The sequence below is a fragment of the Pleuronectes platessa genome, chromosome 24 (assembly GCF_947347685.1).
Source record: "Pleuronectes platessa chromosome 24, fPlePla1.1, whole genome shotgun sequence".
Taxonomy (NCBI): domain Eukaryota; kingdom Metazoa; phylum Chordata; class Actinopteri; order Pleuronectiformes; family Pleuronectidae; genus Pleuronectes; species Pleuronectes platessa.
Window position 1 is genome coordinate 4,353,656 of NC_070649.1, and position 69,673 is coordinate 4,423,328.

At 42.4% G+C, this 69,673-nt stretch overlaps 7 protein-coding genes and 1 non-coding gene across 17 annotated transcripts in view; 5 read left to right on the forward strand and 3 right to left on the reverse strand.

Moving 5' to 3' along the window:
• Positions 1-3,666: 3,666 nt before the first annotated feature.
• Positions 3,667-8,773, forward strand: LOC128431246 (sodium/myo-inositol cotransporter). 2 transcript variants are annotated; one of them, XM_053417510.1, is made up of 6 exons: positions 3,667-3,777; positions 4,264-4,431; positions 4,722-5,667; positions 5,758-5,953; positions 6,057-6,184; positions 6,272-8,773. In XM_053417510.1, exons 3-6 carry the CDS (start codon positions 5,034-5,036, stop codon positions 7,498-7,500), a joined length of 2,187 nt encoding a protein of 728 aa, XP_053273485.1. In that variant the 5' UTR covers positions 3,667-3,777; positions 4,264-4,431; positions 4,722-5,033; the 3' UTR covers positions 7,501-8,773. The 2 variants fall into 2 exon arrangements, with proteins under 2 accessions (XP_053273485.1, XP_053273483.1); XM_053417508.1 differs by lacking the exon at positions 4,264-4,431 and having other exon boundaries at positions 3,669-3,777.
• A 3,932-nt stretch (positions 8,774-12,705) lies between these two features.
• On the forward strand, positions 12,706-23,306 carry ddx3xb (DEAD-box helicase 3 X-linked b). Of its 4 annotated transcripts, none has more exons than XM_053417142.1 (19): positions 12,706-13,032; positions 14,782-14,848; positions 15,213-15,272; positions 15,508-15,705; positions 16,017-16,119; positions 16,331-16,453; positions 17,065-17,164; positions 17,257-17,392; positions 17,478-17,575; positions 17,747-17,845; positions 17,944-18,104; positions 18,263-18,407; positions 18,526-18,670; positions 19,255-19,305; positions 20,922-21,103; positions 21,277-21,394; positions 21,492-21,645; positions 21,766-21,890; positions 22,059-23,306. In XM_053417142.1, the coding sequence occupies exons 1-19, from the start codon at positions 12,988-12,990 to the stop codon at positions 22,136-22,138; spliced, it is 2,190 nt and encodes a 729-aa protein (XP_053273117.1). In that variant the 5' UTR covers positions 12,706-12,987; the 3' UTR covers positions 22,139-23,306. The 4 variants fall into 4 exon arrangements, with proteins under 4 accessions (XP_053273117.1, XP_053273118.1, XP_053273119.1 ...); XM_053417143.1 differs by having other exon boundaries at positions 14,782-14,833; XM_053417144.1 differs by having other exon boundaries at positions 14,782-14,833; positions 15,216-15,272.
• Positions 23,307-29,892: 6,586 nt separating this feature from the next.
• On the reverse strand, positions 29,893-33,622 carry LOC128430981 (dTDP-D-glucose 4,6-dehydratase). Its single transcript, XM_053417147.1, has 12 exons — positions 33,465-33,622; positions 32,820-32,886; positions 32,649-32,717; positions 32,444-32,534; positions 32,207-32,355; positions 32,023-32,121; positions 31,655-31,714; positions 31,530-31,573; positions 31,286-31,451; positions 31,146-31,201; positions 30,878-30,975; positions 29,893-30,777 (listed from the first exon to the last, which is right to left on the reverse strand). The coding sequence occupies exons 1-12, from the start codon at positions 33,506-33,508 to the stop codon at positions 30,695-30,697; spliced, it is 1,026 nt and encodes a 341-aa protein (XP_053273122.1). The 5' UTR covers positions 33,509-33,622; the 3' UTR covers positions 29,893-30,694.
• Positions 33,623-34,198: 576 nt separating this feature from the next.
• gpr180 (G protein-coupled receptor 180) lies at positions 34,199-39,295 on the forward strand. Its single transcript, XM_053417420.1, has 10 exons — positions 34,199-34,337; positions 35,121-35,258; positions 35,339-35,433; positions 35,688-35,793; positions 35,901-36,081; positions 36,257-36,306; positions 36,452-36,609; positions 36,691-36,888; positions 36,979-37,056; positions 37,400-39,295. Exons 1-10 carry the CDS (start codon positions 34,199-34,201, stop codon positions 37,553-37,555), a joined length of 1,299 nt encoding a protein of 432 aa, XP_053273395.1. The 3' UTR covers positions 37,556-39,295.
• Positions 39,296-39,815: 520 nt separating this feature from the next.
• Positions 39,816-39,897, reverse strand: trnas-cga (transfer RNA serine (anticodon CGA)). Its single transcript has one exon. It is a non-coding gene; the product is annotated as a tRNA-Ser (tRNA).
• Positions 39,898-40,471: 574 nt separating this feature from the next.
• Positions 40,472-42,785, forward strand: LOC128431188 (small integral membrane protein 11). Its single transcript, XM_053417421.1, has 3 exons — positions 40,472-40,618; positions 41,464-41,679; positions 42,013-42,785. Exons 1-2 carry the CDS (start codon positions 40,604-40,606, stop codon positions 41,650-41,652), a joined length of 204 nt encoding a protein of 67 aa, XP_053273396.1. The 5' UTR covers positions 40,472-40,603; the 3' UTR covers positions 41,653-41,679; positions 42,013-42,785.
• A 6,073-nt stretch (positions 42,786-48,858) lies between these two features.
• On the forward strand, positions 48,859-50,268 carry LOC128430766 (involucrin). Its single transcript, XM_053416812.1, has one exon. The coding sequence runs from the start codon at positions 48,859-48,861 to the stop codon at positions 50,266-50,268; it is 1,410 nt and encodes a 469-aa protein (XP_053272787.1).
• Positions 50,269-58,971: 8,703 nt separating this feature from the next.
• Positions 58,972-69,673, reverse strand: part of LOC128430998 (voltage-dependent L-type calcium channel subunit beta-4) — an 11,948-nt gene continuing 1,246 nt past the window's right edge. Inside the window, exons 2-16 of one of the 6 annotated variants that reach the window (XM_053417178.1) lie at positions 69,239-69,322; positions 64,954-65,019; positions 64,849-64,899; positions 64,614-64,736; positions 64,366-64,493; positions 64,058-64,060; positions 63,605-63,681; positions 63,139-63,158; positions 62,115-62,195; positions 61,605-61,663; positions 61,318-61,427; positions 60,982-61,133; positions 59,858-59,953; positions 59,548-59,733; positions 58,972-59,232 (exon numbers count right to left, since the gene is read on the reverse strand). In XM_053417178.1, the coding sequence (XP_053273153.1) occupies positions 58,972-59,232; positions 59,548-59,733; positions 59,858-59,953; positions 60,982-61,133; positions 61,318-61,427; positions 61,605-61,663; positions 62,115-62,195; positions 63,139-63,158; positions 63,605-63,681; positions 64,058-64,060; positions 64,366-64,493; positions 64,614-64,736; positions 64,849-64,899; positions 64,954-65,019; positions 69,239-69,322 (1,497 nt within the window). Of the gene's footprint in view, positions 59,233-59,547; positions 59,734-59,857; positions 59,954-60,981; positions 61,134-61,317; positions 61,428-61,604; positions 61,664-62,114; positions 62,196-63,138; positions 63,159-63,604; positions 63,688-64,057; positions 64,061-64,365; positions 64,494-64,613; positions 64,737-64,848; positions 65,020-67,749; positions 67,795-69,238; positions 69,323-69,673 lie in introns of those variants that run through there. The other 5 variants (XM_053417177.1, XM_053417179.1, XM_053417181.1 and 2 more) reach the window with 5 other exon arrangements.

Here is a 69,673-nt window from a genome sequence, read left to right on the forward strand (position 1 = left end):
CATTCAGTAGTACAGGATACAGCATGATCAAGGTGAGATTCAATCATCATCAATCAAAGGGGAAATAAACATGATCATGTTGTGGTCACATGTTACCTTTCCCTCACAGTAATCATCAGTTGCAGCGTTGTTATTTTAAAGATCCTTAAGATACAGAGACTTTTAGTATAAAAATTTGATTATCTGATAAATTGATCAACAAAAAATTACTTTTATTGTCAATCGATTAAGTTTTTTATGCGCTAGTGCCTAGGATTCAGTAATTCCAGCTTGGCAAGAATATAAACTCCTTGGTGAACAAAATACCCCTGATGAAAACGATATATCTATATGAAGCCTCTTTCTCACAGCAGCATGGCTGTTTTTAGAAAAAGTCTAAATCACATTTTTCATTAACCCTGGGGGAATCGTCGTCGCCCCCCCCCCCCCCCCCCCTCACACACACACACATACACACACACACACACACACACACACACGTCTTGATGATGATAAACATGTTGGAAGTGATTTTTCCATCTGCCTTTCATTCCTTCCACCATCTGCCATCGGCAGCAACTCTGAGCGCCTCGGCTCCTGTTTGTGGGAGAGGAAGAATAGCGCCCTCCCTCTCTTCCTCCTCCGCTTCCTTCTTCTGCTTCTCCTCTGTGCTGCAGAGCAATCTCTTTTTTCCATCCTGCAGGTTCAAGCCAAATCTGACAAAGTGGCACCAGAACCCTGATCGACCCACACACTCCCTCCCCGTCTTCACTCTGTCCCGTTAACTTTATGATACGTTGATTAAACATGACATTATTTAAGACCATGCATCATAAAGCTGATTCTGGGACAAAGCCACTCCGACAAGGCGTATCCAAAGAAATGGGTCAACATTTCCTGAAATGCACTTAAGTGTAAAGGGGCATTGCAACAGGGTAGGCAAAGCAGACAATTACCTGGGGCCCCAAGCTGAGAGAGGGCCCCCTGAACGAGAACCAGTAACAACAATCGTGTATGGCCCCCACTGGTCCCTTAAAAAAAGGGATTTCCTCTAGTGAATTTATTCATCATGTTTTCTCCTGCAGGCACAACTCCAATCCTGAACATTTTAAGCAAACAATCTCCTGCAGGGTTCTTCATACGTAAAAAGCGAGATCCAGGGAAAATGTCCAAAAAATTGGGTCCATACATTTTCCAGAAAACTACAAGTAAAGAAACCTTAAGAGAGATTTCTTTGACGTTTCCTTTACAGGTGAATATATAACGCAGGATGTATGTGCACGATCTCTGGGAGGCTGGCGTAACTTTTCAATCTGCAGTGTTGTTGTAGCCTGAACATCATCAACTCTTCAAAAACTTCAAAAATGACTCAAGGAACTCATGTTTGGCTGTTTTTCTCAGTCTGTCAATCAGCTGGTGGAGATGCTGGTGGACGAGATTAAGTGCAGCGCGTGAAAACTGTCTTTTATCTGATGCTTTGGTTTCCTTCCGCAGGGATACCCGTTTGTGTGTATTTGATTGACAGTGTGAGGTTCTCTTTCAATTTCAACTTGGTGTTTCACCACAAAAATGGTCCATTATTGTTTGACGGGTAAAGAAAAGAGTGTTGTGTGTCCATCTCCAGCCTTTGTGAAGAGACATTTAAGGTTTGAAGGAACGTGGGGAGGCAGAACAGATTGTAGAGAATCAAACTGGAGGTTGAGATTAGGATTTCACACAGAATTTGATATTTAATCTGATTTAAATGTTTCAATCTCACAATACTTGATCTGAGTGTTGTACTTTAGGGTGGTTTCATTATCAGAGTCATAAATCAGAGGCCAGAGTCACTTCAGGTGAATCAAACAGGAGCAGTTGAGCACAGAGCCAGTGGGTCCGTTTGATCAGAAGAACTGTGGCGCCATCTGCAGTCAAACACTTGAGAGTCAAATTATTCCACATTTCACCACTAACTAACATTATTTAGGTTTTAAGTTCACATTTACATCAACACTATATTAACATCTTAATATTTCTTTATATTCCTGCACTAAAATTGACCTTTATGATGCAACGTGAATATTTCTTTAATGAGGCTCATATAGTTGACATGGAATAAAAATATTCATATAGAAATAAAATAATTATACCTACATTCAAAGACTTATTAATCACTTCAGAATTAACCGTGCCGACAGTATTTTCTATTAAACTTGTTTCAACTTCTCTGAGTGATCATTTATTACATTCTGTTAGTTATTACTGAACTGACGTTTGGGCACTTTCCTTAAATTGTCCAAAGGGGCTACATGTGAGAACGCAAATGTCCAACTCCCCACAGTCTCCAGCCCTCTGGTCAAATGTCCGGAAATTGTCTGAGCGAACAGGCGGGTTGATGATACTTGATGAACGCAAAACGGGGAAGACTACAAGGATTATTACTACTCAGGATTAACAATTGAAGCCGTATGTAGAAGACGCAGACCAAGATATGTCAATTTGGACAAAAAACTGATTCGAGGGCTTTTGGGCATAAGGGCCACCTGTCACCTGAATGTTCTAGACATTTTCCAGTATTCATGTCTGAGAAGGCAAGGGCCCTGTCGGTGTGAGGCCCCTGGGCACCTGTCTAATTGGCACGAGCCATACATGATTATTAAAAGTGAGGTAGAAGGGATCCCCTTGTCCTAGAGAAGCAGATTTCCCCTTCCACAAAACAAAGCTCCTCAAACTCTTAAAACAATGAAGGTGACAGCAGCCTTTTAAGTCACGTGAGAAATCCGTGGACTCTGCTGAGAAGACGTGATATATTCTGACACTTGACACTTGGTCAAGTCACCGTGACAATTTTTGCATCCACCTCAGGGGGGTTTACGAAAAGTGCAAAATCACGGTGTGTGTGCAGAAACAACACTTTCTGTCGTAGTAAGGTCACCCCTGACTCGGTAATGGATAATGGATAATGAGGTGTTCACAGACAACACACACACACACCATGCACACTACATATGCACACACATTGAAACACCTCAAAATATAACATTTTGCATGCAACAAAATAAGCTTTTGAAGGTGAAAATGTGCATGAAGGTGAATATTTGCAAACCGCACACCCATGCACATACTCACTCATGCAGACACCGCTGTTACGCATTGTATTGAACAGGTGGGTTTATGAGTAACACTGTGTGTGTGTGTGTGTTTGTGTGTGTGTGTGTGTGTGTGTGTGTGTGTGTGTGTGTCATGGGACGAGAACATGCCATGGAGGGTGATTAAGTTACAGGAAATATGTTGTAGAAGATTAGAAAATTATGAAGATATCTTTAATAAAAGTGCAGCACAATATCATGAAGTTAACCTATATTTAGTTTTGAAGTGTCGTTTCTCTCTGATCCTAGGTGTAAACATAGAAGTACACAGGTCATACACAGGACAAGTATGCAAAAACAGAACATATAAGTACGCAACATAGTAAGTACTCAAAACAGAGTACACAGTACTACAAAGTATGCAGTGGATACGGTGGATAGGATGAGTGGTGCAAAAATAAAGGATTGAACTGCATCACTGATAGGAGACATCATCTTCATCATCATCATCATCATCTTCATCATCATCATCATCATCTGTGGTTGATCCTCCACCCAGGTGCTGATGATGATGATGATGCAGAAGTGGGCGGGGTCTACAGCTGCCGCTATTAGAGTGCGGATCCTGCGACCATCAGCAGACTGGAGCTCAGACCAGTCCCGAGGTGTCGCTGAACAACTTTGCTCCTCTCACGTTAACTGGGAGACGACTGGAGCAGCAGAACAGCGGGTGAGTGTCAGTGGGAGCTCTGGAATTTAAGTGAAAGTGCAACCAGCGGGGAGATCAGCTGTTTTATAAGAGGAAGACAAACAGTAACTTTTTCATTCATACCAGTGTTCTCCATTTAAACTTCCGCTCTTCTGTTTAATGTAAAAACAAATATGTAGAGTTGCGTCATATCCTAAGAAAAGGACCATGTAAATACATTTTATTCTTATTATAAACATGATGAATGAATGGATGCAGTTTTAACGGTAATAGATCAAAAATAACTGCATAGGAACTTATATTACATATTATATTATGTTAGTATTGTAAGTACCTTTAGAAGAATATAGACATATTAGCCTGCATATGTGACAGATAACTCTAATTAAGTGCAAATGTATCACAACATTTTGGGACATATATAGTATAAAATCCTATAATACAAATGAATAAATGTCATCAATATATATATATATATACACATACGTCTGTTCATTATTGTTGCAGATACTTCATACCTGCAACAAGGCGACTGATGCCGCTGCTGACAGAGGGATTTACTAGAGAGCAGCTCAGATGTGACCCCCCCACCCCCTCTGTGATATCAGTTCACCAACCTGCATTTTGCTTGTTAGAATAAGTTTTCTGTCTCTGGGAAGCTCCAAATTCCTTTGTGTAAGTGAAGCAGTTTGACTTGTCTTGGCTCGTATAAATATGAGTTAAATAAACAAGTTGACTCATATTTACAACTGACAGAGAAATGGGTTCTTTTAAAATAGGAGCCTCATTCATACAAACAGTTTGGTGCTGATGAATTCGGACAACACTTTTTAAATTGAAGATCAAGAATCAATAAATGATTGTGCTGTTGCTCTGTAGAGTTTCCCTATTATCTGATCGTACAGAATAATTTGCATTGCTTTGGAAATACATTTTTTTTTTCGTGCATCTGCTCTCTGTTGCAGGGTCAAGATGACCTCTCTCTCTATTGGCTGCCTCAGTGGAAACTCTGACACAATGCACCCCGGATTTTTAAGCTGCCAAGCCACAACCTGTGTGGACTGAGGTTCACTAAAAAGGATCAGAAACTTGGAGGAAGAACAATCGCAGGCTACAGCTTTTATAATTGCTTTGTAATGTGTATTTATAATAATGTGCAGATAGATGTTTATGATTAATTAGTTTCCGAACCATCGAAGCAACACTTGATATAAAGTGCAACCAGGAAACAACAGCCGTACCCTTCAAAATTAACTTTTCAACTGCCACATTCAAACATGGCTGCCACCATGGAAGTGGCAGATATCGTTGTTGTGGCAATCTACTTCATCCTGGTGCTGGCGATTGGCTTCCTGGCCATGAGGAAATCCAACCACAACACGGTGAACGGCTACTTCCTCGCCGGGCGCTCCATGAACTGGGCAGCTATCGGAGCTTCCCTGTTTGTCAGCAACATAGGAAGTGAGCACTTCATTGGACTTGCTGGATCCGGTGCGACTAGCGGGTTGAGCGTTGCTGCATGGGAGTTAAATGCCCTGTTATTGCTCCAATTGTTAGGCTGGCTGTTCATCCCTGTCTATATTCAGTCGGGGGTTTTCACCATGCCAGAGTATCTGTCCAAACGCTACGGAGGGAGGCGACTGAAGGTGTATTTTGCAGCTTTGTCTCTCATCCTCTACATCTTCACCAAGCTGTCCGTGGACCTCTATGCCGGAGCCTTGTTTATCCAGGAATCACTGGGGTGGAACCTCTACTTGTCAATCATCCTGCTCATCACCATGACCGCCGTGCTGACAGTCACTGGAGGTTTGGTCGCCGTCATCTACACGGATACAGTCCAGGCTTTCCTCATGATCACCGGAGCTCTGTGTCTCACCGGCATCAGCCTCGTCAAAGTGGGAGGACTTGAAGGTCTGAAGTGGATTGAAGTTGGATCATTTAAACCATGTTACTGTGTACTTTTTTCATATTGTTAACCAATTCCTTCAATGTCATTCTAAGGGGTATGGACCAAGTACATGCAGGCGTCGCCAAACATCACAGCCATCCTGCTGTCTTCACCCAATCTGACGTATTCGGAATCCTGCCACCACCACCTCAGCCCAAAACCAAATGCGTTGAGGATCCTTCGAGGACCAAGGGACCCAGATCTGCCTTGGCCTGGGTTTTTGCTGGGCCAGACTCCTGCCTCCCTCTGGTAATTGCCCAAGACTATCCATAAAGTCGTAGGGTTCCATAATGCAGCTTGACTTTGTTGCAGACTAGTTGTGGCCTCTATTGACCCTCACTGTGTGTTCCAGGTACTGGTGTACAGATCAAGTGGTTGTACAGCGGGTTCTGGCAGCCAAGAACATCGCCCACGCCAAAGGTTCGACCATCTTTGCCGGCTTCCTGAAAATCCTGCCGATGTTCGTCATAGTCATCCCAGGTAGAAACGTTGATTGATTTTTTTGGAACACCTGGAATCCTGGCTGTTGATTATATGCGTCTGATCCATGTATCACCGTTCTTCTAGGGATGATTTCCAGGATCTTCTTTGCTGATGAGTTGGCGTGTATCAGTCCAGAGCACTGCTTGGAAGTGTGCGGCTCTGAGGCTGGCTGTAGCAACGTGGCTTACCCGCGGCTCGTCATGTCGGTGATGCCCGTCGGCCTCCGCGGCCTGATGATGGCTGTCATGATCGCGGCTCTGATGAGCGACTTGGACTCCATCTTCAACTCAGCGAGCACCATATTCACGCTGGATATCTACAAGATGCTGCGGAAGAAGGCGTCATCGAGGGAGCTGGTGATGGTTGGAAGACTGTTTGTGGTGGCCATGGTGATCATCAGCATTGCGTGGGTACCCGTCATCATCGAAATGCAGGGAGGCCAGATGTTCTATTACATCCAAGAAGTAACAGATTACCTGACCCCACCTGTAGCTGCTCTCTTCCTGCTCGGAGTCCTGTGGCGTCGCTGCAACGAGACGGGGGCCTTCTGGGGGGGGGTGGTGGGGTTCACCATCGGAGCGCTGCGCCTGGTGCTCGCACTTGTTTACCGCGAGCCCCTCTGTGACCAGCCTGACGAGCGGCCGTCCTTCATCAAAGACGTCCACTTCATGTATGTAGCGGTCCTCTTGTTTTGGGGGTCAGCTCTAGTGGCTGTTGTTGTGAGTCTCTGCACCGCTCCACCCACACAGGAACAAATCAGAACAACCACTCTGTGGGGGTTGAACAAGAGAAAGAAGCTAAAACAGCAAGAAAAAGAAAAGGCTGAAGAAGAAATCCATGCTTTGAAGCCTCTTTACCTCAATGGAGATAGTGTTCTTGGTAAAGAAAAGTGCACAGACAACCTTAACGAGCACAATGGCTTTGAAACCAATCATGTAAATGCTGAATCACCTACTGTCACTGCTACTTACATAGAAACCCACCATCCAATCCAGAATGGTTGCTATACAGTGGTTACTGAACCCAAAATGGCAGAAGGAGATGGAAGAGGAGGGAGGGATGAGGAGGAGGTGGAAGAGGGGGATTGCTTTGAAGCAGGAGGAGCAGAGCCTGGGAGGTGGATGAGGGTTTTAGAGTGTGTGTGTTGCTTCAAGGAGAATGGATCTGGAGATCAAGTCGTTTCAGCTGAGGAACAGGAGAGGCTGGTGGATGAGCTTCTCCATGAACCTCGGCGAACCAGAATCATCCTGAACATAGGGATGGTGGCTATTTGCTCTGTGGCCATTTTCTTGTTTATCTATTTCTCCTTATAGGCTCCATTAACTCCGATCCGTGGGCCTGGGTAATGAAATACTTTCACACATTAGCAAAAGCCCCAGGAAAGCTTGAGCGCCCCACATTCTCCTGTGATTTATCATGTGCTTCATCAACATTAGTAAACACACTATCAAGCCTGTGCTTGGCCAAACGATACGTGTGTCTTCCAAGCAGTGCAAGGCAACTGCTGAGGTAGAGGTAACCTAAGGGGCTTGGGTATATGTCAGGTGCTTTGCTTTCTGGCTGCTGCTCAGCCAGTGATGTTGGTGCTCGGCCTGCTTTCTCAGCCTAACAACTAATGCTAATAACCTCCAATAGTTCTGGCTACGTTTGACAGTTTTGTGCAGGGGATTACTGACCAAATTTTGGATTTCAAACCTCTCTTGATTGGACGTGGAATGAAACCACAGTGCTGTTTCCTCACGTTAGAATGTAAATGCTGTCGTTGCGGGTAGTGTGCACTATCCTAAGCACAGATTGGGATGCATGGATGGTTTTATGTGTAATTTTTCTCGAGACAGGGATAAATATATTTTTGGTAAATGTGACTCACTGCATTTGGAACAGTTAAAATTCCAAATGAATTTATGATTAACTGTGACTTAGTATATTCTTCTGTTGTATACAGATATAATTACATGCTCTCGGATTTGTCCCCATTGGGATGTTTCACGTTAAGGAAATAAGCTCATCATATTGTGTTTTATTTTTATAAGTTTTTCATGTTTTGTATTTGAAAGAGCAGTAATTTTCAACTGGACATCAACTATTGGAGATGTTACCTTTTTATTATAGCCAATGAATGATGTGTTCTACATGTGTTGGTGTTCAAACTGATGAAAGGTGATTCAGTGTTTCCTGAGCTGCACATAATCAGCATATAATGTGATCTTGTCATGTATTTTCTACTCTTTGTATAACTCGAGCACTGCCTTCCACTCAAATAGTTTTTATGAATTCAAAGGTGAATTCTGATGTTATTTTGTAAGAAATGTTTTTAAGCTGTGGAAATGAAACAACCTATTAAATCACCTCAGTGGTGGTTCAGAATCAAGTTTAGGAAAAGACAGGCCGAGGATATACACTACAAAAAGTCAGATAATAATAAATTCTATGCAATTGAAATCGACGGTAATTTCTGAATGTGGCGGTTGGGGATTTGCTCAGGAATAATCTGAGGTGCCAGTTCACATGTGTCTTCATGCATTTGTTGGTAGAGTTTTTACACCTTCCATTTTGCACAATTTAAAAATAAAAGGTTGGAACTACCTCGGCCCGCCTCCTGTCGTTACTTGCCTCAGTCACTGCTGCTCACTGTATTTGTTCCAGATACATTATAGGATTCATTGCTTCATCGCTATCAAAGATGTCATGAGATCAGATATATTTTCCCTATGATGCAATCGCTCTCTCCCTCAACTGCATGGCTCAGCAGTAGCCACAGTTGAACTCGACACCTTTTAGCACCCGCAGGTCGTCTCCAAAAGGAAAGCAAACATCCAACCAAACTGGTCTTTCTGCTCCATTTAAAGCCCTCCACCAGAATGTGAAAAACACTGAGTATTCGGGAAACCACCTGCTCAGCCTCGTCTGCTTTCTCTGAACTGACGTGCTTGACAGAGATGAAAAAAGAAACCACTGCGATGTAGAGCTCAAATTTTGAAAGAGGGACATCCAGCAGCTTAGGTACATGTGCACTGCAAAAACGAGTAATATTTTTTGACCTGTCCACCACATTTGTCCATCTACGGTATACGTCTTTACCTGCAGTTTAAAATACCTCTGTGAATGCATAAGCAAAAAGAAAAAGATTTTTAAGTAAAACTTCAGGACTGAACGTGTGAGGCAGTTACAGTGCCTTGCATAAGTATTCACCCCCCTTGGACTTTTTCCCATTATGTACTGTTACTAACTGGAATTTAAATAGACTTAAATAAACTTTTTCCCGTTTGATCAACAAAACATGCATAGTACTTTGGAGGTGCAAAATAAATTTTTTTGTGACACAAACAATAATGAGAACAAAAAAGTTGACATCTGTTGGGTGCATAAGTATTCACCCCCCTGTGTCAATACTTGGTAGAACCCCCTTTCGCTGCAATTACAGCTGCAAGTCTTTTGGGGTATGTCTCTACCAGCTTTGCACATCTAGAGATGGAAAGGTTTGTCCATTCTTCTTGGCAAAAAAGATGAAGCTCAGTCAGATTGGATGGAGACCGTCTGTGAACCGCAATCTTCAAGTCTTGCCATAGATTCTCTATTGGATTGAGGTCTGGGCTTTGACTGGGCCATTTTAAGACATTAACATTCTTTAATCCAAACCATTCCTTTGTAGCTCTGGCTGTATGTTTAGGGTCATTGTCCTGCTGGAAGATGAACCTCCGCCCCAGTCTCAAGTCTTTTGCAGACTGCATCAGATTTTCTTCAAGGATTTCCCTGTATTTGGCTCCATCCATCTTTCCCTCTATTCTGACCAGTTTCCCTGTACCTGCTGAAGAGAAGCATCCCCACAGCATGATGCTACCACCACCATGTTTCACTGTTGGGATGGTGTGCTCAGGGTGATGGGCAGTGTTGGGTTTTCGCCACACATAGCGTTTTGCATTGAGGCCAAAAAGTTCAATTTTGGTCTCATCTGACCAGAGCACCTTCTTCCACATGTTTGCTGTGTCTCCCACATGGCTTCTGGCAAACTCCAAACGGGATTTTTTATGGATCCCGTTCAACAATGGCTTTCTTCTTGCCACTCTTCCATAAAGGCCAGATTTGTGGAGTAGACGACTAATAGTTGTCCTGTGGACAGATTCTCCCACCTCAGCTGTGGATCTCTGCAACTCCTCCAGAGTAACCATGGGCCCCCTGGTTGCTTCTCTGATAAATTTTCTCCTTGTCCGACTCTTCAGTTTGGGTGGACGGCCTCCTCTTGGTAGGTTTGCGGTTGTGCCATATTCTTTCCATTTTCTTATGATGGATTTTATGGTGCTCAGAGAGATGTTCAAAGCTCTGGATATTTTTTTATAATCTAACCCTGCTTCATATTTCTCCACAACTTTATCCCTGACCTGTTTGGTGAGCTCCTTGGTCTTCATGATGCTGTTTGTTCAGTAATGATCTCCAACAAACTCTGAGTCCGTCACAGAACAGGTGTATTTATACTGAGATTAAATTGCAGACAGGTGGACCCTATTTACTAATTATGTGACTTGCAAATGTGACTTGTGAATGCAATTGGTCGCACCAGATCTTTGTTAGGGGTTTCACAGTAAAGGGGTGAATACATATGCACTCAACACTTTTCAGATTTTTATTTGTAAATAATTGTGAAATCCATGTAATATTTCCCCCCACTTCCAAATGATGCACTATTTTGTGTTGGTCCATTACATAAACTCACGATGAAATACATTTTAATCTGTGGTTATACCATGACAAAATGTAGAAAAGTCCAAAGGGGGTGAATACTTATGCAAGGCACTGTACATGTCATGAACCAGCATGTCATGGTATGCAAAGCAGGTTTACTGTTTAAAAGCCCCACAGCAAGCAAACAAGCTGCCACTCAGTCGTTTAAGAGGTTATTGCCGAACAGCCTCTCCTGCAGTGGAAAGTTACAGACTGGAAGTGGAAACTTACAGGGTAAACCCATCCCACACGAGGCAACGGCAAAAGAAATGACAAGAATGGCTGGAGTTTTGTGCCCAAAACTCGTGTTAGGATTAAATGTCCTGCTGTAGCATCTGCGGCACAATCCAGGTGTCTTCAGGAAACGTCACCTTATCCCTCAAGAAAACTGATCATCGTCAAACAAAAGTGGAATAAGACTCAGACAGAAAACAGGTGCAAAAGCAATCAAAGCAGTCAGTGAACACAAACTATACTAAATGGAGTAATCATATGGGAAAGTTACATGGTCAAATATCTCAGCTATAGGCTAAATATAAAGAACGACATGGCTGCAGTGAAGCAGAAGCATCTCAGTCACCACCTGGTGGCTGACTGCAGTATAGGTCATAAACCCTGCCTCTAAACTAAAAAGTTAAAAAAAATTCAAATTGGGGTGGGATCATAAACTTAAGATAAAGGCGGAAGCTAAGAGAAATGTTTTCCTTTATATGTGTGAACAAAAAGAAGACTACATTTCCCATCATGCAACCCACCTACCAGCCAGCAGCATCATAAAGAATATTTTGTTGAAGACGAATTAAACCCATAATAACTAAGATTAAACAGGTTTACTCCTGAATCTACTGGTTAGTAAAGTATAATCTATGTGTGGACACATCACCGGTCTCTGCATGTATATGAATAAGTATTGCTATTATTTAATTTAATAATTAATATAATTTTATTTTCTCAATTATTATTTCTCAGATTAATCTGATCGTAATTTGCTTGCTTATATTATAATAAAAGCTGAGTTTTCCAAATCCTGATAAGATATAATTGCATGTTTAACCAGGTGTCAATGGGGTCTTGGAGGCACTTGTGATAGATTAAGTTCACATTCTATATGTCATATTGACCTGAAATGAATAAGAACACAACAAAAACATAAGGTGTAAATCCTGACTTGATATATGTCAAATCAATCTAAATAAAAATAATTAAAAGGAGACTAGCCGCTCTGTATCTTCATTATTGTAATATTACAAAAGTTATTTAATTTAATACTACATACAGTATATAAGTATTTACAGTACATGAATGTATATATAATACAATGTATGAATATTACAGTTAAATTATGTTTTCTTCACTGTGCAGAGGTGACGTCACGATAAACTGAGTTTGAAGTCTCGCGTTGTTTGGATTAACTAAATCAAGTTAGCTTGTGTTAGCTGACAGCAGACCGGAATAAGGGGATTTGGGCTATATATAAAACTTGACTTTGGAATATTTTTTGTTTTTCCTCATATAAAAGGTTGAAATGATCGTGGCTATAAACATGTAAGAATAAACCCAGATCCATAGATATACCTCAAAGTGACTTTCAGTTGGATTTTCATATTAGTAAGTAAAACTCCCCCTGGTTGAGTAAGATGGTATTAATATTGTTGTGTCTGTATTTGGATTTATTTCACCCATACATGTCATGTCAAATTCAATTCGGTACATATCGAGCACAGATTGACCAGGCTGTGAGATTGGCTGACGCGCTTGGGATAACTTTTATTTTGGCGTCACCGGAAATGATCTGCCGTTTCACCCGTGCCACCGCGACAGCGTCTCGTCCCAGAAGCTAGCAGCGCAAAACCGAACAACAGCTGAGTTTGCACGAAGATCCCGCAAATCACCGCAACGTTAAATCCAACTCCAGCACCGGACACGGACACGCGTGACCGTCGAGAGCCAGAGAAGACACTGCCAGCCGTGGACACCTCGGAAACGGCGCAGGGAAGAAGCAGCAGCGCGTCCAGCAAACCCCGGCAAACAAAGAGGTCCCCATCTTCAACGACAACATTTTTCCTCCATATTCCATAGTTATGAGTCATGTGGCCATCGAGAATGCCCACGGCCTGGAGCAGCAGGTGAGCCGCGTCCCTTCCCCGCGTGTTGCAGCGTCAGGCTTTAGGGGTAAAGTGTTAAAAATGTCAGGGATGGATGTTAGCTTACCGGCTAGCACCCCCATTAAAAAACACCGTTAAGCAGATGCTATCGTGCTAGCTGGCCGCGGGTGCGCTTCATTCCTGCACCTTGGCGGCCTAAAGTGGCGGGGTCGGGATAAGTAACCAGGATGTAGAGAATATGTGGGGTAGTTTACTGGTTTACGAGTGCTACGTCAAACATAATTTGAAAACATTGGCTATTACTGATACACGTGTTTGTTAGCTTAGCATGCGGTTAAGCTAATACAGTTTAATTCGATGCTAGATAACGAGTGACGTCCGTGTGGTCCCGTCGGGCCTCCCGTGTGAGCACATGGAACGCACCCCCGAACTATTATCTCCACTGCGTTCGTCGTGCGGCTCGATACAATAATAAAATGGAGGTATGCGGAGATGCAGCTTGCGGGATGGACACGCAAACAATGCGACGTTTGACACCGCGGCGCACCGGCCGTCTCGCGACACGCAGCGATGCACAGTTCGTCTCCGCTGCGTCCCGTTCAAAAAAATATAATCTGCGTCACCAGCGACGTTGGTGCATGTGTGTGTCCGACGCCACCAAAAGTACTTAATGTTCCCAGGTGGTGTTACAGAGATGAACGTGTAACAGGCAGGATGTCTGCGAGGGAGTGATCTCATTAAAGCGAACAGCCTCTCGCCTCGTCCAGGATGCACACGAATGCATCTGCACTGACGTGGTTTTAATGGAGAAGCTGATTCTTTCTGAGCCAAATGTTGGTCAAGTGTACCCACAGGTTCCCCTCATCAAATGCACATCAGCCACTGACTGTATTATAAAGATGGACGACAGGAAATGAAGCCACAATATCCAGGATAGGAGCGCTGCCATCTTGCACAGATGATGTCATCTGGAGATGGGGTGATCAACCAATCGAGTGTCAGCCTCAGCTGTCACACATGACGTCTCACCCTGTTTTATAGAATTACATAACACATTTTGACCTATTTACTAAAAATATAAACAGTTGGACACACTTAATTGTGATAAAAAACGACCTGGATTTGAGGATTATTGATCATAGACTAATTATGGAAGGGGCCTCTCCACTTCCTCCTTCTATTAAGAAATGAAAAGGCAACATCCCAGATAGCACTGCCATCTTGCACAGAATCGAGCTCCTGCAACCAATCGTGAGTCAGTCTCAGCTGTCAATCATGATGTGTCACCTTGTTTCTATAGCATCAAGTAACTCATTAAAAAAATCGAACTTACCAGAACAATTGACATCTGCTTACATGGAGGAGGTGAGATTTATGACCTATACGGCTGAGATGCTTTGGCTTCAGTCTTGCGGAGCAATCACATCGTTCATCTTAATTTAAAATGTATGGTTTGACTTTTTAGGTCGTAGGTTACGTCCCATCTGCTAACATGTAGGGGGCAGGGTTAACTATCTGGACTGAATCATCTAAATGATTTGGCTTCACCTTTGGGGAGCTGTCATGTTGTCAATCTTTATGTACAGTCTTTGACATGTGCATGTAGGCCGTGAGCGATGACCTCGTGGAATCTTCTTAGGTATTTTACGTGTATTTAAAATGTTTGGTTAGAAAGACCTGAATGGAAACACTTGGATCAGGGTGAAGGATAGATGAAGCATTGTATGTGTTAAATGTTTGTCCTAATTCTTTGTCTCTCTCTCTCTCAAGCTTGCTGTCCTCGACTTGAGTGCTGCAGATGGACAAATTGGAGGCAATAGCAGTAAGCATGCAAAATGTATTACTATTTTTGTTTTAGTTGTTTTTATTTGTTTTTCTCTTTATTAGTTCATGTGCACACACACTCTCAAAGCTGAACATCTTTCCACCGCAATCAATTAATCATGCTAGCAGGAATGGAGCTATTCCTAAAGAACAACTTAGGAAGGACACAACATTTTCTACAGTCCCAAATTCCTTTCTACAATTCACTGGTGCTCTTTTTTACTTACTTACTTCACAAAAAGTACCCTGATAAAGATAACACTTTAAAGACATGGCACCCAAATGCTACGAGTGGCCTAAAACTCCACAAGGCACCTTTTTAATAACTATCTGTCACTGAGGAGAAATCTCAATTGAAGCACTTTCTTCCCATCCAGCAGGAAATGCCTTCGCCGCTGGTCGACAAGGTGTCTACGCCATGGCGCCTCCAGCCAACTGTAAGTTTCTCGCTGCCCTTCTACCTCCTCTTCCTCATTTGTTTGCTGCAAACATATCTTTAGAAAACTCCCTCCAAAAACCTGATTTATTTGTATTATTGCCTCTTTCTCTACAGAGATAGAAAATAATTGTTATCACTTTGTCATTGTGAAGAACTGAAACAATCTCAGAGTCTCTGTTCTGTGACGTATTCTCTGATACCTGGATAATTTACTGTCCCCTCTCCACCTGCAGTCGGTTGGGACGGAGGGCGCAACAACTTTGTGAATGGCTACCATGACAACCGCATGGCCGGCAACACATTTAATCGGGGCCCGCCTCGCATGGAGCGGGGAAGAGGAGGCGGAGGCGGTTATCGTGGTAACAGAGGAGGAGCCTTCAACCCCATCATCCCAGCACAGCCAATGGGATTTGGTAGCTTCGAAAACAAAGGTGGGATTCTGCATCACAGCACCCAAATTAAAGTTTCTATTACTTATTTGTCAGAGAACATCTTTTACCAATTAACATTCCAAACTGCAGTAATGGGATTAATGTCTTTTGTTGGTCATCATATTGGAGCTATATTGTGTAGATATGAAGGGACAGGCAGGGGGGGGCTTCCGTGAACCTTAAAAAAAAAAGGTTATTTATCAAAAATCAGAGCTAACGGAAAGATGAACTGTTGAACACTTCATTAACAACACTGAATGTATGAACTCTGTCCTCATCCACTGTTATGTTCATTCATTCCTTCATCTCAGATGCAGGCGGCTGGAACACGGCCAAGGACGCCTATAGCAATTTTGGTAACAACCGAGGGAAGTCTGCATTCTTCAATGACAGGGGCAACGCTAACAGAGGGAGGTAAGGACGTGAGGCATGCAGTCAGTCAAACGACTTCTTTGATCTTTCAAAAAAAAATGTTTACTTCGTCACTGTCCTGAAACAACGTTTAAAGTTACGACGCCACAGAAACCCCCATGTTTTCATGTGAAATATATTTCAGTTAGAATTTGGAAAACGTTATTGCTGCATCAAACATCACCATCTTGTATAACGCATGTGTTACCCTCAGGTTCGAGCATGGTGGATTTGGTGGTGGTGGAGGAGGCGGAGGAGGAAACAGCCGCTGGGTGGAGGAGCCCATGAATGAAGGGGATTGGTCCAAACCAACACCACGCAACGAACGCCTTGAAAAGTGAGTGGAATTTTGTGTGGTCCATACAGGGAATATTGGGTATTTTAATAAACTTCAGTCAGGTTAATGGATGAACTGGATTGTTCACTACATAAATATGTGTTGTACAAAGAATAAAAATTTGCCCTTGTGTGTCATTTGCTTTTTTGGTATCGTGTTTATTGGCGAACAAACCTGAGACACAATTATTCATAGTTTCTTGGATCCAGATTAGTCATGTACAACACTTGAATTGTTATTTTACAAAATGTAATTTAGTTTTTTTAATGACATGGATATTGTGCCTTTTTAAGCAGTGTCATTAATGTGGGAATGATATCAGTCATCGTTAAAACTGTGTCTTTAAGGCTTCTGAAATCAATGCAATGTTTTCCTAGGCTTAAAAAATATTAGAAAAATCTAAAGGCCCATCACATAAAACAAAATGTTAGAGTGATAAAGATTATTCACAAAAATAACATGTATTAAAACAAATGTCACTGAGCGGAGTTTGATAGATATATATATATATGCTTTTTTTGTGGAGGTATTAAGCTTGAAACTACATCAGGTTCTCTTCTGAATGCTGGACTAACCTGCTCTGCCTCTTTTCTTCTTTTGCTCCTCCGCAGTGAGCTGTTCGCTGCCAGTAACACAGGCATTAACTTTGAGAAGTATGATGACATTCCCGTTGAGGCCACAGGGCAGAACTGCCCCCACCACATTGATAGCGTGAGTTTCTGTTGTTATATTAATCTATTAGAAGTATAACTATTACACATCAGCATCACAATTACATTAACGTAACGGTTGTGCCAATATAGTTCCAAGATGTGGACATGGGTGAGATTATCATGAACAACATCGCTCTGAGTCGCTACACCAGACCAACTCCTGTCCAGAAATACGCCATTCCAATCGTCAAGTCAAAGAGAGATCTCATGGCATGCGCACAGACGGGTAGGACATGCTGTACATGGAGGGCATCACATCTTTAATATATTGATGTTACATTCTTGAGATGATGCTGTTTGGTTTTGTGCAGGTTCTGGAAAGACTGCAGCATTTCTGCTGCCGATTCTCAGCCAGATCTACAATGAGGGACCAGTAGAAGCTACTAATGCAGCTAAAACCTCTGGACAGGTAAAAGCAAAGTGTTCACGGTTCTGCTCAGTTTAATTGTACTTGATTGGGGCTGTGTGACTCGCAGTGGCCGGACACATTCACACATTGGAGTTAGACGTGATGTTTGGGCCTTTCTGGTGACTTCTGATCTAATCTTTTGTTTTGTGGTGTTTTATCCTGGTTATGCAGGAGAATGGGAAGTACGGACGTCGTAAGCAGTACCCAATGGCCCTGATACTGGCTCCAACCAGAGAGCTGGCTTTGCAGATATATGATGAATCCAGGAAGGTACACAACATGCACATGCACACACATTAACCCTCCCTGCTGTCAATTATTTATTTATTATTTATTATTTATCTTTATCCTCCTTGTTCTATTTATAGTTTTCCTACAGGTCCAGAGTGCGTCCTTGTGTTGTGTATGGAGGAGCAGACATTGGCCAGCAGATAAGAGACCTGGAGAGAGGCTGCCACCTACTGGTGGCTACACCAGGAAGACTGGTAGACATGATGGAGAGGGGCAAGATCGGACTGGACTACTGCAAGTAAGACATGGACAAGAGAAGGCAGCGATTAATAAAATTGGTTATTCTCTCAGTTTAATTTTATTATTTTGAATGAGATGGGTTTGATTCAAATGCATTTTATAAAACCAGTTTTAGCTTTATATTGAAGGCTTCATCCTCTGTCTCCTTCCCGTCAGCTACTTGGTCCTGGATGAGGCAGATCGCATGTTGGACATGGGATTCGAACCGCAGATCAGGCGCATTGTGGAGCAGGACACCATGCCAAACAAAGGCCTGCGACAAACCATGATGTTCAGTGCTACCTTTCCTAAAGAGATCCAGGTGTGTTTGCAGTAAACTCTTCTTCCTCAGTTCCTACGATTAGTCCCTCTGACTCCACAGTTATAAAAATAACAGCGCTGAAATCTTTTAATGAACAAGTGGTCTGCCCCTGCTGCAGATCCTGGCCAGGGATTTCCTAGAGGAGTACATCTTCCTGGCAGTGGGCAGAGTGGGTTCCACCTCAGAGAACATCACTCAGAAAGTGGTGTGGGTGGAAGAGAGCGATAAGAGGTCTTTCCTCCTGGACCTGCTCAGTGCTACAGGTGAGACAGTCACACAGTGAGAACTCGTAACCTAACCTGTTGCGCTACTGCAAACACACATATACACAGTGTAGTTTTAATTCCCCTATCCTTTTACCATTGACGTACTGTTGTCCTTACATCTCAGACTGGACCTTACTATGTGTCTCTGAGTATTGTACATCAACATCCCATGTTTGACAACCGTTCACATAGTTATGTTTGGGGTTTGTTCAGTGAAAATACACATTTCAACCTAGTACCATCAATATGAGTTAAGAACACAATGACCAGATAAAATTGGTTTACCCTTTTTTTAATTTGCCTCGTGCAAGAAACATCCAGCAGAGCTTTTAGATGTGATTTCATTCAATTATATTTTTCTTGGTCTGAGGAGGGCAGAAGAAATATCATTCATACTCAAAAGACATCCGCAACTATTCTCCTTTTTTTATCAGTAACCCGTCTAGAAACAAGTATTAAAAGCTATGTGATCCGGGCAAATATTTGGTCCTTGAGCAACATTAAACACACACAGTTGGTTTTCTGCTGGTGATTTGAGTGCAGTTTACATGTTTGGTGGTTTGGTGTGGTTTTATCCCAAGTCATCCCGAGCGAGGTACAGGACAATACTGGAGACAACATAGAGAAACCTGGTAAGATTCTTAATCAATGAACCTGTATCTTGTCATTCCATAGTTCAAAATAATATTGCTTGCCTTTTATTATTCTTTTTTGTTGGTGAAGAATCCAGTTTTTCGTGTTTTTGTTTTGTTGTGTTTTTATTTGTTCTGTGAATCATTTCATGGGTCAGGTTTGCTCAGCTTAAACCAAACATGCCTGTTGTGTGGTTGTTTTTCTTTTTGGGCATCTCTTTGTGGTGTCCTCGTGTCAGAACCAAATCCTTGATGGAGAGAGTGTGGTCATGTGGTGTTGTCAACAGCTAACATCAGGTGGTAATGACATTGGAGCAAGAGCATTTGACCAAACCCTCTCCATCAGGGGGCTCTCGTCGCAGTGCTGCTGATGCTGTTAGCTAGTTATTCTTGTTTTTCTTAGTCACGCTGCACCCCCCCACTGCCTGTTGCACAGATGAACATTATTGTATTGTGAAAAGAACAATGACTACATAATGTGCATGTTATCAATATTTAAGTGTCACAGCCTGGAATTTAACTACCTGAAAGAGGACTCTCGCGTACATGTTGTTAACGCTTGATGGAAGGCGAGCAGACGCTTTGTTCTGGTGCAATCATGTCTACAATAATCAGATCCCTTCTCTGCTTTCGTGCTAACCTGCCGTGCTAACCTGTCCATGGAATGCCGAACAGAAGCACATGGGAAATAAAATCCACAACTAGATGAACACAAACAAGGTTCACCACCTCTCTCGCTTGAGCCTGGGGATTCATTTATACGCCATTGTATTGGCTGCTGCTCATTTTCTACCACATGCAGTGCAAGCAAAGTAAAGTGACAGAACAAAAATGCAGTTTAGGAACACGTGATGTCACCCCATTCAAACTGAGTGAGCAGCGTTTGCGTTGAAGCCTCCAACATGTACGTGTGTGTGCTGTATTATTGGTAGATATATGACGTGCCAGAGTCTGCTCAGAAACGGATTTGAAACATTTAAAGATTTTCATTGTGATTAAGCATGTTTCGTACCTCCAACTCCTTTCTTCTTCTTTTTTTAAACAACTGATAAACAAAGTTGGTGAATGGCTTCTAGAGTCTCAATTTTTTCCAGGTATTATCACATTCAAGCTTAAGCCCTTGGATTTCTGTGAGCAATGTGTGAAATTTGTGTCAGTCTCTTAGTTACATGTCAGATCAACAGCATGTTGGAAAACAAAGTCTGATGCTTATTTTTTGCCGTGTCATCAGCAGACTCTAAGCTGCTTTGAGAAATGCACTGAACTCCACAGTACCTCTATATTTTCTCCATAGGAGGGACATGTGCAAATGTCTGAGTGAGACACTCCACAGTTTGTGTGGACTTTTCCGCCCGGCCTTCTAGTATAATGTCCAGAGAAGTTGATGTGTGAACACAGCAGGGAGTCCCCCGCTGATTCTTCTAGTGCAGAAGAAAAAACAAATAAGCCCACTGGCCTTCATTCATAAAATGTAATTGTTTCATCCGAGCTTTAAACACAGAAGCTACTTCATTCTCAGCCACTTAAAATCTGCTGTTTGTGTTGATGCGACCACCAGGATCAGCCACTCGCCCTCAATGATTAACTTCTTGTGTCTTTTTCTCTCGGTTGATCAGGCAAGGACTCATTGACTCTGGTTTTTGTGGAGACCAAGAAAGGCGCCGATGCCTTGGAGGACTTCCTGTATCGGGAGGGCTACGCCTGCACCAGCATCCATGGTGACCGCTCCCAGAGGGACAGAGAAGAGGCCCTGAGCCAGTTCCGGTCAGGAAAATGCCCCATTCTGGTTGCCACAGCGGTCAGTAAGAAATTATATTAGAATATGTAATCAGGTATTTACTTAACGCATAATAGAAATTTGTGTTTCCCCAGTGGGAATGTGAAAAGTCTTTGCTGAATAAGAAGACAACTGTTAGCTGGAATGTCAACTCAGCATTGATATTGATTGAAAATGTTGTCTTGTGTGCTCAGGTGGCAGCTCGGGGTCTGGACATCTCCAACGTGAAGCACGTTATTAACTTTGATCTGCCCAGCGACATAGAGGAGTATGTCCACCGCATCGGGCGTACAGGAAGAGTCGGAAACCTGGGTAAGACTCCACTCTAGTGTGTGTGGAAATACAACCGGAGGAGTGTTGCATGACCTCACAAATCTCTGTGTTTTACATGAATGTTTTTTCCCTGTAGGATTGGCCACATCGTTCTTCAATGATAAGAACGGGAACATCACTAAAGACCTGCTGGACATCCTTGTAGAGGCTAAACAGGAAGTTCCCTCTTGGCTTGAGAGCCTGGCCTATGAGCACCAGCATAAGAGCACCAACAGAGGACGTTCTAAGAGGTAAACACACTCTAAATCTTGGTTGTCATGTTAAAGTTTTAGTAATTTCTCATTGTACGGGCTGCACTGTTTTATTACTGCATATTTGATATAAATAACATAATGTATTTTCACCACCAGGTTCGCTGGAGGGTTTGGAGCACGTGATTATCGTCAGACGGCCGCTGGAGCTAACGCCGGAGGGTTCGGAGCACGCGGAGGACGCAACCAGCCAGGACATGGAGCAGCCCGAGGCTTTGGAGGAGGTGAGGATCGGTCCATTAAGTCGTATATGGTGTTTTCAATTATCTCCTAATCAATATATGATCATGTAGGCACAGACTACAAACACACTCCTAAACCTAGGCATGTTCTCTGAAATGCTGGCTCCTTTATTTTGTTAACTTTGAGTTCCCTCCTCTGTCTTGTCTCAGCTGGATTTGGAAACTTCTACGCCAGTGACGGCTACGGCGCCAACTACTCGCACCCTCAAGTTGACTGGTGGGGCAACTAGGTTCCTCCTCTCTCCTCCATCCCTTCTCCTTCACTCATTCTTCTTTCTTCTTTTCACTCATCATCCTCCCTCATTTCCCCCACACTGTCGTCTGCACTCCGTCTGTCTACATCCCTTCCATAAACCCCAAGAATCCATGTGCATGTTATTGGACTATTTATACTCGTTTATATAGCCCCCCTTCCATCTCTATGCGCTTAAATCTTTTAATTCCTCTTCTATCCATCTCCACCTTCGTTGTTACAGTTTTCGGTTTGATTTTTTTGATTTCTTAGTTCCCGATGACTCTCGCCTATTACAATTGGTCACAGTTAAAAAGGATTCTTCAATTTTAGCGGGTTATTTTTTTTTTAACACTAGCCACAGGTTTACTTCAAGCTAGCAGCATCCTTTGTTTTCAGCGAGGACATTTTAAAGTATTTTCCCTCTGTGACACACGTCTGAAGAGAAATAACCAGTTCTAAAGTTTTACATGTTCTTTTATATGATACACACAAGATTGACAGCGTGTGGACTTCTCCATAACAGTTGTAGAAGATGGAGGGATATTCATTTATTTCAGTTTAAGATTTTAGTTTTGGCTTCATTATTTTTGTCTATATTCACCCAAAGCCAGCTTCCTGTGTCCCTCCACACGCCATCTTTGTATGTAACGCATGGCCATGTTGTAAATCACCGGCCAGGAACTTTTCTAAAAGCGCGGAGAAAGGTGAGGCTGAGGTGTACTTCACTTACATCACAGATTCTTAAAAAGGGGTAAAGAAACCGCAAAAAATTGTTTTTTGTCACCTTTTTAAAACAATCGTTTCAAGAGAATAATGAGACTGAGGAGACGAGGAGCTGGGACGCTTCCAGTGGTTGTTAATATCACAATGACAAATAGCATTTCTTTGTTTGAAGCAAAACATAATGGAGAATCATTTGTTTCTGTACTGTGCCTTTCAGCAGTTGAACTTTTGTCCCTTGTTTCCATTGTTTTTATTGCCATTATGCGTTCAGGGCCACAAGTATCGGCCAACTGTGACTGAAAAAAAGTGTATTCAATGTCATGTATGGGTTCAGTCATGTTTTCTTTATTTCTATTTGGAAGGAAACAAACTAGGCTTGAACTAAATCAAACCTTGGCAAAAAAAAAAAACTAAATAAAAACTGTGGTGAGGAACCTCAACACTGTTCCTTATCTGTCTATTGAAGTTCAAATTCATCTGGAGGTCTCTGATGAGCTGATTCCCAACTGTGTATCACCACGGCTGCCACATCTGTATTTTTTCAACACCCTCTTCCAGAGCCTAGAAATTGGATTAAACAAAACATTACATTTGGCTTTAAATAGAGACAACAGCAGTGGTTTTATGCCTTTGGGAAACAAAGTCTGACTCATTGACCTGTATGTCACATCTATAGCTCTGGTTTGAGCTCGAGTTTGAGTTTCTCAAAACCATGTGGTCACTAATTGTTGAGTCACTTAATGCTCAACAGGGAGTCACTGAGAGAGTTTGGTTCTGCTGTGCAGCAGCAGATGCGTCGTGTTGCATCTCGTAGTCTTTACCTTCAAATATGTGGTTCTAAAATAATGTAATATTAGATTAGACCTGTTGTAGTTCAAGTTCAACAGTTACAAATCTTCATCAGTGACTCTGGATGGTCAGATGACTCTTAGTGCCACCGTGCTCTTGGGAAACTGGCTCTGCTTCCACCACAAACATTGAAATACCCTTGTTTGCCAAAAAGCTTCTTTCAAGGGGAAACACAAAAAACGGCTATAATAGTTAAAAAATATTCTTGCTCACTCTATCCTGGAGAGTTACATGAAGAGTCTTCTCTAAAATAAGTAATTCCAGTTTATTTGTTAGGTCTTACAGATCCGTTGAGGTCGGGTATAAAAGTAGAGAATCTGTAGCTTAATCTGTTTCACAGCAGGGAGATGCTGGGGCTTCTGGGAGATATAACCACACGTCTGTAGCACATTTTAGTCATTGTGTCTTCATGTCTTACTGTGCTGTGTTCCACCCATGTCCTATCAGCCTTAGATTGCAGGTGATTCCCTTATTATTCATTGAGTTTTTCGAATGAGGTCAAATTATTCACGGCAATGTTTTCAAGAAATCAGCCGACAAAGACGGCCCCAAAATTTCCGACACACATCAGAGTCAAATCATGTTCTTCGTAACCAGCCGCTGCACCCGTCACTTTCTGTGTAAGCTGCACACCAGCAGCATGTTGGCATTAGCCGCCGCTGAGTTCATTCCAGCTGCCGTGACGTGACTGCTGCTTCCTTCCTGTGTGTCTAGGTTATTGTGAAATGATGCAACACTGCTGGTGGGTGCTGCACTTCAACAGATCTCTAAATCACGCAGCTATTGTCTAAGGATGAATTATTATCACATTTTGGGAGCTTCTGGTGTAGACGGCGGATATCCGGGCCAAGACTCAGACTTCCGTTCACTGTACACTGTTGAGAGTCCAATTAGTTTCTTTGTATCATACAAAGTGTGATGTGTAATGTCCAGACAAAATTTTTGGCCTAATCTCTAGTAACAGCTATCTGCATCTGAGTGCAAACACATTTAAAAAACAATAGTTGAAGCGTTTTCGTAGCTCTCCACACAAAACACACACGTGTCCCTCTCCTACAGATTCTGCATATTTACATGCAGAGTCTGTTTATAGAGATTACAATTTGACCAGCGCTGTCACACGTTATTCCAAAGAATCCTTGCGTCTGCATAGCACAGTAAGATATAGAACGAATAAAGTGTGCTAATGGACAAGTGGCATAAAAGAACTGAAGATTTAAGAACCTTGATATTATTGATGCTTAATCCCTGGTTAGCCCCACTTTGCTCTGCCGTGGAACCAGGCTACAAGTAGCAGTTGACCTGCACCCATGATGTCCGTGTTGGGTCCCAGTTTGAACATATAAGAGAACCTCCACTGTCATTTGAATGATTCAGTGGTAGAAGCCCAATCCCCCACTGTGTCTTATCAGCAGCAGAATATGCCAAAATGCACTGTTGCTACCTGGTGGGGACATTTATTATTTCTTATCAGGGTATTAATTTGTTTTGTTTACATCGATAATTTTAGTGAAATAAAGAAAATCTAGGTTGTGTGTATATAGTTAGGCTCTTTAAAATAGAATGAGAAGAATCTCCACTGAAAAAGAATGTGAAGCAACACTTGATGTGTAGAAGATTATCTTTGATCACTCGACATTGGACCACGCAGTGTCTGTCAAACTGAGCTCAGTGGGCAATTTGAACCGGCTCAGCAGATTTATTCTTTACAGTTTTGTACACACACGATCAGATTCCCTCAAATTGCCCACTGGCTTTGACACAGGACAAGGCTGGACCAAGGCAACAAAACATGCAAGTGTTGTTTTTTGGTCAAGGAGTTAAAAATGCCAAACCAATGATTACAATTCTACAGCAGGCTTTAGTTATTATTTTTTTTCCCGTCTATTTTAATTTATTTTTTACACTTCTTGTCGTGCTCGGGTCGGTCGTTGAATCCGTGTCCCTCGAGTACAAGTTGATAAGGAGGTTCAGCGAAGTAGTTGGCGCGACTCGAGAAGAGTTTGAGGCTGAGTTGATGCCAGAGGACTGAGCAGACAGCGGATCACATGCTAAATCTTTTTTGTGTCGATTTTCCAAAATGCTTCTATTTGTGGCAGGAGAGTCAGTCGTAGCAGGCGAGGGAAGACGCAGCACACGCGACCACGTTTCTTTCAGTTGCTGTTTAAATGTTACTGTAGCGCATCGTTCTCTCTGTTGTTCTAATATCGGCTGGACTACAATGAAGCACTGGTTAAATCGGTGTTGACCAGAACTGTGTCGAGGTGTCCCAAAACAATTATTTCAGCACATGATAACCGATTCAACACACTTCTCCTGCAGCAATGGTGGATAGTCTCTGTCTTAGATTTCTTACAGCGACTGTTAAATGAAGGAAGAAGAATTAGAATCGGCAGCAGTGGGATAGAAATTAGTGACTGGACAATATGTTGAAGATAGTATTGCAGATGACAATCGCTAATGAAGGATTTATTTAGTGTAGAATTCACTTTACACGTGGACAGATGTCTTTTTTTTAAGTTGCACTTTTTCTCGGACACCGGGAAACGTAGAGATTGAAACTCCTTACACAGTTGATGATACACAATCTTAATTGTGTTACGTTTCCCATAAGCGTCTCGAAATCCCCTCATTGTTGATGTTTTTGAGCTTTTTTTTGGAGTAGGGACATTTAGACGCTTTCAGACACTAGTTTCATATCAGTGTCTAACTTTTTAAATATTGGCTGAATACAACGAGTTTAGCAGTGACAAACTGACACTGTTACATAGTCCCTGTTTCGAGGGGGAAATTGTCAGCATTTGTGACTTGAAACCGTGGCTCTTTATGCAGCTGGTGCAGTTCAATAAAAAGTCCACGTATGTTTAAAATACCTTCCAGAAGGAAATGGTGTCAGAGTTAAAAGGTGGAGAAAGAATCTGGTTCCGTGTAGACATTGCCGTGCCTTCTAACAGCCACTAGGGGGCAGATAGACTAACTGTAGAATAATGGCGTGATTACAGGCTGCAGGGGAGTGACTGGGCATTTCACATGAGGGGATTCCGATGCTAGGACTTTATGATTTAAGGCAGGGTCTGAGCATGTTGTTGACTGCTGGTAGTGTAGATAGGAATTTTGAACTTTTGCGATTTACAGCAGGGAATTGTTGGAACTTGAGTTTACCTCACTCTTCATTTTGTGTACAGAGCAAATCTCGTCACCTCGTAGTGTTCGGAGCACGCACATAAATATGCAATGTACCCAGGTCTCTTTTTTTTCTAGGAAGATGGACTATAATCGATCAGCTGTAGTTACTTTTGAACTGTGTTGGAGCAACACTTAAACTACCACTGTGCCCCAAATCCCTCTACCCATTTGGTCACAACACCCCTCCCCACCCCAGCGAGGCTCTGGGCCTCTACAGGAAGTGCAATAGAGATACAGCTACAGACTCCCCAGGATGTCACTCAGTACAAGTGCTGAGCATTCGAGGGGTTAATCACAATTAAAACATGACATTATACATTGTCCCAGTTGTTGTGCAAATCAATGTTTCCAACAGATTTAGAAAACTTATTCACAAAGGGGAAATGGCCAAGAGAAATATAATTTAGTTGCCGTGTTGTGTTCCATTTTGGATTCCTCTCACTTCTGTTGTTTGCTTTTTAGCCACAGAAGTAGCAGAGCTCAGTGGATGGAGGTTAGTTCATCCATCACTGTTTCCCAGACAGATTTGTCTCTTTTTTTTGCTAATGAATCCTAACGATCCCTGTATCAGTTTTGTTAATTCAAGGCAAGAAGTGCTCAGATTTTTCCCTCTGAAAGAAAAACGTAGTATTTTTTAAACCCAGCACTTTATTTTATGGTTTTTGAATATTTTTCAAAACCTTTTTTGATGCCTTAAATTCAAAGCTGATACCCAGCCCTAATGGAGCAGATCGGGAAGTTGGTTACACTTGTATAGAGCATTATCACGGCAACAGATACACCTACACTGTCACCATGCGTCGCTGCTGTAACTTCACTTGCCAGCAGGAGTATTTTGATGGTCAGTGACCAATTACTGGTGCTATGTCCCATTGCTGCGGCCTGCAGGCCCCTCTGTTGTAGAATATCTTCAAACCCCGATAGGTTTTACAAAATATACTTTAGTTTGTTACTTTAGTCCTCTGTAGCACACGTCCTTCAAAACCTCCGAGGGGTATGTATGCGTGAGTGAGTGTGAAATAGAAGGAGAGGTTTCTCAACAATACAGTGTGTGTGCGTGCATGAGTGAGTGTGTCGTATGGAAAGGTTCTTCCACATATGAAACAGTTCTTTTGGTTTTCTTTTGGTTTTTTTCGGGACCAGGTGGAGTTCTAGTTAACAGCAACCGTGGGATTCAGCTGTTCGCGCGCAGTTCTCGAGTCTACTTTCGCTGCTAGTTTGTGTAATTTATCAAGCATTTCTGAGAAATATTTATTTTTATAAGCCTAATACAAAAGTTGATATTTTACAAAGTGACTTGACCAAAAGACAGTAAACAAAAACACTGGCACTTGAATGTTGAATGTCATTGGTATGAGTGAAAATTTCTATTTTTCTGGGGTAGTGTGAGCTTTTTAATGTTAAAGATGCAACGTGCAGGGATTTCTCTTTGGATAGGTCACTGTTACAAGCTTTCTTATACAAATCTAGGTCCAAAAGCAACAACACTGTCACTGGTGCCAAAAGGCTGAACATCCCAATACAAGAGTTCTCTAATACAGGCCGATACAAAGGTTTTTACACCATGTGCACATCTTTCTTTATTTAAATTATATTTTACAGCCAATCAGAATTTAAAACCACATTTAAGTTCACAAGATTTGAACCAAATTTGATTTGAGAAAATGCGTCGGTAAACTCTTCCTCTTCTTTCTCCTGTACAATACGTGAAGATGTGCACGTGGTGTTGCACGAGCTGAAGCACTGGCCCTTACTGTGACAGTGATGTATCAAGAGAAACGTCCTACACCAGTTACCTTTAAAGTCACATTGGACTCAGTATCAGATCCATAAAACCTGTTTGTGCGACAGGTTCCATTGCCAATAATGATAATCATCCATAAACAGCCATTTTTTAATTGGCAAACAAAATTTGAGACAATACCACCATGTATGCCAAGGTTTGGATAAAAAAATCAAATAAAACATTACGATCAAAGACCATTTTGTAAAAAAAAAAGAAGTAATTTAAAAAAAACATTCAGTACAAAAAACAAGTGTCCAGATTCTCTCCAAGTCGGTTGTTTTTTTTCTTTTCATTTGAGTCTTTACACTTTTCCTTCCCGTTTAAAAAAACCCTTTGTGGTGAATGTCTGGCAAGTGGCGACCTTCAAAGTCTTCATAACACAGAATTAACTGTGGTTCTATTGCTATGTTGTTGTGATTTGCATATTTTCAGGCGTCAGTGTGTGAACTCTGTCACTGGGGAGATTCTGGCCAGTCAGAAATGAGGATCCACTCTGCGGTCCTTTTTTCTTTTGCAACATGCGGCTGATCCGTCGTGCATGAGAATCTCCACGTAGCTTGTATTTCTACTGAAGGTCCACTTAGCAGAGACACTCTGTAGTTTCTATGACTGCAGCAACACTGGACCAGAATTCATTGCAGCCAAAGTGAAGCTGTGATCACAGGAAAGATCAACCGCTGGTGAATAATCACATTTTATAGCGTTTTCTGTGCACAAACTGCGATATCTGTGCAAGGAAGGTTATGGCTCCTCTGCCGTTATGACAAACGGCACTCTGGGAAACCCGGTACACACGAACACTCTGCGGCTTTATTTCATTTTCAGTTTGATTATCTTTAGAAAGTGATCCGACGTTTAATAAAGGAAAGTGTGTAGACTTATTTAGGAATGGTTTCCGCTTAGACACTGAAATGAAATGAAGCCCGGGGTTGTGACCATTACTGACTGGCCAGAAGCCCCCCCCCCCCTCCCCAGCGGGAACACGCAGCAGCACCGGCCTGGTAGTTAGCATTTGCTTTGTATTAGTTTTAGCAGTTGTGCACGAAGAGGAGCACTGCACGAAGAAAAGAAAACTGTGCATCTGTTCTGATTTTACCACAAATAAAGGTTTGGATTTGCAAATGTTACTGGTGTCATGGTGATTCTTCTTCCTGTGTGGGTGTGTTTTGTAAAGGTTTGAGAAAAACCGGGACAGACGCCTTCAGTTAGAAAATATCAAGTTTATTTTTCTGGTTAAAAATAATCAGCATCATGTGAAAAAATGTCAGGAACAAAACACCTGACTGAGATAAAGGACTTTAGATTAGCTCAACCTTTTTATTATGAGGCTGCGGTTATAACAATTCTTTATACAAAATACTATTACGGTTTGAAATGTTAAGTTGTCCCCACACCACGATCGCTCCTTCAGACTCGCTCCAAATGTGCAAGATGGCACCGTTTTTTTAAACACAAATGACCTAATGTCTTCCCTCTTTGTGCTGCACTACAACATTTGGTCACTGGATTATCAAGCTACCTGCTGAATTGAAATGTACACAGGATTTAAAAAATAAAGTTTGAAAGATTTGTTGAAAGTTCCTGAAAATCCTTCAAACGGTGTCAAAATAAATCCAAGGTCAGACACAAATGTTAAGCTGCAGTTTGAGACGTGACAGCGAGAGATGACGTGGTTCCTCAGTCCAGTTTGACCAGTTTGTGTATTCGCCCTCAGGGAAACACCAAAACAAACTATGCTGCTTTCTACATACATTCAGGTCTGCTAGACAACATCAGCTGAATCTAATTAAGAGATAAAGTGCATCCATTTCCAGTTGAAGCTTTGGTTAAAAAGAGGCTCTGCACCTCAGTTGGTCCAATGATCATTCAGACATAATACTGAGGTTAATGAAGCAGCAGTAATTTGAGCTGTAAATCAGCCATAACGCAATTTATGCCACACAAATGTGTGAAATTTAAAAAATGTCATTTCTGCCTGGTGACTCCGTTCAGTCTTCGACCCGTCGGTCAAAGCTCCAGGTTGCCTCTGATCTGTCTTCGGTCCCCGCCGGCATCTGACCAGAAATCTGGGTGGTCCTGGTACCATTTCACTGGAAGACACAACACTGGAATTATTACAACACATTATAAACTGTGAAACAATCATCTTTATTTACTGTCCATGGTTTGATAGTGTGTGTGTCACTGTACCAGTTTGCCTGATGCCCTCAGTCCAGGACACCTCGGCCTTCCAGCCCAGCTGCTGCAGCTTCTCACTTGTGATTGGATAGCGCAGGTCGACCTGCGGCCTGTAGAGCATCAGTAAGTTCACATGTGTTTTGTGTTGCTATGCGTTAACAAGCCATCAAAATCTGAATTTTAATGTTAGGGTTTCAAGTGTGGAGGAGGGCTGTGGCTATTTCCTGGAAGCGTTTCATACATCTGCACACTGAGTCAATACTGAACTTCAGTGACTCACCTGTCCGGTACAAAGTCGATCCAATCGTTCACCTCCGAGTCCGGAACATTCTTCACCTAGATAAAAATACACTGCTTTATTAATACATATTTAATAAATAGCAGTCAAAATGTTTGAATTTGAAAAACACTGAAACGCACCATCCTAATAAGCTGCCGGGCCAGTTGCATGATGGGAATCTCGCAGCTTGTCCCCATGTTGTAGATTTCGCCCACAGTCCCTTTCTCCAGGAGCAGCAGGAAGGCACTGACGGCGTCCTCGATGAACAGGAAATGGCGAGATTTAGGGAGCGTCCCCTGGATGGTGCTGCGGCGCAGAACGTGTCAAACAGATACTGAATTATCTGGATTCACGGTTTTCAAAATAAAAGTCGGACAAACCTACCATTTCTTGTTCATTCGCAACAGGGTGAGAAACCTCGGGATGACCTGAAAGATGATTTGTGACTTATTATTTCATATTTTTACAAAAAGAAACTTCAGCAGCAGTAGTTAGTGGGGATCCTGAACCTTCTCAGTGAACTGCCGGGGCCCGTAGATGTTGTTGCTCCTGGTGATGATGATGGGAAACTGGTGACAGATAAACAGCAGAATTTAGCTCATCAAATTAATTTAACCGTTTTTCCTGAAATCAAAAACAAGTCCGACCACTTCTACTAAAGCAAGAAATGCTGCATCTCAGTCACATTTAAACCTGCTTGAAAAAGTCTTAAATGCAGGAAATTAATTTATTGCTTTTGTGGATGTCCGCTTTCAATAGTTTGCTGCTGTAAAATGGCAAATAATTTATCTGATAGTATCCTGTCTTATCTTATACATAAATCTCATTGTATATTACCTTATGGTATCTTAACTTATCTTGTTGTTTTCTTATCTACCTTGTATTTATCCCAGTAGGATCTGACCAGGAACTCTGCGGATGCTTTCGTCACAGAGTACGGGTTGGACGGCCTCACCGGGCTGCTCTCATCAAACACCTGCAGACAAAAAACACCAAATATTAAACTCAGTAAAACGAAAATGAACCCGAAAACCCAAACTGCACCCAGCCTCTCCACTGACCTCGTCCAGCCCAGCTCCGTACACCTCATCGGTGCTGACGTAGATGAAGCGCTGAGGCCGGTGTCTGGCCTGATGTGCAGCTGCCAGTAAAACCCTGGTGCCATCGACGTTCACCCGCTGGAAAGTGGAAGGAGATTCAAACGACGACTCTGAGGAGACAACAGCACATTGTGTTGGAGTGAAGTAAGAAGTTGTATCTGCTCAGCAGAGACGTAACCTCAGAGAACAACCGCTCACCGACATGTGTTTTGGCCGCCAGGTGGAAAACTACATCGATGTTCTCCGTGTTGAAAATGTGGTCGACCAGCCTCGAGTTACACACATCTCCCTGTTGAAGAAGCAGAAAATAACATCTATAAACTACAGGATATCACAGTTGTCTAAATGTCACTTCAGACAGAGGTTATCTTTAGTCGTAAAATATTAGAATAGCAGCTCTCACTCTGATGAAGGTGTAGTTTGCTCTGTCTTCAATGCTTTCCAGACTCCTGGGGCTGCAGCAGTAATCCAACTGGAAAACACAGGAGAAACTCTCTGAAACACGTTTATATTTCTATATAAATATGATTTCAGCCATTTGTTGTGTACAAACACATAGGAAGTGAAAACTCACATCATCCAGGTTAATAATTCTCCAGTCAGGGTGTCTGTTGACCAGTGAACACACAAGATGGGAGCCGCTGGAGGACGAGACATTCAGTAGAAAAACTGTTTTGTTTATTTCTTAATTAAAATTCTATATATTTGTGTTTTCTTTTTCTTTATAGTTATTTATAATTAAGTTTTATGAATAAACTGTAAAATATCAAGCCACGGTAACACTTCTACGCCATAAGGGTTTGATCACATCTTTGGAATCATTAAAAAACATTTATTGGCCAGAATATTGAAATAGCAATTGTTTTTTTTTACCTTCTAATATATATTTTTTAATTTGTATTATTTATCCTTCATTAACCAGGGAGGTCCCATTGAGAGAATAAAATAAAAGACACATGTACAAAAACTCCACTTATACTCAGAAAACAAATGAAGAATAGAGAACCTACGAGGATCGGTGGCTACACTGAATTATTGGAATTAAAAAGAAACAACATTGTTCTATGAAAAGTGATTTTAACAGATTCCTGAATAGATGAGAACTGATGTACACAAGTATTTGAATTTTCTGTCACTTGACAAAATAACCCAGATACGACAACACAATAATGCTAAACACAAAGGACAGAGGTTCAAAGTGACAGTGGAGGGAACTCACATGAATCCGGAGCCTCCAGTCACCAGCACAGTGTTAAAGTCCATCTTCTCCTACACACACAGTTATAATAACTTCATCTTCACTGCTCCCTCCTCCTCTTCCTCCTCTTCTCTGCCTGACAGCTCACACTGATCCTCTGTTTGCTTCCGCACTGACGATGCGTCGTTTTGCGACTGCTACGGTTCTGCTTTACGACACTGTTGACACGTTGAATACGTGTCGAGGTGGAGCAGACCTCGTCCTGCTCTCCAATTGGACGTCACTTGTGACGTATACAAGCCGGCGCTCTCTAATTGGGTCTCAAATCACACAACCTGTCAAACTGTTTTGGCCGGAAGTAGTTTCAAGATAAGAGTATGAAGCCATTGACAATAACATGTTATTCTTTTAATAAAGTCACATATAATCATCTAAAACCTTACATGTACAGTGATTAACAGTAGCTTGCAGTTTAAGGGAAAATTTTGTTATATTCTGCTTTACATTTAAGGCAAACTTTTCGGAAATGTGTGGCTACCTTTCATTTTATATCTATGTCAGATGTTTCTGTCATTTTGTTCTATGGATCTTAACAACACACGCGCACGCGAAGCTTTTATTTTGGAGAGGAAAGACCCAACTTCCGGTCCTGCCTGGGTTCCCCGGTGCAGCTTGACGCGGCTGCTTCTCTTCTGTATGCGTGGCTCATTGAGTTGATTGTTGCGTGAACGTTTTTGCGGGGAGACGCGGGACGGATGGCGCGGCTGGTGTGCGCGCTCGCGGCCGCGGTGCTGCTCGGCGCTGGGGTTCGCGGGAAAACCGTCACGGGACTTTTGAGGAGCGACGCGGCGCGGGAGACGCGCGGCCAGTTCATCTCTTCATTCATGTACCAAGGTAACAGAGGAGGAGGAGGAGAAGAAGGAGGAGCTGCTCACGTGTCACCTCAGACCTGCACTTATCGCAGCCTCCTGCCGCTCTCATGCGGGATTTGTGTCCGTTTTTGTGCGTGTGATGTGCACGTCATCATCACTTTATCTAATCGTGTGCACAGCATCCCTGACGTCACTTTACATCACAACACTGTATGGAAGTGTGTGTGTGTGTGTGTGTGTGTGTGTGTGTGTGTGTGTGTGTGTGTGTGTGTGTGTGTGTGTGTGTGTGTGTGTGTGTGTGTGTGTGTGTGAGGTCAGAGGTCACTGTGCAGGGTGGAGGGTCCCTGCAGGGTTTAAACTTGAATAATACAAATATAATACACAATATTAGGCTGTTCTGTAAACAGCAATACAAAATTACAAGTTGTGGGATTTGTCAAGATGTGCAACATAAGATAAACTTGTTTTGCTCCAGGAATAGAGTACTTCAGAATGAATCAATAGAATATTAAAACTCCAGGGGCCCCTGACAAGTGGAGACAAACGGGTGTGCAACCTCAGAAACACTCTGTTTGCTGGATGTAAACCAGAGAACCTGTAACATTAGAGAAGCTGAAATTATATTTAACACCAAAATGAGCTCATTCCCCTGTTATGAGGTTTGATGCTCACTTTTCATTCGACTGACTAATGGCCTCACTAAACTGGATTTGTGTTTAATAACCGCACTGCATTCCAGAGGTGATATTCCAGTTGTGTTAACGTGTTATTTCACATAACGCCCCGATTCTTCTTCTCTCTGTAGGCGATGGTGGTCTGTTAGTGTGTCGGCTGGACAACCCGGCTCTGGCCACAGAGAAGGAGTCCATGCTGCTGCTGTACCAGGACACGGACCTGGACACCCTGAGCTGCAGCGAGCGGCTGGTCCGAGCCCACTTCACCAGTAAGGAGCGGCAGGTTGCAGACCAGTGCCGCTGTATTGATTTATCCTTCTCACTGTCCTCCTCTTCCTCCTTCCTGCAGTTCATCTGAGTCAGGAAGAACACAACCAGACGATCGCTCGAAAGTCGTCCCCGACAGCCTGGCAGGTCCTGTACGCTGACAGATACACGTGTCAGGTAACATCACAAAGAAACCACCTCCCCACCAATTTAAAGCTGGAATAGTAGTAAACTGTATTTATAAAGAACCTTTCACAACACAGTAACAAGGTGCTTTACAAGGTTATGATGAGAAACAATAGGAAACTGTTAAAGCCAACAATTTAAAGCAATTTGAAGATCTATGATATTGAAGATATAATTTTATTAATGCTTTTTTTTTCTTCTTCTTCTCCTTGCATTTGTTTTCTCTTTCTATTTCTGCGTCAAAGGAAAGCGCAGTGATTCCATCTCACCCTGATCTCAGTTTCACCGTGTTGCTGTTGAACGCAGACTCTGCCGGAAATCCTCTGGAGCACTTCAGCGCGGAGGAGGCAGGTGAGACGGGGCGAACACAAACTTCCTAAACAGGAAGTGTAAAGTTAAACGCTGGCCGGGTGTATCTGATATTTTTCTCGCAAACTCATTAATTTACTTGTACTCAGGTCTCCACAGTTTCTACTTCCTCCTGCTGCTCTTCTACTTTATCGCCTGCTGTATCTACATCAAGCCCCTGAACCAGGCCCTGAGGAAAGGAGGCCCCATGCACACCGTCTTCAAAGTGCTCACCACGGCGCTGGCGTTGCAGGGCTGCTCCACTCTCTGCAACTACATCCACCTGGCCAGGTAGAAACCACAGAGCTCCCAGTACTGGAAGTAGGAATGGGAGACCTCTACTGTTTGGAGTGCTTCGTATTAGAAGTAACATCAATTTCACTTCTTAATAACTGAAACTCAAACTAGCCTTTGATTAGGAAGATGAAATAATCCGGGGATGTTTTCTGTTCCCTCCTCCCTGCAGGTATTCTCGAGATGGTATCGGTATTCCTCTGATGGGCAGCCTGGCAGAGTGTAAGACCCTCGTTCCTAAACACGTCTTTTCATTCATTCTGTCTGCTTCTGAAGTTTCTTATACGCTTCAGAGGAACTTCTTGCCTCTTGTAAACAGACCATAACCTAATTATGTTATGTACTTTCCGTTCCTGCCCCGGTGCAGTCTGGGATATGGTGTCCCAGGTGTCCATGCTGTACATGATGCTGAGCCTGTGTATGGGCTGGACTCTGAGTCGCGGCAGGAAGCCTCAGTCCAGACCTCTGCAGTGGGAGCACTCTCCGGCCTCCACGGCGGTCGCTGTCGGTGGAGTCGTCACATATGTACGCAGGAAAACCTTTTTCAAATAAATATGTGAGACCGGTGTTATTTTGGTTCAGGAAACATCACCATTGTTTCTTCAGGGCGTGCTGCTGCTGTGGGAGCTATACTTGCAGTCCGACAGGGAACACCACGGCTACCACGCCGGGTTGAGTCTGGCATGCGTCCTCCTCATGGTGCTGAAGGTGGGCTTGGCCGTGCTCTTGGCCTCAGTCCTCTACCAGATCATCTCCACCGAGAGGAGCACCCTGAAGAGAGACTTCTACCTCAGCTTCGCCAAGGTAGGCCACGCCGTACGCTCGCCCGCAGCCTCCTCACGAGCACATACTCCCCCACAGCCCCTCATGTGGTCACACGGTCTTTGTTTGCAGGGATGCTTCCTGTGGTTCCTCTGTCAGCCGGTCCTCGTCCTCACGGCTGTTCTCTTCAACGAGCACCAGAGGGAGAAGGTCTGTAAATGCACACAATCCACATTTCAGCAAAGCAGCACTCTGTTGTGTTTGAGTCTGGGATTTCAGGGACTGGTCACATTATACATAATGCTTTTATTTATCTTCGAAAGATAGTGAAGTTAGTCCTGACTTTGTGTAAGAGTTCCAAACATTAGCACCAAATAGTGGTTGAAATTCAATTTTTCAGGGTGAAAGAGACTTTAATAGCTCATCCACTGACACCATGGTTCTTGTTGCCAGAAACACAACTAATGCTGCCCTCTAGTGGATGTATTGCTTAGCAGCCAATCAGATCCTCCGTTTTCGACTTCTCCTTCCACCTCGTCTTCCCTCTCTGCAGGTGGTGACTATCGGTGTCCTCCTGTGCCAGTCCATCTCCATGGTCATCCTCTACCAGCTCTTCCTGTCTCGCTCGCTCTACTGGGAGGTCTCCTCTCTCTCCTCCGTGTCTCTGCCACTTACCATGTCCAGGACAAACCAGAGGGGGCGCTACTGAGCCAATCAGAGGGGAGTTGGAACACGCTGTGAGACCGAGGATTCCCAGGGGCGAGACTTCCCGAGCACGACGATGCTAACACGCCGCGACACCACAGGGACTGTTCTCCTTTGCTGTGAAATGATTCCAGGGGGAATAACCTGGCGCCTGGCGGAGAAGTGACCGGGAAACAATAGCATGGGTCAGAGGACATTTACAGCAACACCCTACCTCTAGTGACAGATGATTTTTAACATTGCTGAGCAGGAGGGAAGGTTATCAAGACCACTTGTGCTCTCCATGACAACACAGGACGTCCTACCCAATAGCCACTGTACAACTTTGAAGTGAAGGCGGATGAGGATGGAGGAAGATGGATCCTCGAGATTTTAACAAGTCAAGAATGAGTTTGATCTTGACTGTGCGGCAGGTAGCGAGGATGGTCCCGGACCAGTAGGACACAGGCTGAGACCACGTCCTCATTTCCTCTTACCTTAACCCCATCAAAGAGTTTTAGATTTAAGAAAGACACAAAGAATACATTTTTGTTTGTTTCGGTTTTTTATTTCTGTAAATTCAGCTCATTTAATTCTGTCGTTCCTATGAATGTGTAGCTCTCCGACTCAAACCCATTGGTCTCTCCCATAACATCTACATCTTTAAAAAAATGCCTCACTTGTAGTTTTGTTTAATTTGATTTCATGTGTTGGGGACTAGTTTCAGCTGCGGACTGATACACTTATGCTGCACGAGTGGGAGCTTTTAGCAGAAAGGTGCATGAGGGATCTGATGAAAATATACACTTGAACATGAGCCTCTGTGGGAGTTTTGTTAATCTCAAAATGTGCTGATCTCTTCTATTAGCTCTTGTTGTTGACTGCTTTCTGTTTACATGTGTGTTTATGTTCACTGTGTTTGATCTTATTGCAATTACACAACAACACAAATCAATAGGAGGACCCTGGTTGAACTGTGAGTTCAATATTTTATATTAAGATGGTTGGAAATTTGTTACAGCAAATTTCATTGTAGTGTCCAGTCATATGATTATTATATTATATTATAAGAATTTATTTTCTCACCTGTGGAAATATGGTAGCTTTGGTAATTAATAAAACACAGCCGTAGTAACAGCCGTTGGGACGTTTACCGAAAATACTGTTCCATGAGCAGATCACTGTAACCTTGAGCTACATTTATGCCGCCTGGTAAAAGTAAACCAGTGTGAATAAATGCAAATGTTTAAGGCACTTATCCATCATGCAGAAGGCGTCTGATTATCTAAATATTAATTTTGCAGCATGACAACAAACACAGATGTGCGTCCAGATTTAAAAAGATGACAGAGGATTTTAAGAATCACGGTGCAGGATCACACAAAGAGACAGGGAGTTTTGTATTACTATTTATGGCATTACTTTTAAAAGTATCCCCACTTTAAGAGTGTAGACGTGCTGCAAACGGCTGCATGGGACATTCCTGTGGTTATTAATGCTGTAATGCATGGCAACAATACATAGACACTGTATTAACCAATCCTAACACTATGAATACTATTTAATTCCTAACAAATCCTAAAAATGCAACACAAATTCTAACAATTACCTGCGAAGTCCTGATCATTATGGTGGAAAATGAGATAGAGACAGTGACTCCCTCCACACTTCTAATGCCAATAAAACTGATATGTTTACACTAACTTATTATTCACCTTTTGTAGATGTAATGAATAGAAATAATAAACTGACAGGTAAAAACATGCTTCTCAGACTCTTTATATTGTTTCTGCACAACCCTTTTTCTGACCATAAATATGTTTTGAATGAAAAGTCATCTAACAAACATAATTATCCACTTTTAACCACTTTTCTCTCATCCGGGTGAGACCAGTGCTTTTGTTTTTGGACTGACCACACATTTTACACTGGTAACGGTAAGTACTACCATTTGTTGGGACTTTTGTTAGGACTTGGAAGATAAAGGACTTGTTAGGACTTTCGTTAGATAAATTATAAGTTAGATAAATTGTTAGGACTTGTTAGGACTTTTGTTAGGACTTGGTAGATAAATTGTTAGGACTTGTTAGGACTTTCGTTAGGACTTGGTAGATAAATTGTTAGGACTTGTTAGGACTTTTGTTAGGACTTGGTAGATAAATTGTTAGGACTTGTTAGGACTTGTTAGGACTTTCGTTAGGACTTGGTAGATAAATTGTTAGGACTTGTTAGGACTTTTGTTAGGACCACTCGTTGGAGAAGCCACGCAAAAAAAGAAAATGTAACGTCACGAACAGGATTCGAACCTGTGCGGGGAAACCCCATTGGATTTCGAGTCCAACGCCTTAACCTCTCGGCCACCGTGACAGTGAAAACATACGTGGTTTCCGAACATTTTTAACACATCATCATATTTATATTGTTTTTATTGATCTGTTATAAATTGACATCAACACTTGCGATTACAAGAAGCTACAACACTCAACCGCAGCCATTAAAGTGACAACAAACGTTTAGTGAACGAGCCAGAAGACCTTGGTTTTATTAGTTGAAGAAGAAACAACCTGAATAATCAATTTATTTAAAAATTATTTCATAATGGTACTTGTATACGGCGGCTAAAGTGAAGTTGTGATTGTAAAGTAATATATCTATATTCAAGCACGGGTCGTCATTCCGTCAAGGGCAATGATGCGTTCGACCTCCACCGGAAAAATGTGGACTTAGCTAATATAGACGAAAGGCTACAAATTAAATAAACATTCAATACTAAGAGCTCGATTATTTTTAATACGTGCTGTACCTCTGATTGTTTGTTTGTGTTAGTGTTGCAGTGGTTGAGCAACACCTCCGGCTCTGTCGTCGGCTGTAGCCGGACACGTTATCATCTGCGTAGTGTTGTCTCCTTGGGGAAGTGAACACAACACAGATGACGGCCAACAGATAGCGCGCGTTGATTGGCTCCTAAAGTACAAGCCACGCCTTCTCCAGAGGACTATTAAATTAGCTCCGGCTAACCCCGTTAGCTAAAGTTAGAACTACTGCAGCTGAAGTCAACGCTTCCGGAGAGAAAATGATCAACTGGAAGGTAAATACACGTGACGTTATTTTTTAAAGGTAGATTATGAATGTGTCAACGTCGATGTTCAGTTCGGAATTTAATTTAATTTAAGCTCGTTGTTTGTTTTCTCCACTGCTAGCATGATGCTAACGTTACTCAGCTGTGCATGATGGCCTGTCGCGTTATGTTTACTGCCGGTAGAGTAAAGTGATGTTCGAGTAGCTTTGCGCACGTTTGTCTTCGTGTTCATTGACTTTTAACGTTGAGGTTTGATTTGTCTCAAAAATGTCGTGTAATGCGACGAACTACTTGAGAACGTAAAAGTTAAAATACTGACTAGGGAGAGAGGGCAGTGGAAACGCATATAAAGTTAAAGCCACTTGGTGAAAAAGACTTAAGCCGAAATCAGGAGTGGGGTGTCTTTAGTAAACCGACGCCAGTAAACCTATGAGTTGGGGAGTTGGTTAAAGGAAGTGTGTATAGAGATGTTACAAGTGGCAGATTTTGATGTTTAAGTTTGGTGCATGATCTTCTTCTACATTAAGTGTATACATGGTGTGCAGCTGCCTCCCTCTCTCACCCACCACCCCCCGTGTCTGTGACCAATTTAACCCCATAGACAGCTGAGGCCTCTTGTGGATAAGAGGGGGGAGCGGCATCTTCTCCAGGGTTCCAGAGCTTTCTTTTCCATGATTTCAATCCCACGCACTCTTGTCTTCCTGAGATGGCTTATTTCTGGTGGGCTCACGTCAATCAAAAAGGAAGCCGTTATGAATTCAGAGCAGCTCTGTGTCCACCAGAGATGCCTGACCTCTGCGACTTTGTAGTAAGTCTCACATGATCAGATATGAACTCTCTTTGTCCGTCCGCAGGCTTTGGACAATGTCCCCATGCTCCTGTACATCCTGGCCCTCAAGACACTGGTGCTGTGTTTGGGGTTCGCGGCGGTGAAGATCTACCAAGGCAAGAAAATCGAGGCAGCCCTTAAAAGGGAACAGGCAGAGAAGAGGAGGCTGGCCGAACAGACGCAAAGGCTTATTGACGACTTGAAGGAAGACTGAGCAGAGGAGGGAAGCTGCCGAACACGGGTAAGGCACCGTATCTGGTCAAAAGGATCAGTTAAATTACTGTGTGGCCTATAGGGCTGATATTATAATAAAAACATTCAATCACTTTGGTTGACTTAATAATAGAATATACTAAACATTATCCAGGCCAAGAGACACAGGCACTTTGTAGAATATTGATGAATTTCTATATGCAATACATTTATAACATATATATATATATCTTGCGTATCTAATAATGTATCTTGCATATGTAATAAACAGTAGGAGGCTTATAGACCCATAATAGACAAGTTGTGTTGACAAATGATCGATTGTGATCCAACTCCCTTTGGTTTTTTCTCTCTTCTCCAGGGAAACATTTTAACCACCAGAGTATCCAATCACCAATGTCTGACTGTCGGCAGTAGGGGGGCGTTTCTGTCCTCCAGGATGTTGTTCGAGGTTTGAGTACCGGGACAGATCACCACGTCAGTTTTATATAAAACCATGTTTTAATAGGATAAAGTTACTTCAGATTACTTTGGAATCTGGAATGAGATGGAGAGGAGACTTTATTTATTTATTTATTTTCAGTGAACATCACCCCAGTAAAAGAAAAACTCAAGCATCAGCATTAAATTGTCATTTACCCCAGATTCAGACCTAGTTTCCCCTAACATCATCTCCTTTGCGGTGGCTGCGGCTGGAAACGGTGATGCATTCTTCGACAAAGCAAAGAGTCACACAGGGCTCAGCAGTGCAGGTCTACAGAGCAGTTTGTGATTGGACTGCCAACAAGTGAATGTGTAGTCTATGAAATTATGAATGAAGGGGTAAAGGATTCATAGCACTGATGGGAAAGACTCAAAGCTGAAGCTAGCTGCTCGCCAAGCTTTTGTAAAAACACCTGCCATCATTCTGCACTATGGTATTTACCTTGCTAGAACACACATTAGGCATTTCTTTGTTGTGTGTGTGTGTATTAGGGATGTTGCCATACACGGGTATTAACGATAGTCATACATTTTATAAATTGATTATCGATATCATGTTAGAAATACACATTTGTAGTTGGGGTTGGTATTTTATGTGTAATTTATTTGTAAAAAAAGACAAATGCACAATAAACAATGTAAAACATTAAATTGACTGTTAGCAGTTATTACCTCCGCAGAGTCTCAAAGCTTGTTTAATTGATTAGAAGAAACATATGTAACATAAAGGAAAAGTTTGAATATTTTGAAGATAAGAAATGTCATCAATTTATCAGTGAGTCCAAGAGAATTGTGCCAGATGTAGTGAAATTCCCTTCGGGCACTCCTAATATGTCGCAATATCAGTGACATAAGGGAACTGGGATGTTGAAGGCCTAATAGGAAATATTTGCATATATGGGTGGTGTGATATTACAAAATTGTTCCTTCACCATGCAGGTCAGTCTCCTCCGCTCTGTACCAGTGAGGGGCAGGGACACGTGCAGTGACATCCACTCTGCGCACAGCTCTTGGTCCAGCTGAAGCAAGAAGTCCCTTCTAGAGACGCTGTCATGCATGCAGCTCCGGTACAGCACACATGTATCAATGGCAGGAAAATCCAGCATGTTATTAAATACTGCAACAGTCTACATCTACGCGTATTTCTCTGAGAGAGGGAGGTTATAGAGTAGTTCATTTTGATGTTTGGGAAAACTTTCATGCCAATTAAGCCCCTTTGAATTAAATTGAGAGAGAGAATTGCAGTGCACAGTTTATCTGAATTACAGGATACAGTTAAGAAAAAGGACTGTTGCAATGGTGAGCCATTTGGTTAAGCATGTCAACCCAGACCTTTGTTTTATTGTTATAGGTCACTGTCTCTGGCTTCCTCTTGGATGGTGACATTTCTCCTGGGCTTGCGCTGATACAGTTCAGTCAGACAACTCGCGTTCGATCATGTAATATATTTATAACAACAGATTTAGTGTTTAGGCTCCAACTTAATCACTCCCCCATATGATTACACAGGAATGATGGGAGTGATGAGCAAATACTTGTAACCCCCCCGTTGGAGCCTACAGGTGGATGCTGGGGTGGTGGAGGGTTTGAAGCAACAGGTAACAATACTGCAGAAGCAGTGCAAGCAAGAGGGGTTGATGGGAAATGTCTCTCTGGTTAAATAGACCACCTGATAAGCTGGGTGTGTATTATAGATGGTTGTGGAGATTGAGGTTGTCACATGATGTATGTCACATGATGTATGTAATATGATTGGCGCAGCGCAGCTCGAGTTGTCTGCCAGAACTAGCTCACAGGCGTCGCCATATTTAGTGTGATATTGTCCTGTTTCAGCACCATGGTGCTGAACAGCTCCGTTCTCCTCAGCATTGAAGGCAGGAGCCTCTGCTTGAAAGTGCCTACAGGATGTTTTTGGATAGGGGTAAATTATACCCAGTGGTGTGTAGCACTTGTCTGGACTAGTATTAGAAAAAAAACACTAAATATCTACCTAGATTCTTAAGAGAGGTAGGCTTATGTCAAAGAACAAGTTGAACTAATGAACAGTTTATTGATTCAGATTCAGTCAAGGAACAATCACAATATAAAACAGTATAACGTAAAAAAAATGAATATAATATATGATTCTTATAAAATAACTGTCCTTTCAGTGTGTGTGTGTGTGTATATATACAGTTCACAGGATAGTGTGTGCTTGCAGATTCAACGATTCCGTTCTGGTCCGGGTCTTTATGTCTCTCGATAAACGATCAGGTTCGATCTGGATCATTCAGTTGGCCACACTGCATCCAAGATCTGGGTTAGCTCGCCATCTCAGCATTCGGATTCTTCTGGTGTTCATAAAAAAACAATCTACACAGAGTGCAGAATAATCAGTGTCTGTTTTCTATTTATATTTCTAACATAAGATCTCATTAACTTATTTTTAGGGATGCACCGATATGGAAATTCTTGGCCGATACCGATACCGATATTTAAAATAACAATCTGGCCGATAGCCGATACCGATATTTGTTTATTTTCTTTTTGTTGTTATTCATTCACCCTTTTGTGCCAGAAAAATAATTAAATCATTATTTAAAAAGCACTATTCATCACTCTTATCTTTTAATGACACAAATTGAATCAGATTTATGAAACAATCTCTGATTTAACTAAACTTTATTTAACAGAGACATATTAGGCCCATTTTACCGCAAGTTTAAATGGTTCCTTGGGATCTTAATGAAATGTCTGTAACATATTTTGGTCAAAATACCACAAGGATAATTTAAAACAGCACCTTTTTACCCTGTCTAAAACAGCCCTGTTAAAGTATCATTATAGAGAACGCTCTTCTCATTGATTTACGGTAGCAGTATTGCCCGTTTATTAGATGTGTTACGGCTTCTGTGTGTATAACGTATGTTGTCAATTCCCTTGTTACCTGTGCATGAGACGGATGAATAGAGCCGATGCACATGAGAATAAAGTACTTAAACAGACGCTAGGCTCATACTTGTTACGCCAAGTTACACTGCGTGAGTCAAGATAACTTAACAAGCCCTCCTCAGTTTTACCTGTTTTTAGTGTCGGGCAGAAATCACATCGCGTCAACACCCACCGTGGCCCTTCGCGATGCTTGTTTTAATTAAACAGTCGGATTCCCCTGGTCCGCACCAGTTCTCAGTCAGCTGCTAGGCGCCAGCCGGAGGGTTCCCCCAGCGGTCGCCGTAGCTGAGGTGATCCGCGAGAAGGGCCCGACACGCGTCCAGAGTGGCCGCCGCTGACCGCGTACCCAGTCCCCTCCCGGCCTTCCGCGCCGGCGCCGTGAGGTGCCACCGGATGAGGACCTCCCGGTGCTGCACACTGAGCCTCCGGCGGCGCGGAGAGGAGGGCGACGGAGCGACTGCTCCCCCAGCCGCGGCACGTGCCCAGCGGTTTTACCACAAATATGAACATCGGCCAATGATATCGGTGAAAGTCAAGTTTATTACCGATAAGCCGATATCAGTAAACGAGGCGAATATCGGCCGCTACCGATGTTCGGCCGATATATCGGTGCATCCCTACTTATTTTCTATACATGTAACCATTACCTGGTTCTATTTTCAATGTGTTTCATTAAATAATAATATACAAATCAAAACCATAAATTAATTTCACATCACTAAGCAAAGGGCTTATCTGCTTTACACATCTTTTTCAGTAATATGTTATATGATAACATCATTACTATATCATTTAACTTATACTTAACTTAAAAATGAAAATAATATACAGTGTAACTTGAATTTCATTTAATATATACATTGATTATTCACTACTAACATAGGCTGCGTGGCTGAACTGTAAACAATTAGTGCTACACATCCTATCACATTCTAAATCAAAATGCTGCATAGCCGTGCCAGTCAGTCAAGGGTTAACATTTACTCTTTCATTTCTATAACATTAAAACATGGTGTTAACTATTTTAACAGACTGCTAAAGTTCATTGGAACCATTAATAATCACTATATTATTACTCCGATTGGTTTTAAACAGTTAATCTTTCAAATAACAACTTAACAGCCATATTATTTCTTTCCCCAGTTTGCTAGCATGATGCTAGTAGCATTAGCTAACTGTGCTGACTCACCGGAGTTTCCAGAATTAGAATACTGTATGTAATCACTTTGTACATCACTCTAAAGTTGTACGTCTTATCCGGAAGCTTCTCTCTCTACTGGTATAATGAGAAAATCTCAGGAGAAAAAAAGGGTTTCTTATTGGTGGGGAGTACATTGAACAAAACGCATAGTGCGCCCCCTTTTGGTGGGGAGTTTTACTACACCTGAGGTTAGTAGCCTTAATTTCATGAGGGTTACAGGTGGTTATAGACATAAATGCCCGTGTTTTGAATCTGGATTTATCTTAACTATATTTGACAATAGTGTGTGCAACAAGACACAATTTTAGGAAAAGCGGTGGGTACATTTTACCCGTTGGCGGTTCAAGTATTGAACTTTGATTGATGGTCAATCAACGCAGAAGCCTCTGGGTGTATGCTGAGTCTGACGGAATTTATATCCAAGTGTTGAAAATGTGACCACCATCAGGAATATCACCACACATGCAAACAAGAAACCCTGGCTTACCAGAGAGGTGCATGCGCATCTGATAGCACGTAATGCTGCCTTCAAGTCCAGGGACAAAGAGGCTCTCAGATCTTCTAGAGCCAACTTCAACCCGGGTGTGAGAGCAACAAAGCCTGATTATGGACACAAAATCCAGAGTCACTAAATTGACTCAAAAGACCCCAGGCGCCTGTGGTTAGGCATCCAGTCCATCACAGACTACAGGTCCTCTCCACCCAACTTCGATGACAACACCAACTTCCTCAAAAACACTTAACACACAATTCAGCCGATTTTAAGAAAAGGACAATACAACAATTACGAAAGCTCCTCTCAGCCTGGATGATGAAATTATTCGTCTCGACTCCACCTGACCTCTGGAGGACCCCACACAGGGTCAAACCACGGAAACCTGCAGGCCCTGACAACATAGCAGGGTTTGTACTCAGGAAATGTGCTGACCAACGTCACAGACATCTATAACACCTCCCTGAGACGAGCCATCGTACACTCATACTTCAAGGCCACGACTGTCATATCACTGCCAAAGATGTCACCAGCATCAACACGCAATACTACTGCCCTAAAGCACTCATCCTCATCATGGCGAAGTGCTTTGAAAGACTGGTCAAGGACCACATAATAAGACTCCCCTAACCTCTCTACTGATGACGCCATATCGACAGCACTTCACGTGAGCCTGGCACTACGGTGGCCCTGAGAGCTCAACGAACAGCAACTTAAGAAAACACATCCAAGTTGACAAAACACATGCAAAGTAAGAAAACATCTTCATCAATTTCACAACACAACACATTACAGAATCGCAAATAGAGAAACGCGCTGCAAATAGAGGAGAAACCACAATGGAAGTGTTTCAAGAGGACAGCTAAAAGTGATGGACACTGCTGCCACAGGAGAAACATAAACGTCTAATACATCATACAAATTCAGTTCTACACAGGGTTCGGCCAGCCGCGGCACTGGAACAGAATGCGGCTCTTCAGCCCCTCTGCAGTGGCTGTACAGTGTTGGGCATATTTTTTGCTTAATTTAACGAATCAGTTTTCATATTATTAACGTGCACGTAACGAAGAACGTGAGTGAACATCATGTTAATTTTTTTAATCATCATCGTATCAGCCCATCATGAAATACCAGGAGCGGGCAAGTGTGCGTGTGTCAGCACGTGTAAAGTAATTGCTTCAATAGGCATCACCACTACACTGTGCAAATGGATATTGGACTTCCTCACTGCAAGTTGGAAAAAAAAACTCATTCTGATCACTGGGGTCCCCCAGGGCTGTGTTCTAAGCCCTCTGTTATTCACCTTGATGCCCTACAAAGGTAGTGCCTTTATAGTACTACTTGAATGACAATAAAGCTCACTTGAGTTTGATGTTGGCTTTGACCACTACCAGTAGTGGACAAAGCATTTGACCTTTGACCCTTGATCAAGTGGATTTAACCTTTGTCATAAACAGTACAAAGAAGAAGCAGTAAAAGGAGACTCCAGTAGAGTTGGAAGTCAAGTCAAGTTGGAGACCGTCAGTATGCAGCAGCAAGAGGAGATTCAAACCGAGCTGGAAACCCCCTGTAAGATCTGCCAGGTTGAAAAACACAAGCTCCAATCGCATATAACGCTGCTTGAGTTGAATGTAAATGAGCTCTTGGCCAAGGATAACATCTATACAGAACAAGAGAAAGAGTTACATGAAATGCATTGCCAGAGAAACGGGATGCAGTTAATGAAACTGGATTTTGAGCAAACAAGGTTGCAGGCATATGTCAGTGTAAGCAATACAAATTTTTTAGCCATTGCTGAAATTTCAAATCATTTGTCCGAATTGAAAACCGCCTTTACGCAGCAGCAGAAGGAGAATCCAGCTGAGTGGAAAACCCCCTGCAGGGTTTGTCAGGACGAAAAACACACGGCCCAATCATCCATAACCTTGCTTCTGTTGGCGTTAAATAATCTCTTGGCTGAGGAGAACGTCTATACAGAACAAGAGAAAGAGTTACATGAAATGAATTGCGAGAGAAATAAGATGCAGTTAAGGAAACTGCGACGCCAGAAACATAGCCTGCAGATACGTGTTAGAACACTCAAGTACAAAGACTTAGCCATGGCTAACATCTCCAAGCACATAGAGAAGGCTCGGCAACAGCAACAGGAAATTCTAGACGAGTTGATAACCGCTTGTACACAGCATCAAAAGGAGACTCCACCCGAGATGGAAACCGTTGGTTTGCAGCTGCAACAGGAGACTCCACCCGAGTTTGAAATTGGCTGTATACGCCTGCAACAGGGAATTACCCCTGAGTTTGAAACTGTTAATAAGCAGCAGCAACAGGAGACCCCAGCTGAGGGGGAAACCGTCGGTTCGCAGCAGCAAGAGGAGATTCAAACCGAGCTGGAAACCCCCTGTAAGATCTGCCAGGTTGTAAAAGACCAGCTCCAAACAGATATAACGCTGCTTGAGTTGAAGGTAAATGAGCTCTTGGCCAAGGATAACATCTATACAGAACAAGAGAAAGAGTTACATGAAATGCATTGCCAGAGAAACGAGATTCAGTTAATGAAACTGGATTTTGAGCAAACAAGGATGCAGGCAACTATCAGTGTAAGCAATACAGGTTTTTCAGCCATTGCTGAAATTTCAAAGCATTTGCCCGAATTGAAAACCGCCTTTACGCAACAGCAGAAGGAGAATCCAGCTGAGTGGAAAACCGCCTGCAGGGTTTGTCAGGATGAAAAACACACGGTCCAATCATCCATAATCTTGCTTCTGTTGGCGTTAAATAATCTCTTTCCTGAGGAGAACGTCTATACAGAACAAGAGAAAGAGTTACATGAAATGAATTGGCAGAGAGACGAGATGCAGTTAATGAAACTGGGACGCCAGAAACAAAGCCTGCAGATACGTGTTAGAACACTCAAGAAAAAAGATTTAGACATGGCTAACATCTCCAAGCACATAGAGAAGGCTCGGGAACAGCAACAGGAAATTCCAGCCGAGTTGATAACCGCTTGTACACAGCATCAAAAGGAGACTCCACCCGAGATGGAAACCGTTGGTTCGCAGCTGCAACAGGAGCCTCCACCCGAGTTGGAAATTGGCTGTATACACCTGCAACAGGGAATTCCTCCTGAGTTTGAAACTGTTAATTCGCAGCTGCAACAGGAGATTCCACCCGAGTTTGAAATTGGCTGTATACGCCTGCAACAGGGAATTACCCCTGAGTTTGAAACTGTTAATAAGCAGCAGCAACAGGAGACTCCACCCGAGTTGGAAATTGGCTGTATACGCCTGCAACAGGGAATTACCCCTGAGTTTGAAACTGTTAATTCGCAGCTGCAACAGGAGACTCCACCCGAGTTGGAAGATTCTTGTATACAGCAGCAACAGGAGACTCCTGCGTCTGAATCCTGGGGTTCCTTTGTTAAACGGGGACTGAAAATAGCTGTGCCTGTAGCCATTACTGCAGGTGTCCTCATTGCTGTAACCATCATGGTCACTAAATTATGGAGTTGATGCCCCTCCCTTTTCCACCCATTTCTCCTCCCCTCCCTCTTATTCTCCGATCCCCCACATTGAGTCTGGTTCTTCCAACAGTTTCTTCCAGTTAATGAGGGACTTATCTTCTCTCCACAGTCGCCAAAGTGTTCATTCATTGTAGGAATTGTTTATTATTATTATTTTAACATCTACTATGAAAGGTGTCTTGAGATAATGTGTATTATAATTAGGCACTATGTGTCTTCATTCAGTCTATTCCTTTTTCTATCCAAATATGATATACCCTCTTCAAAATATATAATAATCTATCTCTTTCTTCACTTGAATATATAATATCAGTAGCTGTGTCTTCAGCCTGTGATGGCAGATTTTATATTTAGTTAAGTTGAATGAAGGAATGATAAGTATAGATGGGAAATATTATTCTGAGATGTATTTCTGTGTGTTTTACTGACTGAAAACATGTGGGGGTCAGCTTGGCAGACTCAGATGTGTATTCATTGGAGATTCCTCTGTGCCTCTGCTGAGACAAAAGGTTTTCACACCTAGACTCTTTCATGGGTCATCCAGCAGAGACGGGGGTTCACTGAGTCTAAGCAGAGCCTGATGTAAATGTGTAGTGAGACTTTCGAAGGGGTCCTCATTCAGATTGGAGGTGACCAAATCTAAGCCTGAAGACAACACGCAGAGAGCTAATTGGATAAACATTCTACCTCTGTGAAAGGAGGGGCTTATTTAGTATAAATCAAATGTGATTCCATTGTTCTGTGCCATTGACCCAAGTCTGACTAAGTGACAGGGTGCTCTGGCCCCTAGCCGCAGCTAGGTAGAATTGTATGAACTAGAATTGATAATTGTCTTTGCTGTGAAATGTAATTAAATGTTCCATTACAAGCCAAAGACAAAAGAAAAATGTATTCTTCTTGAGCGCAGAGGGAAAAGATGTAAAGTGGTGGTAGTGTGGGATTCGGACTGGCGCACCAATAAACGAAAGATCAAGGAGAGCAGTGGTGTGTTGAAGACCGTTTAACATCTCTTGTTGAATGGCTGAAACTTATTGAACATTGCCTTATATATCATCTGATGTTGGTTCAAGGTTTAATCCGATGCAAACAGTCAAAGGTTCAAAGAGAAACTGTCTGATAAAATAGCTAAGATTGTGGGACTTCTAACTCATACACCTTGGGACATGGTTCAAGTTGTTCTGATATGTTGTAACCCTTACAGTCAAAGCTTCTAAACATTTTTTTATAATTTAGGTCAAACTTAAATTTTAGGTGTGAACAAAATGTTTATTTTTGCAAATTCATCCAGAATGGCGAACCAAGTATAATGAGTTTACATCAACCGACTCCTCAACATCCAAGATTTAATAAGTACTAGTACAATTCAGTCATCTTGAAACTGTCCATGAATGACCTCGTGATGGATTCATATCTGCAGTAAAAACAGATTTAAATCATCTAATCACACAATGTAGTAAAACACAGTTGGAAAATAACAAATACAAACGTCCCCCATGTGGACTCTACCTGACTTGATAAATTCCAAATCCCCCCTTGTTCATATATGCAGTTGGGATCGTCCTCTTCCTGTTTGCCAGATGGTCCTTCCTCATGGAGCCACCAGGAGCCTGTTGTCTTTAACTTGAAACTTCTTTATATTTGGAACCAAACTGCGTCAATTCAATTTCATCTCTAGCATCATAACTTATGTTCAATACAAATTGATGTGATCGATGTGAACACAGTGAGGAGATATAACACATCCTTGATTTACATCAGAGTTGTAAAAACCCAAACACAAGTTAACACTGACAAACGTTCTGGCCCATCTAACACTCAGAAGATCTAATCAATGGGTTTCTATTTTACTCAGCAATTAAAGAGAGGAGACCCCACACCTCCTGGAGATGCCAGGAGCCAGCGCTGGTGCTGCCAGGAGCTGGAGCCCATGGACCCCTAATCTGGTGACTACCGCTTAAAATATTAACACATTTATTGGATCTTCTTTGTGTTTGATGTTTCGCTGCAGCTTTTTCATTATTAACACTGAAAAAGGCTCTGGCACATCAAACACTCAGAAGATGTCATCATTGGGTTGCTATTTTAGGTGGTAGTTACAGAGAAAAGACCCTCAAACCTTTTTTCAATGTATGTGGTTCACCGATGATAATATTAAATAAAGGTTTCAGTATAACTTTAGCCGGTTTCTGTGTTTCGTTCGATAACCCTTTGTTCCTCTCAGTTTCCAGATGACATTGTAACCTTTGACTTTTTTTTAAATGAAAAAAAGTCATAGGTTGGTTAGCTGTAGTTAGCTATATACACTATACATATAGAACATCCGTTGAAACAAAGTCATCATCCTCCTGTAGTGTAGGGGAAAGGCTACAGGCCTTGATAGCAGAAGGTTCTTGGTTCAAAACCGGTTGAGTTTAGCTTTAAGTTCTCTTGTGAAAATGCACTATCCATATAGAACATCCGTTAAATTAAAACCATCATCCTTCTGTGGTGTAGAGGAAAGGCTACAGGTCTTGATAGCAGAAGGTTCTTGGTTCAAAACCTGATGAGTTTAGCTTTAAGTTCTCTTGTGAAAATGCACTATCCATATAGAACATCCGTTAAGTTAAAACCATCATCCTTCTGTGGTGTAGAGGAAAGGCTACAGGTCTTGATAGCAGAAGGGTCATGGTTCTAAACCTGCTATGGTCAGCTTTAAGTGCTCTTGTGAAAACTGTACTCTACATATAGAACATCTGTTAAAGTTCTTCTGTTGTTCTACTGTAGTGTGGAGGTACTGCTAAGGCTCTTTGGACCAGGAGGTTCTGGCTTCAAATCTGACATCAGACAGTTTTCCATTCTCAGATACTCCATGCACTTTAAAAAAAGGCTTAACAAAATTAAAAAACACTTTTTTATATTGCACTCTGCACAATACTAAAATGTATATAACATTCTCCCATGCAGTTAGTTTAATTGCTGTCTGCTCCCATGCAAAGCCGGGGAGCAGACAGCAATTAAACTAACTGTGCATGTGAGCAGGCAGCTATTCTGGAGAACCTAGTTCCAGCCAGACACACATTGCTGGACTCACTCAGTCTATGTGCTTTGAATGGAGCCTGGTGAGGACCCGGGTCTTTCATACTGATATTCATCATCCACCTGCTCCCCTACACCAAAGACAAAGGCCAAAGGCCAAAGCCAGTTTAGCTCTGGTCAGATTTGAACCAAGAACCTTCAGGGGCCAAGTCCCACAGCATATCCTCCAGGCTAGCGGAGGTCTCCTTTAGTACTGTTAACAGATGTTCTATTTGTCTTGTTCATTTGGAGCATGTTAACAATACAAAATTGCCCCAGAATGGATTTGAATGTGAGAATGTAAATTGTCTCGGGACAGATTTGAACCATGAACCTTCTGGTTCAATGACCTGTAGCATTTCCTCAACACTGCGGAAGGACAATGGAATACTTTAAACAGATGTTCTACTTCTATAGTGCCTTTTCACAGGAGAACTTAAAACTGACCTCAGCAGGTTTTGAACCAAGAACATTCTGCTATCAAGACCTGTTGCCTTTCCTCTACGCTACAGAAGGACGATGGGCTTTTGACCCAGGATGTCTTCACTTTGACCAAGTTGCTCAGTCTGATAGAGGCTGGACTAAGCAGTCTGCAGTAGTGGGCTTGATTCTTATGAGATTCCATATTCTAAGAAGCTGAGCTAATTGATCAGAGACACACAAGTCTCTTTTTTGGGTTCTCAAGTCTTTCATGTGTATAACTTCATAATTCCACTCAGTCTCAATGAGTAGGACTTGAGAACTCAAAGAAGTAGGCTTGTGTGTCTCTGGTCAAGTAGCTCCGCTTGTTAAAGGATGGACTTTCATAAAAATCGAACTCAGGCCTTTGGATTTGCAAGTCTATCCTCTACAGGACTGAGCTACATGACCAGACACGCACCCCTTTCTCTTTGGGACCTCAGTAGGTTTTGAACCAACAACATTCTGCTATTGAGATCTATATTTAGAGTAAATTTTTACAAGAGAACTTAAAGTTAACATCAGCAGGTTTTGAACCAAGAACATTCTGCTATCAAGACTTGTAGCCTTTCCTCTACCCTGCAGGAGGATGATGGAATAGTTTTAACTGACGTGCTTTATGTATAGTGTCAAGTGCCAAGATGTCAGGGCTCTGACCTCCTCTCTGTAGGCCTTGTCATCGTGGCTGGTGTTCAGGTCAATAATTAAGTTGTTGTAAAGTATTTTTTGGTGTAAAAACTCATTCAGTGTTTTTTGTTATACATATATATACATGTAATAGCAACTAACTTTAAATTGTTCCATTTTTCCAAAAGTTTCGCATAAGGCACAAATTGTATAGAAGGTTTTCACTTGTAGCCAAAAACAAATGGAAGTACCTACTATTTACCACTAGATGTCAGAGATGTTACTGAAAACCCCAGTGATTTGTATGTGGTGTCCTCAAGTCCTTGCTCGTAATTTAATTGCCAATCAAAGCAGCAACAAAGTTCACCACAATATGACAAAGAACATATGAGTTCTGCGATCATCATTCATTACAGTAAAAACGCACTTTAGACAACGTCAGAACCACTCTTTTATTTTGAAAAAGAAAGGTTTTAAGTCACTTGTACCCTTGCCTTAAAACACAATCACTTCCAATATTGTTTATTTTTCAATAGCTTCTTTCTTTTTTTATAAATTAGAATGGTATATTATGCATGCAATACCTCATTAGCTGCTTAGGTTTTCATCTTCCACAGAAAAAAACAAACACAAACAAAAGAAAAAATCCCTTAAAAGTCCAGAAAAGGGTTGGTTGGAGAAGCCAGAGCATGAAGCGATGTACAGTTTGCAGGTTGCATAGTACAGTACATGTAGTTCCTCATTTTAAAACAGCATGCCGTTTGTATTGCACATTACTGAAACTTTTTATACTGGACCTTGCTGTTGTTACAAGTGTCCTGCATGGGTGTCGTCTCATTTCAGCACAAGTATACAGCAAATAGCATCTCTCAAAGACATTATGTACATTTATTTGTTATAAAAATAATTATACCAGCAAATATTCATCCAATATTTATCTACTGGAATTAGTGTTCTGCTTCTTTAGTTTTTTTCTTCTTCACATTTTACCAAAAGAAAATCCTCCCTTCAAGTTTTGTGTTTCGTGTTCACCTTGAGATTTAGTCCGTGAAAAATACAATTGATGGTGATTTTTAGTTTTTTTGCCAGGAGTGAAAGGCATGTAAAAGAAGGCCAGGATGGAGTTTTTGTTTTTCTTTTGAGGGGAGTGTGGTGTTGTTTTAGTTCTGATCTACCTCCACGACTCAAAATGGGGCAAACGTTTGTCGTCATTTCGCGTCGGGGCTTTCACAAAGAGAGGGCCGGTGGGATGCTGGTCTGGAAATCCCTTCTATTTGTCTCAAGCAGCCCAGCTTGACATTGGTTGGCTTGATTTTGAATGGCAAATGGCTCCCTGTTCAAACAACCAATGGGATTTTAATGCCAGGGGGCAGAATGAGACAGAAAAGCATGTCTGTAAACACTATGCACTTTCGTTTCCATCTTATACCAGATTCACATTGTAGGAACAGTTGCTTAAAACCCACCTTTTTTTGCGTACTCTTTTGTGCTATGCGACTATTTCTCCACATCTATACAAAGTGTCCATCCAGAGAATATGATGCCTAATTTTAAGTTTAAATCAATAAATCACGAGCTGTATTTGTATTTCATGTCAGGATTAAGTTGTAGTCGGTGACGTGAGGAGGAGCCCTTTGAAAACTTATTCTAATCAGGTCTTGAAAAGTAGGTCAAGACATCTTGAAACTATGTCAGGCTATAAAACCATCAGGGACAGTCAAATATCCTTAAACCCTAAATATAGGACGGACTTTTTATCTATGTTCTAACATCCTGACAAACAACATCTGACACCAAATTCATTTTGGGGTGAAAAATGCTACAGACTTCATCCTCATGAGTCATATTGTGAGATACTGTGAGTTTCTAATTATTTATAAGGGAAGATTTGACTTTTTAAGGATTTTAAGGAGAAGGGATCACCGTCAAAGCATCAGCTCTGAACTTACATTCTTCTTTTCTTTCAGTCTTAAAAAGAGAGAAATATAAGAAAATGTAAATGTTTCAGAATGCACAAAACTTTATGTAAAGTTGGAGGAAATGGATGATCGATGAAACACTAATGCTAACTACTACTATTACGTTTTGTCAGAGGGGAAGATGCCAAAAGGCTCAGATTTTATAGCGACTGTTTCCCACCGTAGGCATTAGATGTCTGAGAAAACATCAGGATGTCAAAACAATGTTTATTTCACAGTTGGTTCTTTTTAATATATTAATCTGGCAGTGCGTCCGACTTGAAAAGTCCGAATATAAAGGAAAAACTTGACTTCATTTAAATTTATACTAGGATCTATTGAAGGAATAAATTATTGGCCCAAAACCTTACAAATCGGATTTAAGACATTTTTTGTTTTAAATTATTTTACGTTTTAAGTGTTAACATCTCAGTTCATGTATTTTATTTTGAAAAATTTACTTTCATTCCTCACTTATTTTGCTTTTGGCATTGCACTGGTTCAACGTAGAAAATCAAACTGATGTAAGCATAAGATTCAGCGAATGTGTGTTGAAAAACGTCGCAAAACACATTAAACACACACTGTGTGGGAAATACATGAAATAAATAACACGTCCCGACAGCAGCCACAATTTCTCTTTATCTCGTTATCTTCCGACTACAAACTGTAAATCACGTTCTAATGGTCTCTTATTTACTACACTAGATAACGACTTAATTATCTCGTAGCTTCAAGATAACAAATTTAATCTTTCAGTTAAATTGAATGTTATGTGTAATAGTTTCAAGGCAGTTTTCAGATTTAAAAGTGGCGACTACTGTTATCTGAAAATAAAAAACAATTAAACCATAATCTTGATTATTTAAAATAATATTTTACACTGTATAATGATAACAAGCCTTAAAATCTTTATTAGCAACCTCTGCTTTCACATGAAGCACCATGTTTGTGAGGTAAACGATCATCATCTCAGCTCAGTGTTTTCTAGTGTTTCTCTCAGTGCACTTTCCACCATATAACAAAATTCAGAATAATTAGAAACTATTTTCATGGTGACGTCTCCCTCATATGAGTCATGCAATCCACTGAAACATTCCTGAATGACAAAAACCAACACGTAAAAAGTTTCCGGTGTACCATTTCATTTCAGAATATTTAGTAACAAACCTCAGGGTTCCAGAGATATCATTCATCTTTAAAATTTGGGCCTCATTTTTTTTTTTCTTTCTTCTTCTTTTATTTTTTTCTCGGAGAAAGGCGCCCTATACGTCTACAAACATCAACTTGATTACAGGAGGGTTCTATTTTTTTTACGTTTGGAGGGAGCATGCTCTGCAGTCAGGACAACATGCCAGCTACACAGAGGATGAACATGATGCAACCGACCCTGCCACGTCACATTTTAAAATCCTCCGATCCCCGAAAACCAGCAGAAGGAACTTTGACGGCCATGAATCAACCAATTGCATGACTTGCGGACTGACGCTGTGAGCGACATCTGCACGTTAACAACTTTCATCGCTTAAAAAATGCAAAACAAGAAAGAAATAAACGGTTCCCGATCTTCGTATTCACACTGGCAGGGGTAAACTATCCTGAACTGCTCAGAAGGTTTTTCACACCGTTGGTTTTTTATGCCGCTCCACATCTCAACAACATCAAATGCATCTCAAGTAGTATTTTGCTATTGTATTTCACGCCACAGTCCGACACTTCCCTCTAAGTGCTAGCTGTTCAGAACAGAAGCAGCATGGCCTTCCTCTCCAGCACGACTGAGATCTGATCCCAGCACCATCTGAATCTGTCCGGTTTATGACAGCGAGGGTCTTCACCCAAATTAAATCCTAACGCTATGCTACAGAAAAGCTGGCCTCGCTCAATAGTGACTTTTCGAATAGCAAAATAGTTTGGGAATTTGAAGCACCAGTTTTCAAAACTAGCAGCCAGAGAGTCATCCTCACAAGCCCGCCCCCCCGCAAACCTCGGAAAGAAATCGGACCTCCGTATCTCTACCTCATCGTGGAAGAATCCAGAGTGCTCGGTACAAAATATCAATGAAGTGGATGCGGAGGTTGATCATCTATCAGCATGCAATAAGCTAAATGGTGAGAGGATCTATACATGGCCCAGCAGCCTTCAGCAGTCTGTGTGCAGTGGACCTCCGTCCGACCGGGTGCGAGGTCCCAGGCACTTAGACGCCCACGCACCGTCACCACCTGACCACTGCCCATCGTCCGCTCCAGACACGGGCAACAAGCTGCTGCACGTCTGCTGAGCACCGCGTTAGCACAACTCCCAGAAGGTCCCAGTAACACAAATTTGAAGGAATTTACTGAAGTTAAACGTTCCTGAATCCTCTTTGACTACTCGCGCTGTTGATTGACGGAGTTGCCCTGCAGCTTGATTCAAAATAAATACCTGACATCTGTACATGACTTTGACTTTGGAAGAGAAATAAACAGCCAGGTATGCAAGAGAAACAAATGCAAAAACCAAACGGGTACAATTTGGGACCATCTTGGCTCTGTTGCAGCGTTAGTTTTGGGTGGAATCTGGGCCACTTGGGGCCCCCAGTGGTGGGAGAAGTGGGCTCAGAGCCGGTGCCGGGAGTCATGGCTGTAGCTGCCCGGTGAACTGCGATTGCGGTGTGGTTTGTATGAATCCTGATAGGGGTCCTGGTAGTCCTGGTACGGGTCCTGCTGCTCCCGGCTATGCTGCGAGCCGGACGACATGCGGTTGCGTCCCTTGTGCGCCCGCTCGTTGTGGTAGTTTTCGTCTGACGTCATCAGGTTGCGTCGCTCGTTCAGGGTGGAGTGGTCGCCTGTGTGGTTGCTCTGTCGCATTCTTTGGGTCTGCTGATCACATGGACACAGCAGGAACAACACCACTCAGTTGGACATCAGCCTGCGTAGATTACTTGTTCCTAAAACTACATTTCTACAAACAAAGCCTCGACTCGGCTAACACAGACACACTCCGGATTATAGCTTTAAAAAACAAATTAGTCGGCTACGTCTTGCACTGATCCTGGACAAGATTTCTTTCCACTACGACAGAAGAGATTACAACCGAGACCCACAATATCCAGTCATAGTGTTAAAGCAGATATGAAATGCTCATATTCAGGTTCATAACATTGATTTGGGATCACGGAATGAGTTCTGTACCTGCAGTCCAGAGATGCTGGTGGGGTAGGGGGTGAGGGTGGTGGGGCCTAGGTTGCGTCCCAGCAGGGGGTTCAGGGGCGTTGCCATCGAGGTGTGGGTTGCTTTCCAGTAGGCCTCCAGGTATTCAGCCAGGTGCTCACAGGCGTCCTCCAGCTGGTTCTCGTCCAGAATGATGTCAAACATTTCCTGTTGACAGAGGACGGAGAAGAAAGATGATGTGCAAAGAAAAGAGATTGGAAACTGACGACGCTATATCATAAGATTTGAAAAAGCAAATTGTCAGTCAGTGCACGAGGATGAGGACACTTACCGGAGGACACTGGGCCAATTTGTCCGCCGCCACGAGCTGCACGTTCAGGTGTTTGCTCTGGGACTTTCCTCTGGATTTGACCAGCCTCTGCAGGACCTGGACGGCACCACATGAGAGGTACATGATGCTCAGGTTACAGTGGGGCTATCACAGATGTGGGAGCATTAGTGTCAAGTCGCCGTGCGCCCTCGTCACCACATGTGCAGTGTGATAGTGGCGGAGGGATATGGAAGCTCTTTGTCACAAATGAGTGATCAGACACATAAAACAACTGATGCAAACAGAAACCTGAATACGGTGCAGCTCCATTCATATTGATGGGGTGGGATTTAACTTAGAAGGGGAATATCAGAATATCAACCTGTTGCCTTTGCATTTTCTCATTCTATACTTGAGCCTAAGTTTCACAGATGACAAAATACTTCATCTTTTGGCATCATAAGTATCAGGACTGTAAACAATTGTGTAAGAAACTGAATCTAATCTGAAGAAAGAACAACAGACACAGATGATGAGATGTTTGGTTGTGGAAAAGATTAATATTACGACTTTTTTCTTAAAAATACTAGAATTTCAGGACACTGGTCAATTGTAACAAAGCAAACTTTTGCATGCTAGGAGGGTGCAGTGTAAAAACCAGGGGGGGAGACCAGGAAGTGACGGTCTGGACTAGTCTGTGGACCCCAGACTAGAGAAAGTGCAGCAGATCCATGCAGAGGTGCCTCAGTGGAGATCTGCAGCCTTCACCAGCTCCACAAAGTGCTGATAACATTATCCAAGAATTTGCCGTGTATATTTACATCTGAAGCGGCGTCCTCTTCTATGGAGGCTGCCATGTTGCACCGCCATGGTTCTACAGTAGCCCAGAAAGGACAAACCACACGCTGACTCTGGCCTTCTGAGTATTTGTGATACCTCAAGGCCACCAAGGTTTCTCCTACATGCTTGGTAGGGGAGGTTAAACTGGACTGGTATTATGCCTCTTCACCACTAGATGTGACTAAATCGGAACACACTGAACCTTTAATTTTTGTCCAGGGTTGATTACGCCTGTAAACCACTGAATAAAAAGGTTTTGTAATCTTACAAAAACCTGTGACTGAGCAGGTTATATTATACAGTACCTTTGGCGAGGAGACCTTGACGTGGACGATGATGGGGGCCAGGGAGGTCTTGAGGAGCTGCGCCGGGTGGTTGATGGTGTCGGCGTCCAGCACCACCAGCTGCAGGGAGCGGGCCAACTCGAAGATCCTCTCAATCTCACTCTGCACCTCAGCTGATCGGACGAGAAACGATTCAAAGATAAGACATCAAATCAAACTGAATGTCTTTGGTTTCATGTTCGGACAAAACAAGAAATGTATGGACTTTACATTGACCCCTGGAAAAATCATAACGCATATTTTAGTAAATAATCAAAAATAGAAAGATTATCTGCAAATGAATCAAAGTTTTCTTACCTAAGCTGGAGCGAGTGTTGGATCTTTCGATGATGGCCCTTTTACTGGGGTTGTTGAGAACAGAGCGTTTGGCTAAAGATATATCTGCTGTGACACGTGTGATCGATATCCTGTAAGGAAAAAAACAAGATTCTTAAAACTGAAAACTACATAAATTCATTGGCCAGAAATGAATTTGTGAAAGTCCACTCCGATGTGCAAGGGTAAATTGTCATGTTAACAAAATAAACCACAATACCCAATGAGAATGAAACACAAAAGTCATCACACGCCATAACTTTTCTTACCTGCCATCAAATCTGTGCTTGAGGAAGTCGAACAGTGCTTTCTGCATCATGTCTGTCACCTGCAGCATAAACACAAGTTTGTTTCCCTTTTGTCTGTTGCACATTTAAACTGCATCCGTCACATCGTCCAAAATGATATTCTATTAATGTAAACAGTTTCATAAAAAGCAATCAGGAAGTTCAATGAAGACTTCTCTTCCCACAAAAGCTCAAATCTGCAAACACCACAACATATTTCCATCTGACCTCTTAGTCGCCTCATTAGCCTGCCTGCAATCTGGATCTTAACACGGGCGATGACACGCTCACAATTAATTGCGCCAACAGCAAGTTATTCTGGGCAACGGAGGCAAAGTCATCTCCTTCCTGTAATCGTGTCATTATTGCACTGACAAACATTTAATCATCACTTCTTTATTTGCTTTATTTTTAGGTTTTCCCTCAGAGAGACCGACTCAGCAGCATTCAGCCACACGAGCAAAAGGCAGATTTTCTTTCTTTCCAGCTCACCTCGTAACCCTTGAGCGAGGGTCCCACCAGCACCACCGGCCTCATGGAGGGGACCACGTCATACGGGGGGATGTGCTCCGTCTGTTAACGCAAAGATATTTGATCAGCGGCAGTCGACTCATCGCAAACAAAAGGACCCAAAGGACACAAACACAGAGAAACAGATAAAAGCAGAGTCATGTGTTGAATGGGCGGCTGACATACATGTGTTTCCACATCGGGACATGTAGCAAATGATAATGTGCTAATTGTTTGTTTTTATTTTAAATCAAATATACTGACGCAATTAATTCCTGCAAAATGTCAAAACATATTGACTGAGTTTCTATCACTTCTTCCTGATAATGACTGTTTTATCATCTTAAGGAATAAATACATAAGTTAGCAAATGACTTCTGTTCAACTAATCAAAGTTTTCTCATTTGCTACACAGATGGATGGATGATAAACTACAGTAGGACCCAATCACACAATACCAGACCAGAGATCACAGTAAGAAAGAGCACCACAACACCACACCATGCCAAAGTGGAATCACAAGAGACTAGGCAGTTGTGTAACTCGTAGGGAAATATGCGACAAAAAAATAAAAAAGTCTTTCTTATTGGATGGAGTTGGGAAGTTATCACGAAGGAAAATATTTTTTTTTTGTATATTATGTACCAAATATGATGGTATATTTTTAGTATACAGATATACATTTTATATTTCAAATATATTAAATAAGACAAAAAGAAAGTGTTAAAAAGTAAAAAATACCTTTGGAGAAAAAGCATCATGTATTTACAGTTAATATTTATGTTGTTAAGTTTGTTGCTTATCTATTTTGTGACGTATTTTTATTTGACCTTTTAAAAGACGTTTGAAGTATTTGGTGCTCTCGGATGTTGCACGAGGTTGCAACTTCCCGTCAGACTAAAATGTCTCGGAGCGACTCGTTCGTGTCTTTCTACGATGGCGACGACAAACAACAGTCGAGTAGATGGTAAACGAGTGGTTTGTTTTTTTACCGTCACCAACTTACCACTTTCTGTTTCTGCTTTCCTGTGGGAGGGGAGAGAAGACAGTGACAGTGTCGTCAGTAGCTGCGGTGGAGCAGAGGCGTCACCACAACATCTCTTCCACACATGAGTCTGACAAAAATAACCAGTACCATATGATATTAAATAAAATATGTACATGAATTACAGTTTCTATTGTCCTATTGTTATAGTCACAAAGTCACATGAGTGCACTTCAGAGGGGGGGTCATAGTCTTGGCGTTGGGTTCACACTGTGGTAAGCTCCAGTCTCAGAGCGCCTGCAGTCCTCAACTGGAGGAAGAGGAGGAGGATGGGAAAATGTACCAACAACTCTACGCATTGAACTTATACTCTATATGCAGAGAAGCTTGAAAGTCTTATTGGTGCTATGCCGCAGCGGTTCAGGAGGCTCGGCTCTGAGCCGGCCGCTAACAGCCCTCTTCCCCCGCCCCCGTCCGGTGCTCTCACCTGCCGAGGATATGAGGGGTCGGATAGAGGCCGAGACCTCATCCTCTACACTGGAAGAAGAGTTCCCTCCAGACTTACTGGAAAAGACAAGAGGGGATAAAAAGAAGAAGAAGACAGAAACAGAGGTTGGTATTAATGCGGAAAATGCCAGAGAAGTTGTATAAGAGGGGTTAGTGATGAGCTAACTGCAAAGGAAAACAACAAAGTGATAATATAATCACATTTGATCAGATGTGAATATATTTAATAATCAACCCCACAAGTAATGGCAGCGTTTCTCAGTTACAGTGTTAACGTGGTCTTGGTTATCGGGGCTCAAACGTTTCTGCCCGTCTGAGACACGCTCGGTGACAAAAAGCCACAGGAGTCAAACGAGTGAGGCACCGCAGTCGAGGGGGATTAGTGTTAAACTCAACAGCGAGGCTCGATGGAAGTGCATGTGAGTTACTGTACGAGCTCTGGACGACAGGACCTTCCAGACACATCACACACGCACACAGGGAAACAGCCAGGCTGATAATTACAGCTACAGAAATAAACACATTTGAAGAAAGGAACCAACAAATGTTTGAAAACGTAATCGTAGCTCAAAGTAAAAAGATAAAGTGGTGGTTAACCTGTTGGACCTGTTTTTTCATCTATGCACTGATTTGAATTTCGATCCCCAGTTCTCTAACTATCGTAGCACAAGAACACTGTTCAGCCGTTCCCTCTAATATTCATCTGATCTGCACTGTGAGACGAGTCGTCCTGTGACTCACCCTTGGACTCGTCCTCTCTTTTGCTCCTGCTGGAGCCGGATGTTCTCGAGCTTCAGGGGGCTGGGGATGAAGCCGATCTCACAGCCCTCCTTCACCAGCCGTCCGATCCACCAGTCGTTGTTGAACTTCTGCGGACGATAACATGGCGAAAAAAGAACACAGGGAAAAATGGAAAAACGTCTGGTGAGTATTTGGCATCAAAAAATATTCAAGTAAGTGTTGTGTTTAATAAAAAAACAACACATCACCTCTTTTATGTGGAGGAAATCCTTGGCGTCGAAGGAGATGGCCGTGGCTGGGACTGGAACATCCTCATCCAGGGCACCGCAGTAGCTGACGTTGGTCCTTACAGCAAACGCCACAGGCTTAGTCTAGAGGACGGAGAAACTCAGTCAGTGAGAATATTGATGTATCAATAGAATAATAATGGACTAACAGAATATTTACTGGCCAGTTAGCATTAACTAGACGGCAGGATTGCACCTTGGCTCTCTCCAGTTGAGTGGTGGCCTGCTGCTCCCTGTCCTGGCGGCTCTGTCCCGGTCCTTGGCTCTGGCTTGGGCTCTGGCTCGGGACCGGGGCCGGGACCTCCCGCTCCTCCTCCAGAGAGACATCTGAGTCGGATGGTCTACTAGTGTATGAATCAGCTGAGCCCTGCGGAACGGAAATCACACCTTAGGTTAGAGAAGCTGAGAATAGAGAGCTGAAACGTAATGGGGGGAGTGTTGGGACTGAAGCGATGGGTCAGAACCAGTAACGTGAGCAAATCACCAATTAGAGTAACAGCAGCCTGGACTGTAAATGAATGATCTACATGACTAATGCAAATTATTAGATGCACATGACTCACTGTTGAAAACCCATTTAATCGAGAACAGTCGGGAATCGTGAGCTCTGAGGTTCATACAGACTCATGATTTTGTTATAATTGTTATAAAAATGCACTGTAGCATAACTTCTCCAGATATTTAGAGTTACAACAACAAACAACTATGGAGCCTCATGATATAATACAACTAGAACGGTGCTCAGGTGACCTAAATGAGAAGTTAGATAATGTAAATAAACAACAAAATGTTTGACGTAGGTCCAGTCGTTATATCTTTAATCTTTAGTCAGAGTGGGACTGGTGCACTGTCGCTTTCTCCCTTTAACCGCCACACGATCAGAACTTCTGATAACAGTGAATTGACAGATGACTGTCAGACGTTTTGGGGGTTTTGCGTCGGTCCTGCCAAATCCAGAGTGGTGGCTTGGCACCGCCACTGCAGACCAGGTGAAATGAAGCAGAGGGGAGCAGACTGCCAGGAGCATCTCAGACAAAGTGGAATTTCTGTTCCCGTGCCGTCAGCAGTTTGCATGAAGACACGCGGCCAAGGCCTCTACTGGCAGTGGGGAGTAAGACATTTCCAATATACACACTAAGAAATGTAATTGAGGCTCTATTATAGTTAAAAATATGTATTAATTACCAAACTAAAAAGAAAGCTCAAATACAACCAAAAATATATATCTTGTAATGAGAAATAAATAAATGTTCTTATATCAAATGTGAAAATACTGATTAATCTATTCTGCATTCTTTATTTTGTAAATAAAAGTTTTCACATTAGGTTTAATATCTATCTGCCGCAAAAACAATTCCTTATTTCCCATGAAATGTTGGTGGAACGCGACCTAAGAGAGAAGCCATACAAACTTGGTGTTGATCCAGGAATTGTTTTAAAAAATATGTGAAATGATCCTACAAGTTAAACAGAAGTCTGATTATCTGATTGATAAACCTTGTGCATTAACACCACTTGCATCCAAGAGGCTCCAACAATCCATATCAACATGGAAGTTTTAATGTTTGTGACTTAGTTTAGTTTTCTTCTCCATTTTCTAGCACTTCAGGGATTTTGTTAATCAGCCCGGTCTGTTGAGGCATCTCGGAGATTTCCAGTGATGCCATTTCTTCCCTTTTTCTTCTTGCTTAGACGTAACCGGACCAAACTTGCTTCGCTCTGCTGTGTTAATCTAAACACTCAGCCACTAATGATGATTCAATTAAGGAAGACCATTAGTCTCGAGGAGATCCATCAAGCTCATCGTCATACCGAAGCACTTTTGGCTTTTCACAAGCGAGCGGAGGCAGCGCCTGACTTCAGCACGCCGCTCGTCTGCTGCGTGTTAATCACAAAGTGGTACCTCCAGGAAAAAACCCAATTTCAGATAATACACAAGTTAATGGAGAAACAGGAAAATCCCAAATATCTCTGCTGGTTATTATCTGTTTTTTAAAGGAGCATTCCACTAGTTCCACACATTCAAATCAGTTTTTCCAGTTGTGTGACAGGAAAATGACCCATGATGATGTCATAGTGATGTCATCAAGGTTATCTCCATTTAGCAGTGGGCAATATAAATTGTTATGAGAAAATTCGGTGTTACGAAATGATTATGTAAGGTTTGAAAGACAAGGACGTTTATTAGAGAGGAAGTGTGTCATGATAAGACACTGTTGAGTTGCATTATGGGAATTGTAGGATTCCAGTATTTTGGGGGTTGAACCCAACACTAGAAAGTAAATGAGGATATCTCAGTCTTTCCAGTTTTCCATCTCTCACGAGTACAACTCACACAACAACAATATGTTAACGCTGTTAACCGTCACAAATGTGTCACGTTGTCGTGATGCACGCACGCCCAAACACCGTGTGGAAGCTTTTGAGGTTGCACTGTAGCATCCGAGCCACTATCCAATGGAGTAGCTCCGGCATGTGACTCATCAGCATCAGAGTCCACTTAATGACATCACGATGCATGTTCCAGCGAGCCTCGGCGGAGCAGTCGCAGGGTCGGGCACGAAAAACGCTCGGCTGCACATTTTGTTTTTTAGAGATAAATGTCGAAATGAGAAATGAGAAATGTGACGCGTGAGGATCGGTCGAGTGGCCGTGCGACGGGGCCTTGAGGGGAGAAACCAGTGCTTTCACGTTCCATCCTCCCTGGAACAGAGGTGATGAGCACCAAATGGCTCCTCCTGGCTCCGGTGGTCCCCTCACGGCACAGATCGCAGCCACACACACACACACACAGGGAGAAATATATATATATATATATATAGATATATATATATATATACAGGAATGCGTGAATGTCACACGTCAGAAGCCATCTGCCTAATGTGCACCCCCTCCCCATCACACACACCGACTCCCACCCACACACCCACCCAACCCCCTTCCAGTCAAGCATAACCCACGATCACGCTACGGTGTGCTGTGGGAAAAAGCATTAAAGGCCTCTTATGTGTGTGTGTGTGTGTGTGTGGAGCTGAGCCACTTCCATCAATAAAACACAAAAGCAGATTATCACACACACACACATCCAGACACTCACCGCCTCCGAGTCTTCAAATCCATGCAGGTACAAATTGTCATACATGGAGGTTTGATATTCCAACGAGTGCCTCTAGAAGAATGAGGGGGGAAAAAAATGAAGAGTGGAGGCGGAGGCGTGAGGAGGGGGCACCACAGAGAGCAAAAAAAAGGATGGATGGGAGGGATGACGACAATCCCTTCTCTCCTCAGCAGAGACGAATAATTTATATATATAAATAAAAAAAGATCTCCCCTCCCGTCGGATCACGCCTGGTCCTCCCAAGACCCGTTGCTTGATGGATGCAGCTTCTCCCTGATCCCACAGTGCTGCTGGCTGGCTCACATTATAGGATGGAGAGGCTCTCCCTGGAGGTAGCCCAATCCTGGCATTTCATTTCCTTGGGCGTCCGCACACTCACACACACACACACGGACACACACATACACACAGACACACACATATACATATACACGGCGAGAGGAGCAGAGGCAGAGGCAGCAGCAGCGGCGGCAGCAGAGCGGTGGATCCTTCCTCAATATCCAAGCCTGATGACACAGCCAATGTGCACGCAGCTGATTGGCTGGCTGGATGTCCACTCAGCTTGGATGAGCGCTCTCCTTGATTTTTTTTTTTCTGTGTAAGTGCAGGAGGTAGCGGGGGATCGGGGGAGGGAGGGAGGAGTGAAAGAGGGGAGCAGCATCCTCCATTTCCCTGTTTCCTCTCATCCTTCCCCTGCTCATCTATTCTCTCCTGACAGCAGAAATAAATACATTTGATTTAAATGTATAGATTTGATCCACGTGTTTGAATGAATTGAGAATTAAACCACGAGTGGTGTCGCCACTGCTAGAGTGAAAATCGAATTTGGTCCAGGGCCGTGAGCAAGATTTTTGAAAATCCAAGTTCCCCCCTAATGCTTCTATTGTGTAAAGTAGTTTGTTTTACATTGCTTGTATGAGAAGTGCAACACAAATGTTTGATTAGTTGATTGATATAAATATGTCAACTTGGGCATTGGAGAATCGTGAGGGCAACGATCTTGTGTTATGGTCCAAACAGATAATTTATCCAAAACATTAATTGATAAGCAAGTTGATCCATTAGCTGCAGGTCTCATAATGAGAACTGTCCAGGAAATGAATTCACTTCTTATGCAGCAGAAGCATTTTTAAGGGACATGTGCATCACTTTACTATGTGATGCAGGGAAGTGGGCCTTATTTTCCTTTAAGCTTTATATAAGGGAAATCATTTCTTATTCGCTTCCTCTTTTATTGGTGCACTGCAAATTTCTGCTAGCAGCAAATTACTGCCCTCTGCAGGCGATGGCACCCAATTGAATCTGTGCTGATGGATGTGATAGACACAAGGGCAACATGGATGCATTTAAACGTGACACACTCTCTCTCTCTCTCTCTCTCTCTCTCTCTCTCTCTCTCTCTCTCTCTCTCTCTCTCTCTCTCTCTCTCTCTCTCTCTCTCTCTCTACCTCTCTCTCTCTCTCTCTACCTGTCTCAGGATGAAGCTGGTAGAGGTGGTGCTGCCGTCAGACCTCTTCAGTCGGCTCCTCCTCGAGTAGGTCCCTCGGTTCACCTGAAGGAGAACAGGAAGAGGCGAGGTGTCATTCACACACAAAACACTTTGTACATTCACCAAAGAGATTCAAGGGATTTAATTTAGATTAAATAACAAGACAAAGTTAAACACACACACACGTAACATGGAATCTTATATTAACTTGCTGACTAATTTAATAGTCTGACTTTCTAACGGTGTTTTAAAATGTTGTAAAAATAAACTTTATTAATAATAACAGTGTCATACTGTATATTTTTGCATTGTATATCGGTCTTGCCTACTTGTTCTACACCTCCTGACTTTCTCTCCGTCTCTTTCTCTTCCCAAAGTCCAAATATAGCAGCGGAGGTCGTCTCCAGGGAGCGG

Coding starts and splice junctions, on each gene's coding strand:
- LOC128431246 (XM_053417510.1), top strand. CDS start 5,034: ATGGCTGCCACCATGGAAGTGGCAGATATCGTTGTTGTGGCAATCTAC. Junction 5,668..5,757: donor CAAAGTGGGAGGACTTGAAG/GTCTGAAGTGGA, acceptor TGTCATTCTAAG/GGGTATGGACCAAGTACATG. Junction 6,185..6,271: donor GTTCGTCATAGTCATCCCAG/GTAGAAACGTTG, acceptor CCGTTCTTCTAG/GGATGATTTCCAGGATCTTC.
- ddx3xb (XM_053417142.1), top strand. CDS start 12,988: ATGAGTCATGTGGCCATCGAGAATGCCCACGGCCTGGAGCAGCAG. Junction 15,706..16,016: donor TGGTAGCTTCGAAAACAAAG/GTGGGATTCTGC, acceptor CCTTCATCTCAG/ATGCAGGCGGCTGGAACACG. Junction 21,646..21,765: donor AACAGAGGACGTTCTAAGAG/GTAAACACACTC, acceptor TTTCACCACCAG/GTTCGCTGGAGGGTTTGGAG.
- LOC128430981 (XM_053417147.1), bottom strand. CDS start 33,508: ATGGACTTTAACACTGTGCTGGTGACTGGAGGCTCCGGATTCAT. Junction 32,122..32,206: donor ACGGAGCTGGGCTGGACGAG/GTCAGTGGAGAG, acceptor TTTTGTCTGCAG/GTGTTTGATGAGAGCAGCCC. Junction 30,778..30,877: donor TGAGGGCATCAGGCAAACTG/GTACAGTGACAC, acceptor TGTGTCTTCCAG/TGAAATGGTACCAGGACCAC.
- gpr180 (XM_053417420.1), top strand. CDS start 34,199: ATGGCGCGGCTGGTGTGCGCGCTCGCGGCCGCGGTGCTGCTCGGCGCT. Junction 36,610..36,690: donor TCGGTGGAGTCGTCACATAT/GTACGCAGGAAA, acceptor TTGTTTCTTCAG/GGCGTGCTGCTGCTGTGGGA. Junction 36,889..36,978: donor TCTACCTCAGCTTCGCCAAG/GTAGGCCACGCC, acceptor CTTTGTTTGCAG/GGATGCTTCCTGTGGTTCCT.
- LOC128430766 (XM_053416812.1), top strand. CDS start 48,859: ATGGCTAACATCTCCAAGCACATAGAGAAGGCTCGGCAACAGCAACAG.